Source organism: Labrus bergylta, chromosome 20 (assembly GCF_963930695.1).
Source record: "Labrus bergylta chromosome 20, fLabBer1.1, whole genome shotgun sequence".
In the NCBI taxonomy this organism is placed as follows: domain Eukaryota; kingdom Metazoa; phylum Chordata; class Actinopteri; order Labriformes; family Labridae; genus Labrus; species Labrus bergylta.
In genome coordinates, this window is record NC_089214.1 from 2,275,310 (window position 1) to 2,347,243 (window position 71,934).

The 71,934-nt window shown below is 43.1% G+C and overlaps 3 protein-coding genes across 5 annotated transcripts; all 3 read left to right on the forward strand.

Moving 5' to 3' along the window:
* Window positions 1–1,998: 1,998 nt before the first annotated feature.
* LOC109997551 (uncharacterized) lies at window positions 1,999–7,403 on the forward strand. Of its 2 annotated transcripts, none has more exons than XM_020652069.3 (7): window positions 1,999–2,304; window positions 2,395–2,539; window positions 2,819–2,932; window positions 4,346–4,490; window positions 6,520–6,668; window positions 6,799–6,932; window positions 7,041–7,403. In XM_020652069.3, exons 1-7 carry the CDS (start codon window positions 2,199–2,201, stop codon window positions 7,187–7,189), a joined length of 942 nt encoding a protein of 313 aa, XP_020507725.2. In that variant the 5' UTR covers window positions 1,999–2,198; the 3' UTR covers window positions 7,190–7,403. The 2 variants fall into 2 exon arrangements, with proteins under 2 accessions (XP_020507725.2, XP_020507727.1); XM_020652071.3 differs by having other exon boundaries at window positions 6,799–6,928; window positions 7,041–7,178.
* A 1,048-nt stretch (window positions 7,404–8,451) lies between these two features.
* Window positions 8,452–12,287, forward strand: LOC109997550 (uncharacterized). 2 transcript variants are annotated; one of them, XM_020652067.3, is made up of 7 exons: window positions 8,452–8,644; window positions 9,665–9,809; window positions 10,248–10,361; window positions 10,448–10,592; window positions 10,667–10,815; window positions 10,908–11,047; window positions 11,143–12,287. In XM_020652067.3, exons 1-7 carry the CDS (start codon window positions 8,500–8,502, stop codon window positions 11,304–11,306), a joined length of 1,002 nt encoding a protein of 333 aa, XP_020507723.1. In that variant the 5' UTR covers window positions 8,452–8,499; the 3' UTR covers window positions 11,307–12,287. The 2 variants fall into 2 exon arrangements, with proteins under 2 accessions (XP_020507723.1, XP_065805120.1); XM_065949048.1 differs by having other exon boundaries at window positions 8,452–8,592.
* A 14,306-nt stretch (window positions 12,288–26,593) lies between these two features.
* On the forward strand, window positions 26,594–44,928 carry htr5ab (5-hydroxytryptamine (serotonin) receptor 5A, genome duplicate b). Its single transcript, XM_029280812.2, has 3 exons — window positions 26,594–26,735; window positions 32,108–32,888; window positions 39,660–44,928. The coding sequence occupies exons 2-3, from the start codon at window positions 32,181–32,183 to the stop codon at window positions 39,990–39,992; spliced, it is 1,041 nt and encodes a 346-aa protein (XP_029136645.1). The 5' UTR covers window positions 26,594–26,735; window positions 32,108–32,180; the 3' UTR covers window positions 39,993–44,928.
* The last annotated feature ends 27,006 nt before the right edge of the window (window positions 44,929–71,934 follow it).

Below are 71,934 nucleotides of genomic sequence, written 5' to 3' on the forward strand. Positions count from 1 at the left end.
GTGTGTGTGTGTGTGTGTGTGTGTGTTTTTGTGTGTGTTTGTGTTTGGTTGCTCTCTTTAGGAGTGTGTCATTGCCTTCATAAGTGTGTGTGTGTGTGTGTGTGTGTGTGTGTGTGTGTGTGTGTTTGGTTGCTCTCTTTAGGAGTGTGTCATTGCCTTCATAAGTGTGTGTGTGTGTGTGTGTGTGTGTGTGTGTGTGTGTGTTTGGTTGCTCTCTTTAGGAGTGTGTCATTGCCTTTATAAGTGTGTGTGTGTGTGTGTGTGTGTGTGTGTGTGTGTGTGTGTGTGTGTGTGTTTGGTCGTTCTCTTTAGGAGTGTGTCATTGCCTTTATAAGTGTGTGTGTGTGTGTGTGTGTGTGTGTGTGTGTGTGTGTTTGGTTGCTCTCTTTAGGAGTGTGTCATTGCCCTTTTTAAGTGTGTGTGTGTGTGTGTGTGTGTGTGTGTGTGTGTGTGTGTGTGTGTGTGTGTGTGTGTGTGTGTGTGTACTGGACTCCTTAAAGCCTCTAAGCCGAGCCCTCCTGAAGGAGCTCAGCATTAATTATTGCGGAGTGTTAAGTACAATCCACCACAAGGTAACATCTGGCGCCGGGCGAGGAAAGTGGCGGGGGAGGTTTCCGTGGTCGAGTGCGTCCTGTCGAGAGGTTGAAGCTCACAGCCCTCGACGAGTGTTTATATTTATCTTCTTACTAATAACTAAAATAATGGGAATCCCCGTTTTGTCACTTCCACTCCATGCATCTATCCGTTATCTATACAGCAGGTCCCAGCTGTCATTGGGCGGGAGGCGGGGTTACACCCTGGAGTGTTCACCAGCCAATCACAGGGCTGACATTTTTAATTTGTTCAAAAAGCTAAATTATGGTCATAGAAATTCAATGCATCAGAGTGCAGGATGCCTAGTGCAATGGTTCCCAACTTGGGGTCCGGGACCCCTAGAGGGGCCGTCGGAGATCTCAGGGGGGTCACGAGGCTCTTTCTGCTCTGAGGTCGTCAAAATGAGAGCGTGATGGAATACTCTGATCGGATTTTATCAACAAATAGTATTACAATTTAGGATTTTTACTCAGTTTTTCTTAGAACCATGTTGGGGGGGCTCCAAGGGAAAAAAAAGATCTTGAACCGCTGGTTTAGTGGTTAGTGCACATGCCGCACGTACGGAGGCTATAGACCTCCAAGTAGGCATCCGACCTTTGGATCTTTACTGTATGTCATTCCTCACCCTCTCTCTCCCCGGGTTCTGACTCTATCCACTGTCCTAGCTCTAAAAAAAAGTCACAAAAAGCCCAAAAAATAACAACTTTCATTATCCGCCTGCAGATGTGTCTCCTTGAATCTGATTCAGTTTGAATTCATGCTTTGGAGGTGAACCTAAATGAAAATGTGACTAAACTGAAACGTCTCTCTCCCACTCTGCCACACTAACATGCAATGGCGCCACCGTGTGGAAGAAAGCTGCACGTGCAATACCTGCAGCGCCAACGTTTATTACACTCTGAATCACAGCTGAGCACTTTCACGTTCAGCTCTGTAAAGAATCTTAGATTTATATATTTAGATATACAAACCTGTGACAAACTGCATGACTTAAAACTGCTAATTCAAGCAGTCTTGACTTCCAGGTCAGCAGATGCAGCCACCTCATTATTCTCAATTTAACCTGCTGCTGCATTCATTAGGCAATGATCATATTTAATTACATTAGTTGAAGGGATTTGTCGAGAGTAGCCGCCTGATTGAGCTGAACTTGAACTCTTGCCATCCTCACACCCAATTTATTAGCTCCGACTGAAAGCCAGCCAGGAGGAGATGTTCCCCAGTTTTTATAAACGAGCTGCCGTGTTATTATTCTGTTGTTGTTTTTATATTCTCACACTCTTGACAGTTCATCCTGATCTTTAGTCTTTACCCTGCTTTAAATCGGCTAAGCAGCAGATCGTTTACGACTGGGGGGGAGATAACAGGTGGACGGTTAAGGACAATAAAAAGGGGATGACACAATGTCCATAAGAACATCAAGCAGAGAGACAGTTTTTTCTGGAAGGTACCGTCATACTCCGTGTCAGACCTGCAGGAAAAACTGTCTCTGGACCACTTTGTGTTGTCGATAATGAGACATATCAAGAGGCGGGTTTAGATAGATGGAGTTCGTCTGGTGTTAAAGCCTTTTTGTGGACTTTTACCTGCTGCAGACCATCGTCATGGCAACCCACAGGCCCTACCGCATTGTACTCATGTTTGTCGGGTTGTTTACCCTCTTAGCCGCGATCACGTTCAACTCTTTATCTGGATTTGGTGCTGAATCAGGTGAGTGTGTGTGTGTGTGTGTGTCAAAAATGAAAACAAATCGTTTTAAGGATTTTGGGTGATAATAACGCAGTGCTGATCTCTGTGCAGGCATTTTCAAGCAGACCACGGAGGATGTCACACTCATGTACACAACTCCCATAACTCCTGCTCAGTGGGCCATGTTTGTCTGGGATTTCATATACATATGGCTCTTTGCTATGTTCATATACTTCTTAGCTGGACTTTGCAGAAGGTAGGCACCATCTCTCACACATGATTCAGAAAATGACCACGCTTTAAAACCGACACCAGACAGCACCACTCGGACGCTTTTATCTCAATCCTCTTGTATCATCACATGCTGAAAAATTACTTCACCGAGTCCAGAGGCAATTTACTCCCTCTTTGTGCCGTCGCATATTGCTCTGACTTCGTAGCAGAGAGGCTGATTATGTCCCCGCAGGCTCAATCTGTTTGCTCTGCTGGATTTTTCTCTTGCAAAATCTAACATCGTTCTCCATGCTTCCTGCAGGGACGCCTACGACTGGATGTACACCACGCCTGCAGTGCTACCCTACGGATTCCATGTCTCCATGATCGTCAATGTGTGCCTGAATATAACATGGTTGTTTCTGTTTGACAGAGAGTAAGTGTGTGTAAGGTTAACAGGCGTGTTGCAACATTTCAGAGGCCGTGTTTTTTCTATCATTACTAAAAAGTGGGACTGTCAAACATTCAACATTTTAATCACAATTAATCGCAAAATTTAATTAGTTAATCGAGATTAATCGCATTTTTAATTCCATTATTTTGCATTTAAAACTACAAATTGTCAGGCTTTTATTTTGAATGTGTGTACCGTCTTAAGTTAGGAGTACTTACTGTTGGAATTCAACCCTGCTTTTATTTTGAAATAAAGTTTGGACCTTCTGATAGATCGAAGGTTACAACTAGAGATGCAGCAATTTGGGAAAATCCGATGTTTGTTTCAACAGGGCAGATATCGGCCGATAGCGATGTTGGACCGATGCATCGGTGCATCCCTAGTTAAGCCCAGAAACAAGAAGTGGTTAGGGATCCCAAACTGACGTCAAACAGCTCAAAGGAACGGTAACAAAGGTCCATGTGTGATGTCATAAGGTCCATGTGTGATGTCATAAGGTGGATATTACTTTGGACTCGTCAGCTGAGCTGTCTGAGAGTTTGTTAAAGTGAAATGAGACATTCAAAGATGCAGCAGTGTCCTTCTTTTACATCACTGAGACTACAGGGAGACACTGAGGACCACTATCTACGGAGAGCCTGAAGGGACAAAACAACATGAGATTAAACGAGATAGAAAAAAGTACGAGTGCATTCATCTCAGACCTTAGATAATCACGATTAACTAGTAAAAGGAAGAATGTGCGACTTTTTGATCCAGTAGATGTCGCCCTTGAGCTCCAGCATGAAACCAAAACAAACTTCTGTTTGGCCACGCCTCCTCCGTACTGAAGCCTCCGCTCTCCTCCAGCGACACACCTCACACAGCCCCCTCCCCCTCAAGTTCACATGAAGGAGTTTAGGGCAAGCAGCGGACAAAATTATCCTCGAGCTGCAATCACCTGCGTCCTGAATTGTTGTGTTAGCATGCTAATGTTAGCGCTCTTTAGTCAGCTCGTAGCTTCACATTGTTGTGTTAGCATGCTAATGTTAGCGCTCTTTAGTTAGCTCGTAGCTTCACATTTCATGTAAACTGACACAGAATGAGTGTGATCTAAAAACTCTTACTAACATCCAAATAATCAGTGAGTATGTTCTTCTTCTTCTCTCTAGTTCTTGACTAAAACAGCTTTTATACACAAGGGGAGGAGCCGGCCGTCCCGTCCATGTAAACACGGCTCTGACAACAACACAGCCAGCGGGACTCGAGCTTCTCCCTCATTGTAGACAGTCAGGACTCAGAGACACATTTACACAGGACAGACTTTATGATTTATTTATGTGTTACATGTCGCTCATCCTTTCATTAACGTTGACAGCCCGTCTTAAAAGTTCTCATTTCTGCTTGTGTGTGTAGATTGATGCTGCCCATGCTGATCATCTCCGCTGTGATGATGATCAGCAGCTACATGATTCTGTTTTTCTCCTGTCATGGAATGAAGATCTATGGAGCCTGGTTACACAAGCATCGCAACGCAGACCTGTGGCTCTTCAGAATATTGGTATATATTGCTTACAATGTATGGACTTTGACATCTCTGTTTTTTTCCTTTACATCTAGCTTTAAATAAAGGGAAGTACGGAATCTTTGGTTTACTGGCAATGTGCAGTAAAAAGCTCGTAAAAAAATAAACAAACGATAATAATTCACACATTCAGCAAACACAGGGTGATCTTTGGATTGAAGGGCAAATCTAGAGTTTGAATCCAGATGTATTTAAAGGCCAGTTTACGTGACTCTTACATCTTTACGATATATGTTAAATTATTGACCTTCCTCAGTCAGGTCTTAAGGATTGCCCGCCATTCTTCTCCGTCCTTGCATGCGGTGAAAACACACTCTTTACCTGATCCTGCCGGAAACATATGCGGCCTTCAAATGGATCTCATGAAGCTGTGGACAGGAAAGGCTTAGTGTTCAAGTGGTAACTGTATGGGAACACCGCTGCTAAGCAACGGCAACATGGACGCCAAAAGATGGCTTTGTTCGTCTCCTGGCTTTCTATATAAAAATGCAGACATTAAGCCGGTGCGCTGCATGACCTCCGTGCTCTAATGAACCTGCTGCATTATGTTTCCTGTTCTCCAGGATGTTCTTCAACCAGGTCAGGAGAATATCCAGAGCAGTCCTCCTGAAATTATCTCGATATTTTCAGGAATACAGATGTCAAAATGGCTATTTTGTAATCTTTGTTTTAGTTAAACAAAAATAGTTAATTAGGAGTTCTTGGGGGATTTTATGACCTTTGAACAGAGCCAGGGTAATTACTCCTGTTTTCAGGCTGTTTACTAACACAACCTATATTATGAATTATAAATAAGTAGAACATATTCTCTCGTCTAACGCTGGGCAAACGAAAAAGAAGCTAAAAGCATTTTCATGAAAATGTCAAGCTATTCCTGAGAAGCAACATTTTACCAACAGGTCAGGGTCCTTTCAATTTGTTTCTGTGCCACTGCATCCTGCAGTCTGAAGAAGCCAGACACTGGTCACAAAGCTGCCGGCTGCTCTATCATCCATATATAAAGGGTGAATTCTCGTCAAAATGCCCGGTCACACTGACCGTGCACTGTGGTCTGAGATAAGAAGGCGAGAAATAGTAGAGTTAGGATACAGACAAAATACCATGAGATTGGTTTTCAGACCTTTCTTGACTTGCATTCATACTGAAGAAGTGATAAAAGGTCACAAAACACTGTCAACTATTTTTAAAGGAGCAATCAGTGAGATGTGTAGTGAATGAAATGATAAAGAGACCTTACTATCTGAGACCTTCCTCCCCCCCCCCCCACACACGGCCGTTTTGGACGCCCCTCAGTTTGCCAGATATGTGAGCAGTTATCAGGTCAACAGGTGTTGCAGCGATGGAAGCGGTCAAGAGAAGTGGTTCAGATAGAAGTGATTGTACCCGACCTAAAAAGCCTCTGCATGTTTCTAATAAGCTCCACGAGCAGAAACGTGCTCAAACTAGGATCAATATTGGAGATGCTTTTGAAAAATGGAGAGAGGTTAGAACACAGAAAGGTTTACAGACCCATGCAGAGCTGGATAAACACTGAAGCTTCAGAGTCCACCACATGGTGACCTGAGTGAGCATCCACTCTAGAGAGGAGGGGGGGGGGGGGAGAGACAGCTCTCTATGATGTTTAGAATTTAGACTGCAGTACTCATTTTAAAGTGTCATAGTTACATACTGCTCCTTTAATTAGTACAGACGATCTGCAAAATACTTCAGGATTAGGATATTTCCTTTTGAGCTTGTCACTGTTTTGGGGTGCTGTGTGAATATCTCCTTACCTCCATTTCTCTCCTGGATCTCCCACTGATTGTTTGTCAGCTCTACATGACCTGCTTGCACTGCTGAAAAGCCAGAAAAGAAACAAACAATGAAGTCTAGCTGCTGCCCCAAAATAAATCCTGAATTTAGTTATTTTACAACATGCCGTGTAAGGGCGTTAAGCTGAGGATTATCACATGTTGCAGCATCCGCTTTGGTAATCATCCAAGCTTCTTTCATTGTGTTGAATCAGGTGCAAAACGGGATAGCAGTGTATTCAACATGGGGGACTCTCGCCACTCTACTCAACCTGACGATATACTTGCAGCATCAGACGGAAGCATTAAGATGTGACTGTGCCATGCTGGCGCTGGTTCTGCTTCTGATGCAGCTGTCAGCCTGGTGAGTCGGACTCCCTGCTGTGTTCTGTCGTTCAGCCCTGGGTGCTTTTTCTTTCCCCCTCCCCGAGAGAGACGATACATGAGCAAAAGAAAAACTCAATTCTTTAGTCTCTGTCTCGCTCTGCTTACAGGTTTCTGTTAGAAAACTTCTACCTTGATGAGCATGTGCGCTACATTGTGACCATCTACCCTGTGGTGATCCTGTGGTTGACGGGGATCCTGAGCAACTCCAGCTCTCCTGAGAGTTCAATTTACATCTTTGTAGGTACGGTTTGACTCCTGAATGAAGGGCGAATAACAGCACCATCTTTTTTTTATTCGTCCTTTTTATTGATTAGTATAAATATGAAACATCCTTTCCTCCCCTCTACAGCTTTAATCCTGGCTATTTCCTGCGTCATGTTTGTGGCACGAGCCGCTTTGGTCACATGGAAGCATTGGAAACAACCGTTTTACAGAGACAACGGACCCAGTATGTCACCAGTAGAAATAGCTTTAACACAAAGAAAATTCCTTCAATGAATCATCGCTTCAGGTCACTGATTTTTCTCATCAGGAGGATTTTTTTCAGGTTGTGCATTTCTGGATAAACATCTCAGTCAGGCAGAGATGTTTATCAATGATGACGTGTGTATAGAAACTACAAGGCTGAGTGTGTAAATACTATATAAATATTAAAGGTGACATATTCTCCTCCTCTTCAACCAGTTTAAATAAATCTCAGAGCTCCTCAAAACATGTGTGTGAAGTTTCTTGTTCTAAATCCACTCTGATCCTGTATTTGATCATGCCTATAAACCCCTCTATTTCAGCCCTCCTCAGAACAGGCTGTTTCTGTGTCTGTACCTTTAAATATGTAAATGAGCTGTGTCTGACCACGCCCCCTCTCTGGAAGTGCTTGGGTGTACTCTGTGCTTTCTCGCTCCATGTCCTATTGTTTACGTGAGAAGGCAAACTTAGAGGGCAGAACAAACACCTAGCTGTGGGAGTGTCACCCACCTGGGGGAGTGGCTACTGCCCTTTGTGATGTCATGAAGGGAAAATCTCCAAACGGCCTGTTTGAGCACACATTTTCTGAAAAGTGGAGCAGGGAAAAGACGGAGAGGATGGACTTTTCTCATCATTGGGGGGTTTGTAGACAGACTAGAGACACATGTTAGAGTTACAGAAACATGGAATATTTCATTTCTATTTTTCGAATATAAAAACTCTGGCTCCCTTATATATGCACTGCAGGCTGATGACTTGATGAGAGACGGGTGAGCTGGCTGAAGCAATCAAGAGGAAGAGCAGGTGAGGAGGACACTCAGAGACAAACAGAGAGCGACAACAAGAAACACAAGAGAGGGGGGGGGGGGAGCTGCAGAAACACAAGGAAACTGGTTGCCAAGGCTCAGGCATTGACATATCCTGATTTCTAGACACACAAACTGTTGGTTATTCACGACAAAAGTACAAGAACCAAAGATTCACTGAAACCAAAACCAGAGCCTGACGTCTTTTCTTTCTAAAGAATCAGCCAGTTTTTGATTTCAACTATTTTTAAATCAATAATTGAAGTTTTATTTTTAGCACAAACTCATCCCATCGATAAGGTATGTCGAGTACGATCTGCTGTGTGTACAGAGTGTCAGCACGCCCTCACTGCTAGTACACACACACACACACACACACACTTTATGTGGCATCCTAATCACAGGCCATTAAAAGGTCCAATCAAAGAGATAAAGTGAAATAACACGATTCATGCTGCCATCCAAAGTCCAATGTGTTTGATTGTGAAGGCAGACGTCGGTCCTCACAGTCGTCTGAGCTGTAGCTGTCAAGCCACGATGGAGAGGATGCAGATGTCTCCCGTCTCGGCGAGACACAGTCACCATGTAGCGATACACACCGGATGCATCGGCCTGGCTGTCATTACTCAGGTGATTGCACACATCTTCTTGAACCTGGCAAAGGACAGCTGGGTGCCCAACGGTGAGTCACTCCACATTTACCAGAAAAAAATAATCTGATCAGGCCAGAAGGAAGGGCTTCAGAGCGGGGACATTTATGGTTTAAACAAGCTGGTGTGTGCTTATAGTGACCTATTTCTGTGTATGTGGGCGTCACAGTGGTTAGTGCCTCACAGCGAGGAGGTTCCTGGTTTGAATCCCCGTCTGACAGGAGCCTCTATGTGTGGAGTTTCCCTTCCTCCCACAGTCCAAAGACAAAGACATGCTCGTTAGGTCAACTGGTGACCCGTAGGTGTGAATGTGTCTGTCTCTATATGTCAGCCCTGTGATTGACTGACGACCAGTCCAGAGTGTAACCCCAGCCTCTTACCCAATGACAGCTGAGATCAGCTCCAGACCCCCCGTGACCCCGAACAGGAAGTAAACCTGTCAACTTAAAGAAGTTGTTTCGAATTCAAACGATTGCATGTTTGATTGGTTTTAAAGATGGGGCATGAGATGTATGCCAATCTCAGTTTTTTTTTTACCCAAAAGCCAAACACATACGCCCCTCCCTTCACTGCTCCTTTAAATGCTCCGCCCCCGGATTATTTGTCTTTATGTTTTTTTTTTCCTGAAAGGTGTTGTGGATTAGAATCACACATCACATCTTTAAAGTTATGGAGAAATAAATTGACTTTTATAATTTATAAAACTCACTGCTGACCAAGCTTTGGCTGTCTACTGCGCGCCTCGAATTAAAATAACGACCTTTGTCCTGACAGTCATTTGATTATTTTTCTGCAAGCAGCAGACCTTGATAAAAGCCAATCAAACGATTAAGACAATAACACACACACACACACACACACACACACACACACACACACACACACACACACACACACACACACACACACACACACACACACACACACACACACACACACACACACACACACACACACACACACACACACTGATAACAATCCTATCTATGGTCACAGCACTGTGACATATCCAAACCAGGGATCAGTGATTTCTTTTTGTCTTGGCGTCTCAGCTCTGTTTCAGACGTCATGCAGAAACGTCTCGGAGACCTTCCCCCTGGAGGTGACCATGGACTGGTGGTCCGAGCAGTACTGGGTTTTGGTTGATGTTTGGTCTACTCTTTGGCTCATCTATGCAGTGGTCGGCCTGTTCAACAGGTTTGTTGTCTTTAAAGCTTAATTGTAAACTGGCTTTACCAGAATTTGTTATAGTCCTTAAATCTCCAGTTTTGCAGTTTAATACGAACCCAGGATTTTACTTTGTTTAGAAATATTAGATGATGTTCACGAGGAGACACGCTGTTGAAAAATGGAGAGAGGTTAGAACACAGAAAGGTTTACAGACCCATGCAGAGCTGGATAAACACTGAAGCTTCAGAGTCCACCACATGGTGACCTGAGTGAGCATCCACTCTAGAGAGGAGGGGGGGAGACATCCTCTCTATGATGTTTAGAATTTAGACTGCAGTACCCGTTTTGAACACCAGGCGTCAGAGCTTCATACTGCTCCTTTAAACCAAGCTGCCCTTTTTTTGTACATTTAACTAAAACAAGTGCAGTTTTAAAGATCTGTTCTAACTTTGTGTAAATCTACAGAAATGTCCTCGGCCCCGAGTCCTGCAACCCAGAAATCCATCCTCCATCGTTTTATCTGATGTGGACCGTGATTAATATTTCAAGAATGTTCAGCATGACTCTTTGGGAGAGGCAGTGAGTCCTGTTTACTCAACATTTACCATGAACTAAGAAACACATGCGCACAAGCATTCAAAGCTAAACTCTGGCTCTTCCTACAGCTTTATAGTCGGAGCCGTGGCGGTCAGGTGGATTCTACCGGGGCTCAGTTTCTACATGCTCTACATGTCCTACTCTAACATCGACAAACACAAAGCCTGGCTGTCCGTCAACAACCCGGCAGTGACATCATGGACACGTTACCTGGTGAGCATGAGTTGTCTGTTGTGTGAAATTCGATGTATCTCTACATTAATGCATGCTCGTTAAAATGTTTGCAGACCCAGAACGGCCTAGCAGTGTTTGCCTGGTGGTCTCTGTTGAACGCTGTGGTGGGCCTCGGCATATTATTCAAGTACAAAGCGGGTGTGTCGGACCCGCTCATCAGCACTGTCGTCCTCACCATAGTGACCTTGTGCGCTTTAACCTGGTGAGAATAAAAGGGCTTAAAATCATGTGAGTTGTTTGTGTTTGTGAAGCAGAATAAAAAAATAAATAACTGAACATGTTGCACCTTTTCAGGTTCATCCTACGGAGCTTCTTGTTAACCAAGTACCTGCGCTACACCTTCAGCGTCTACGCCATTCTCATCCTGGGTCTGGGTGCGATGTTTACCAGGAGCTATCGCGTCCACGACCTCGCTGCAAACACGATCTATTGTGGTAAAAAAGTCCACCGCAGAGAGCATGGTGCATATCGAACAAATACATGTGTGTCTTTATTCTGCACGCTCATCCTGTCCTTCTCTTATCTGCAGGGCTCCTGATGCTCCTGATGACCATCCTGAGCTTGATTCATTTGATCTCTGAGTGTTTGCACACGGACAAGTCAACCAAACCGATTGCCGCCGAACCCCATGTGACGTTTGTGGAGACGGTATGGCAACCTGAAGGCAACATGAAACATCAACTCCACCAGTGACAACTTAAAGACTCTGTGTGTAAATATGAAAAAAAAAAAAAAAAAAAAAAAAAAAAAAGTCTTCTGCAACAGTGATTTATGCATGTAATGTGTGTTTATCGCCACAAGGGAGCAGCATTTACACACTTCACACAGTAGGGACACAGTAAGCACCCAGACTCACAGCAGATGGCTCAAGCTTTTAGAGGCAGTATTTAAACAATATCATGACTTTAAAAAAACATCAAAAACAAATATGAATGATGCAGGAAATGAGTCCAGTGACCACGCCACCGGGCACACAGTGACAGGTCATGACAACAAGACTGCTCGCCATCAGGATGAGTCTGCTATCCCAACACGTCCATCATGTGTATTATGACTTTCTCTCTCTCGTTCACACACACTCACACAAACACACTCCCTGCCTAAGTGAGCAGTCTGAGTGTCAAATGAGAAGCAGGAAAAAGAAAAACAGAATAAATAAAATAATGTGAGATACAAGGGAACATGAGCAAACATGAAGATAAATGATCCAGGGCCTGCACTCGCTTAATGCAGAATTTGCATAAGGAAATGTTGTGTGTATTTTGTAGTAGGCAAATGAACTAGATTAAATTAAGATATATCGGCAGTAGCTCATTCTGTAGGGTATTGGGTTGGGAACTGGAGAGTCTCCGGTTCAAGTTCTGCTGCAGACCAAGTCTGGGAATTGCTCAGGAGTGCTAGCTGCCCCTGCCCCCCCCCCCCCTGACATCTCTCCATCAGTGCATGTCTGCAGGAGCCGGTGTGTGCATGTGTGTTTAAAATTGAATTTCCCATCACAGGATTAATAAAGTAGATCTGCAATCTTAATCGAACCTGTCCACATCTGAATACATTCTTGACCTTTTTGACTGATTAGGATATACGTGATATAGCGATCTGATTTGTTTATTTTATTTTGTGAAGTTTAGTTTTTGCTGAAAAGTTTTCTTTTAATAAATGTAGCTTATAAGTTGACTTTGGATCTGCGGCTGCCTTTTGTTTTTATTTGACAGCGTGTTAAACCCGCTCAGCAATGGCTTACCTAATTGATTTTGTTTGAAGCCATCACAATATTTGATCTCTGTCCCTGGATTGTTCAGATACATCAACTGAAAATGAAGTTGAATTGAAGGAAAAACAAGAAAATAATGACCTACTCATGAGGTAAAAATAGTAAAAGATTCCAGTTAACATGAGCCAACATTTGAGTTAAATATTCAACTAATGTATGAGGTAAAAATAACCCAATAATACAGTTCAAAATGGTCCTGCTTGGTTGTATAAAGCCAGCGTTTAGTTGGTCTGTATTTAACCCAGCAGTTCCCAATTTGGGTTGTTCATTTGTTTAGTGTTTAAATATATTCCTTTGCAAAAAGTGCCTTCTGTTTGTGGGATGTGTCTGTGACCCTGATTATAAACTCGCGCTGGCAATTTATCTGACTGCCTCATTTGGAGCAAATCCTGCTGAATGTCATTATATCCGGCATTGTAATGGAAGAACTGATTCGCTTTCAGGGTCGTCGGCAATATAGAGGCCAAGTTGGAGCGCACACACACGGTAGAAAATCACTAATTACAAATCACATCACTGTAATTTAGTGTTGTTCATGTTTTCATGAGAGAGTGATTCTGCTTCCAGAAACATCAATTTCTCCTCTCTAGAGTGGATGCTCACTCAGGTCACCATGTGGTGGACTCTGAAGCTTCAGTGTTTATCCAGCTCTGCATGGGTCTGTAAACCTTTCTGTGTTCTAACCTCTCTCCATTTTTCAAAAGCATCTCCAATATTGATCCTAGTTTGAGCACGTTTCTGCTCGTGGAGCTTATTAGAAACATGCAGAGGCTTTTTAGGTCGGGTACAATCACTTCTATCTGAACCACTTCTCTTGACCGCTTCCATCGCTGCAACACCTGTTGACCTGATAACTGCTCTCATATCTGACAAACTGAGGGGCGTCCAAAACGGCCGTGTGAGGGGGTCGCCTTAAAACCTCCTACCTTCTCTGGTCCAAACAAATCCGGAGCATTCAGGAGCAGAATCTAGTTAGAAGGAGGACATACTGGCTGCTGCATCGTTGTCAGAGAAGCCAGCACTTCAACATAGCATGTTTCCTTAATGATCAGATAGTAAGATACCTTTATCATTTCACTCTCTACACATCTCACTGATTGGACCTTTAAAATGGGACCTTTCCACCTCATAAGCAGCTTTCATTATGAATGTTAACTCCACGTCTTTTAGATTACTAACTTTATAAGACGAGACATTTGGGATTTCATGAAGGGAATGTTTTGACTTTTTCTTACATTGCATAAATTGATAAACTGAATAACTCATAAGATAATCGTTAGTTGCAAGGCTATACACATAATGATCCTTTCCTTTGGACATCAGCTTTACTACATTTATAGGAGAGAGGGATGAAAGCACTCAGATATGATGATCCTATAATGCAGCTTCGGTCTCTTGTGGTGAAGAATAAATGTTCTTTCAACATTTCCTCTAAACCCTGGAGTAGAAAGTAACCTCCAGTTGAGGATAATCTATTTTCCTCCTCCTCCAACAACATAATACATCAGCTCAGTTGATTAAAAATAGCTTTGGCTTTCTCTCACTTTGCCTCCGTGTTATTACAAAGCAGCAGTGAAAAAAAACAAAAACATTCAGCACAACACAGAAAATGAGATTCCCCGCCGTAGCATTTACCAGCCGCTATCAGATCAAACCGGTCCAATCACATTTTCTTCAGAACTTAATTCCACGTCTGTCCTCTCTGGCAAAACCGTTTTTTAAAAAAGAAATACCAACAGGTGCTCCGAGTAATTTAAAGATGTCGAGTGATAGTGCATGTTAAAGGTGCCGGCAAAGGCCATTAACATATTGCTCTGCCGCGTTATCACGTTTCCTCCAGAGTGCAGAGGCCAAATCGTCCCTGGAGTAAAACACTCGAGGGAGGCGGGGTTTGGGGGGGGGGTAGACAGTCAGACAGGACAGAGGACATTGAGGTGTTTTAATGTCTGGGGGGCTTGTAATTGTTTCTGAACTCTCTGAAGACTCCTTTTCTTTTCTCTCCATAAAAAGAAATAACCTAGATATGCAAATGTACGTTCCCAATTAATTTCATTCATATAATTATGCGGAGAGGAAAGAGATTGGGTTGAAAAAGAAAAGTCTAACTACCTTGTGTAGACTTGTCCTCCCACTCAGCCCCCCCCTCCCCCCCTCGCTCGCGCTACAGGGTATATGTCTGAATCAGCCTGCCCGTATTGAAGCGAGCTCTATTATGCAGATGAGCATCAATTATATCTGACATTTTTCACAAGTGGTCTTCTACCTTTTCTGAATCAATAAACAGTGAGGTGGAGGCGTTAATCAAGTAAAGATGTGACCTCACGACCCCCTTTGTCTGTTTTTAATGATTTCATCAACATTTAAGCGTCATGTCACTGCCTCTCCCAACCTAGTGTTTAAAATGTGTACTGCAATCTAAATTCTAAACCTCATAGAGAGCTGTCCCCCCCCCTCATATCTGGCAAACCGAGGGGCGTCCAAAATGGCCGTGTGGTGGTGGTGGTGGTATGACAAACAACATTAGAGAGGAAAGCGGTCTGCATCACCGAGGACCCTTCACATCCCCTTCAACACTTGTCTCAGCCGCTCCCTTTAGACCGCCGCTTCAGGGTACCCTTGGTTATAAAGAAAACTTATAGGAACTCCTTCATAGCTTTTTAAACAAGGCTAGACCTACATTACTTCTAAAAATTAATATATATGTATTTTCTTTTGTACAGAAAATATCAACAAAGAGAATTCAGAATCTTTTTAATCACAAAAAAAAAAAAATGCGAGCACCCTGCGAGTCCAGCTGAGAAGCTTTAAGATGAAGCCACCACAGAGCACCAACCAGCGAGGTTCTTTAAGCAGTCGCTGCAGGGCTTTCATTACAGAAAGTACAATTCATCATGAATCTAAACAAAGACGCTGAAGGACAATATTTGAATACATGCATTTCTATTTGTATTCAGCGTGTTGACCAGCGGACAGGACGACGATAACAACATACAGAAAGGAGAAGCATTAGAGATGGAAGCAAAACAAACTCCAACAATCAATATCACAACTGTGGCTCCCGTTTGCCAATTAGCACACTGAGACAATTAGAATATATGTAAATGCTTTGATTTAATTAATCCCATGACACGGTTGCACTAATTAGGTAATCCCACGCACTCCTCTTACTCCATATTTAAGACGAAACCCTCTCAGTCCAGATATGGGGGAGAGCAGACACCGCTGAGTGGAATCTGTAGGAATAACTACGACTTCAAGGTTTTTTTTTTTTTTCTCAACGAGATCTGACTAATTAGCGGTGATGTGTTTTCTGTCGGTGCAGACGATGAGCGTCGACAGACGAGGACACAGGAGAACCAACAAGGAACTTGTTTAATGTTAATCAAAAGATACAGACTTTTAATTCTCTTCTGTAATTAACAGAGCAATCATTGTGGGGAGCCGACTCTCTGGTGGTTCATGAATGACTTTAAGAAGAAAGAAATATTATTCTGTGCCTCGTGTTTAAAACCAGCCGAGAGCTGAGACGCTCAGGGGGTCATGACAAATGTACTGAGGTCAGGGGCGTGTCCAGAGGGGTGGCACGGGCACCCTCTTGAAATGTATTTGACCACCACAAAAATAAGTATGTTTCCATTAGCTTGTGTTATGAAGTAGATATTATTGATGAGGTTAGAAAGGGTAAATAATTGATATGATTTGTTTAACTCAGAACCCAAGTTGGGCAACCTCAGTCAAAAGAAGTCTGGACACGCCCCTGACTGTCGTCCCCACTGGGACAAAAAAAGCCCGCTTCCATCGCTGCATCACCTGTTGGTTTGACCTGATAACTGCTCTCATATCTGGCAAACCGAGGGGCGTCCAAAACGGCTGTGTGGCGGGGTGTCTTAAAAGCGCCTACCTTCTCTGGTCCAAACAAATCCAGAGCATTCAGGAGCAGAATCTAAAGTTAGAAGGAGGACATACTGGCTGCTGCATTGTTGTCAGAGAAGCTAGCACATACTAGCGACCAGTTCTGGATGTTAACCCTCTTCCCCTCTCGATGAATGACAATTGGGATTGGCTCCAGCCCCCCCTGCGACCCCAGATTTGGAAAAGCTGTGTAGATAATGAAAGGATGGATGGATAAGTTTAAACTGAATTTAAAAGTGAAGACAAATCAAACTACAGCTGAAGGGGAAATGAATGTGTTGGTGAACTAATGAATATGTATAATAGCACTTTGTAGAAGCAAATGTTTTGTTGCAAGCTGTGTTAGTGAGGCATGCTGGTTCAGCTTCAGATTCTATGTTATGTCAGATCAAATGAGAATAACACTGAAGGAAAGACTGGGCTGGTGGAACTCTAGACGGCTCATTTCTAGGATTAATACCTCAAGTTAGGCAGCAAAGGAAGACAGAAGCACCTTCCTAAATTAGATGTGTCAGAGACGTTAAATAAGCTGAGCAGAACAAGGAGCTCAGACTCAGAAAATAGGACATTGGACCCTCATTGTTTGGTGTCTGGCAAGGGATCGATTTCAAGTATGTGAATCATGGTAACCCAAAGGTCCGGGGTCTCTGATTGCAGCAAATTGCAGATTAAAGGGCCCTTCATAATGTTACACGAGTGCTCCCGACACACAGGCTGCTGCCGTCGTCTGTGATGACTTGTGACGTGTGTGTGTGTGTGTGTGTGTTTGCAGGAATGTGTGTTTTGTGTTGTTTCGCTTCAATGCACTTTGTGTTTCAGAGAAAGCGACAGCTGGAGGACGAGGAGAGACAACAGGAGAGAACATATAACCTCTGAAAGCAGCAGTTCATGCATGTTGGGATTTTTTCTAGACTGAACAAACATCATCGTTACGTAAACAGGCTCTGAAAATAACGGCTCAGAAAACAGTCGGACGTCACCTCACTCTAAAGAAACACGACATTCTTACTTTTCTTTTTTAGATCTGATTTGTGTAAACGACCAGCTACCAAGGTCAGCTGGTAAAAAACAAGCCGACCACTGGAATCAGAACGAGGGTGACATCTGGTCGAAACCGTAGAGAACCAACATGCTGAACTACATTTTGTCAGTCATCATTCTCAGTGTAAGAGGAACACACCTGAGGAACACACCTGAGGAACACACCTGAGGAACAAACCTGAGGAACACGTATAGAGGAACACACCTGAGGAACACACCTGAGGAACAGACTTAGAGGAACACACCTGAGGAACACATTTAGAGGAACACACCTGAGGAACACACTTAGAGGAACACACCTGAGGAACACACTTAGAGGAACACACCTGAGGAACACACTTAGAGGAACACACTTAGAGGAACACACTTAGAGGAACACACTTAGAGGAACACACCTGAGGAACACACTTAGAGGAACACACCTGAGGAACACACTTAGAGGAACACACTTAGAGGAACACACTTAGAGGAACACACCTGAGGAACACACTTAGAGGAACACACCTGAGGAACACACTTAGAGGAACACACCTGAGGAACACATTTAGAGGAACACACCTGAGGAACACACTTAGAGGAACACACCTGAGGAACACATTTAGAGGAACATACCTGAGGAATACACCTGAGGAACACACCTGAGGAACACAGACGTGATGACGGCTGATCTTAGTTTGGACACTTTTGTGTCTGAAAAGGTCTGAAGAGATGTTTTTATCTCACAGCAGGTGTGCACAGGTGAAGAATGCATCATGTTTTTTTCTGGCCTCTCGGGGCGCAACATAATAAACACATCAGATACAAGTAAAAAAAAAACAATCCTCGGAGGATTACAGACAGACACATGACGACTGGAGAAACCCTCGAAGCACCGACAGCAAACTGTATCGAACAAAAAATAAGTGAAGAGATCTGAAAAAGATTACACCGCCCTCGCGGCGTGGATTCGAATGGCGTCCCGGCTGCAGTCGAGCAATATCAAACAAGTTATTGCAATTCTAGAGCCGAGCTTCTCCGCTGCTGCACTCTAAAATGCTAATGTCATTTTAAAGAAATATGAAGCCTCGGCCTGTCTTTACCTTGGCCGGTCCTTGGGAGCTGCAGATGGATCGCTCCTCTCACACGTTCCCGGCACATGACCTTGAGTGCTTTATTAATTTCCAGATTTTTTTTTTTTTTAGGGCAACACCTCGGGCTGTTCACCTAAAAGATGAGTCGGGGGATAACTCGAGGCAAAGGATCTCAAATTAGACAATTTCCACTTAAACAGCCCCCGACTGTTCATTAACTGTTTCAATTAAAAAAAAAAACTCCTGTTGAGGAATAATTAAATTGAAACGATCAAATGAGCTTTTGTTTTATGTGTAAGCTTACACTTTTTCAATTATTCAAAAGGATATTCATTATTTAAGCTTTTAGTGACGGCGCTTTGGTTAACCTCCGATCATGTCTGAATCGTTTTTAACAGCAATGAAATAGAAAACAGAGATGCATCAATTCCACTCTGCTGGATTTGAGCCCAAATTCAAAGCAGAATAACGACGACAGCAGCAGATCATCAGGCAGAATGATCCACTGTTGACGCTGAAACGCTGAGCAAAGAGCTCTGTACTCGCTGACATTTAACCACATCAATCAAACGCCGTCTTCTTGGAGATGATAAACTCATCTGCAACAATTAGATCGTCCATGAAGGGTGACATTATAAACTACCGGTGGGTTCATTTTAGAAATAAAAAAAGCCACGTTTGACTGACGTCTATGATGTTGTTCGAAGACCGAAGATTCAGAAGTGACACGTGGACTCTTTGTGTTTTGAACTGCTTTGCACTTAACGTCGAGGTGTGACTGAAAAAAAAAAGCAGAGATAGTCGACACCGTGCTCGACTCTGAATGAACGATGACGCCAGAAAATACTTCCCAGAGGTTATAAAAGAAGCACATCCATCGATTCAATCTTTTAAGAAGTTGCATTTAAAGCCAAATTCATTTTATCACAGAAAAAAAGCATCTTCAGGTTGGAGTCATCAAGTCTATTTCTTTGTGTGAGAAAAATGAATAAAAAGTGTTTTGTGTGCAGACGTCGATGTTGACAGAAACACATCAGACCTCTGCACAATCACCTGATCGTCATCACATCACTCCTCGAGAAAAGAAAAGAAAGAGCCCCCGTCTGTCATCATCAGCAGCAACTTTGAAATTCCTTTTAACATACCAGACTGCTGAAGTATTTCCAGTCTTGGCAAGTTTCCCCCTCACAGCAAGAGGTCAGAGCGATTCATCAAGATGATTGCTGAACTCAACTGTCTCTGAAATGATGTGCTACAGCTAAAAAAAAAGACAGCCACACTATTCATGGGATGTCGCTGAGGTGGAATTAAAGACTACACGCTGTCAATAAAAAAATTAGAAGAGGAAATAAGGACGGACATTTCTGATTAAAGCAAGAATGTGCAACTTTTTGATCCAGTAGATGTCGTCCTTGAGCTCCAGCATGAAACCAAAACAAACTTCTGTTTGGCCACGCCTCCTCCATACTGAAGCCTCCGCTCTCCTCCAGAGACACACCTCCAACCCCCCCTCCTATCACATGTGCAAGGACAAAATTGTCTTCAGCTCGAGCTGCTATCACCTGTGTCCTGCATTGTTGTGTTAGCATGCTAATGTTAGCGCTCTTTAGTCAGCTCGTAGCTTCACATTGTTGTGTTAGCATGCTAATGTTAGCAATCTTTAGTTAGCTGGTAGCTTCAAATTTCATGTAAACTGACACAGAATGAGCGTGATCTAAAAACTCTTACTAACATCCAAATAATCAGTGAGTATGTTCTTCTTCTTCTCTCTAGTTCTTGACTAAAACAGCTTTTATACACAAGGGGAGGAGCCGGCCGTCCCGTCCATGTAAACACGGCTCTGACAACAACACAGCCAGCGGGACTCGAGCTTCTCCCTCATTGTAGACAGTCAGGACTCAGAGACACATTTAACCTCATGGAAGAGGTGGAATAAAAGTCAAGGAAACCATGACGGACTTCTTCATCACAAAGAAGCTGCTTCAAATCAACACAAGAAAACTCGAGGTTTGGGTTCTTTGGTTCTTTTGAACTTAAAGTGTAAAACTGCAAGACCTTTCATTGGCTTAAAAATGCGTTTGTGAAGTTATTATTCACAGAGATTCACAGTCTAAGCATGTGTGCCATATCAAGCAAAGATGCTAATTTAAACAGTTTAACCCTCTCCTGAATAAATGAGCATGCATGCAGGGGAATGTGCCTACAAGTGAATATATTACAACAATGTGTTGTAATCCTGTAGAGCACCGGTTCACTGCAGCTTCCATAATCACCTCAGGCATGCTTAATAATTCTCTGAATCGCTAAATTTATCTTTTTCATTATTTATCAAGGTGCTTCTTTTACGTTTGCACACAGCTGTACTTACTGTTTATCTGATGGTTGCATATGAAAGCAAGCTAAGGTGACACAGCTTGCTGCAGTTTTTGGCATGCAAACTGTACCTGAGGTCATGTTTATTTTTTATCTTTTTTTAGAAGTTAGGAGTGTCACTCATGTGCAGGAATGTCTTCTTCCTGTGTGCCGTGCCAACAGAGCATGATAGCGGACCCCCACTCCTCCTTCTTGACACTTTATTGAATCACTTCTTCTTTTTCCTTCATCCGCTTGGGCCAGAGCTGCTTGCATCAGCACATCACAGCCTAACACCTTGCCTGCTTGAGTGTACTCCTGCCTTGGCAGCCGCTGACACACACTGATGCTGTAATTAGGTGTGGGCGGTACCGTGCCGACAGATATCATTGACTTTCAGGGACTAATGACAGCAGGGCATGACAGGACAGTGTGAAACTTGTCTGCAGAACGGACGGAGAAGCTGGGATTCAAGTTCCAACGATTTGATCTTCTACAGCACATTTATCCTTTCTTTAAAAAGATTGTTTTAAGTATATAAATGTACTTTTCCAATAGCACGAGAAAGATGTGAAAGAAACTGTCAAACATTACACATATTAAATATTCTACACAAATGAGTCAGGGATATGGTCAAACAGCCCAAACAATTTCCCGTCTGTTCCTGCAGGGGGCGCTGGAGTCCCATCGATGGCGGTCTCCATGCTGGAAATGCTGTCTCAGTCTAACTTTCAGTCAACCTAACGACAGGCTGAGAGCTGGAGCTGAGGCGGGTTTTAAACCTCCTGACAAACCGTTACACCGCGCCCACCTGTCAATCAGGTCAGCTACACGCCTTATTGTGAATAACTCTTATCCTTCATCAAATCAAAACTGATGAGTCATCAAAACATTCACCCCCCGTACAGTGTGTGTCCATCCAGACATGAGCTAATCACACCTATTTGGTTTTTTGAACCAGGCTGTAAACATGTTCATCTCTGCTGTAAAAACAGGCTTTTTAGAATGGGTGTATGTGACTTCCTGTGCTTCTGCAGCCAGCCTCTAGTGGACACTCCAGGAACTGCAGGATTTTACACTTCAGCATTTGAGTCATTTTTCAAAACCTGAAGTTACTGCTTGGTAGAAACGTGCTGCAAGTTCAGAAACAATGCAACGCCATAAAAACAGGAACAAAAGTCCCAAACAATCAGAAACGTGCGGCCAATCAAAGAATGTTCCATCCCTCTAATCTCCCGTGGAGAAAGGAAGAATTTATTTTAAATAATCTATATTTCTTTTTTTTCTTTTTTTTTTCTTTTATTGTGATAAGGTGAACAAGTACAAAACAAAAATGACAATTAAAGCAACGGCAAATAAACAAAACAAAAAAACGGCAAAACAGAAATAAACAACACAAAATCAAAATACGCAAAACATTAGCAAAGACAAATAGAATTAAAGTAGATAAAATAAAAGTCAAGCAGTAATGTGTGTGTGGCAGTGTAATGCATTAAAGTGAGTGGCAAGAAAAATAAACAGAAACAAAACTGAAGATAATTGAGAGGAAAAGAAAAGAAAAGAAAAATGACAGCATTCTTGTTTTGTGCTCGAGCGCATTAGTGGGAAACAAAATCGTGCTGGTTCAGTGCGGTTGCCAACTCTGAAGGGGTGGATTGTCTAAAAGGAGGGAGGAAGTCAGTTAGCTATATTTCTCTCGTTAGAGGCTGCACTGTACAATGAACTCTCTTTAACACTCAGTGAAACATGACAGTTCGTCCATAGGCGGCGTCGGCTTCACCATGTGGAACACGTTCTCACCTCCTCTCGTGTGACCTTGTGGGATCGTAAAGCAAACAGAAGGTGACTTCAAATGAAATCTCGCGTTTCTCTGTGTTAACATTCAATCACTCGTTGAACGTTTACCCCCACACCTGACACTTCACTGAATTTATGTGGCACCGATTTTACTGGCAAAGTCCCTGATCCAAGACAGCATCACATTCTTCCTCATCGCTCATTTGCCAGGCGTGCAACATTAAGTCATACTTGCTGACAGTGTTGAATCCTGCAGCGTGAGGAATATTGATGACGGGCTATTCATGGGGATGAAACCAGTTGAGCGGCACAAGGTCAGACGTGTGATTAAGGTTTTGTGCCTAAGAAAATCGCTCTTTTTGCCTCTAACAAAAGGTGCAGAGCGGTGGTAGAGTGATGTTTGTATTGAGCGTGAGTCAGCTGCTCCAAACGGGACGCAGTGGGATATTCCGGTGACACAGAGTTAAGCTTGATTAGCGCTCACACTTTTGCATGAACTATACCTGCGTGAAATGAGCCTCTCAGAAGTTTTTCATCCGACTCTGCTGCTGTCATGTAGTTCCCTCCACTCCGCAGACTAACTACCTTGGATGTGAGAGAGCGTGTTAATCTGGAGCTCTCTGCACTGACACTTTAAGTGAGTTGCATTGATGCCTTCACAGCCCAGTTAATTAATAGGGCTCAGTTTTCACAAAGCTGGTTATTAGGCAGCGACTGCACAAGCATCCGTTAAGCTGATGATGTGATTTTGTGCATCAGCATCACCTGTGTGAGGGCCCCTCCCCCCCCCTCCCCCCCCCCCCCCTCCCTCCTTCCCTCCTTGCAGGAGTCAGAGAGTTAACGTGTGAGGAGGAAGGGAAAAGGGCCAAAACAGCTATTCAAATGTTTTCCTTGAGCAGGGGGATGATGTGATAATAGCAAAGTGTGATTCACGTGTGCAGCTGCGTATTTCACGGCTGGTTAGTGAAGCGCACTCACCCGGTTGCAGCAGATGTTTCAAGTAAATCCCCATCATCATCTGCAGGAAGTCAATAACGGGATAAACACTTGACACACTCGCAAAGGTTGCTTGAGTTAAGGAAGTGTTAGAAATGTGATTTAACAATTACACTGCACCACTGGATGACTCAGAGCGAGCAGAAAGTCGCTGATGTCTCCATGTTTTTATATAAAAGACTGACAGAGTGACTCCTTAAGTTTCACTATTTTACTTAATGCTAGGGCTGTCAAACGAGCAAGATTAATCGATACATTTCAATAGTTCTCATTTTAAATCACTTGTTTGAAATTCCTTTCTCTTGCAAAAAATAGTCAGGTTTTTATTTTGAATGTTTGTACTGTCTTAAAGTCAGGGTTGGTCATTTCCTCCAGAGACACTTTTTAAGATTTTAGTTGAAATTGTCTTTAAGTCCTGACAGAAATTAATAACTCAAGTTCTCTGAAAAAGGGAGCAAAGAAAATCCGTCATCTGTAGCAGTTGAAATTATGAATTTCCTTTTCAAACTGTGTTCTTTTTTTTTTTTGCATAGATTTCGACGTGTTTGACGTGCAATGTTTCACATTTAATTGTCGCACTGCATTGTGGGTGTTAAAATACGACTCATTTGCTGAAAGGATGCATCCAAAACCTGGATGTTAGTGTCCATCCAGAAATGTTCAGTCTACTGAAGATAAATGAAGATAGGTGTGTGTGTGGTTTAGTCTCATGGACGCACAGAAGCTAAAACGATAAAGCAGAAGTCCAGAGTCCATTTTTATATTATCTTTTATATTTTTATTTAATTTTAGTTGAATTAATTAATTAATTAATTAATTAATTAATTAATTATTTTTGCATTGTTAAGGAGAGCTTGGAACACAAAAATGTCATTGCCAGCTATGACTGCTTTGCCTGTTATGTTGTGCATTTGACTAATAAAGATAACTTGAACTTGACTCTCCAGAGGGGAAGAACTGAACATATGCACTACAGTGAGGCCACATGGGCAGACAATGTGATTAAGTTTCACACTGGGCAGTCCAGAGGATTAAAAAAAAAAAAATTGTGATAAAGCTGCTACACGTGCTATAGAAAAACGTTCCTTAGACTGTTATCCTATTGTATTGAGCTGATGTCCTCTTTTCCCCCACCACTGTCCTCAGACAGCCTGAGTCCGCTACTGCACTGCGGTACAGCTTTATAGCCGGGTGTATGCAACGTATTAACATGGGACTTCGCGCAGGTTGGGCTGTGACAAATGTGGTGGCTCGTGTTTGATGAGGGTAATGAACAAAACCTCCCATGGTGCTCGAGTCTGACACCACAACTTTGGTATAGAGGTTCTTTTTTTTATTATTATTATCATTATTATTATTATTATTATTACCATCAGCTCCTAGGGATTCATGGTGTCCAAACTAAACAGTGTGCTGCTGACATTACAAAGTTTTTAAAAACATTTCTGGTATTTGACAGGGCTGTAACCCTGCAGGTCTGTTGCTAGTGAACGGGGCTCCTAATTAACATCAATTAGCGAGGTTTGTTTTCAACATGTTAAAGAAAAAGGATAATTAGTGAACGGAGAGGACAGTCACAGGATGTTCTGTTCCTGTAAGCATGCACGGTGTCATTGCCGGAAGACAACCCAGACGATTATTTTGTATAAATAAATCATCCAGGGAGATTTTCTCAGGTCATTTTCAACACATGGGACACAGAAAGTGATTCACTTGATATTCCACAAAGAGCCCTCTCCGGGGGGGAACTTGATTACAAGTTGCCCGGCCCCTGCTAACACATGAAATTTGAATTACTTGTGGATTAATCACGTCTGCGCGAGCTGGCAGAAAATGCCAGGGGAGTTGGAAGGGTGGTCACGCGTAGAGGTATCATCCATCACAAAGCAGCAGCATCCAAGTCTCCTCAAGCAACCTCTGATCACTGCAGAATGTGACTCATTAGACAGAGGGACTGGTTTCTGAGCTGCACAGCTCAAATCAGCACCTGCCTTCACACTGGCTGTTTTCGAAACCGCATACTATACTACTAGTACTGATTTGGCCAAAATGCAGTATGCAGTATGTGAACAACTGTGAGATCTGCAGTATGCCAAAAATACCAGGATGTCATACTGATACGGGAAAAATGTACAGTATGCATCGGACCAGTCTACCTCGCATACTGTTTCCCACAATGCAAAGTGCCAGGTCAGAGATCAAAATGCCGGAGCGCAGCTCTTTGAACTTGTCGGTGGGGTTGACTGAATATCTTGCCACATTATGAACCAATAACAAATATGACATGTTCATATATTTATAAGTCTTACCAACTTGGATTTTCCTGCTTTGTAGACTGTACAGTGCCACGGCTGGACAAGCAGCTACAGTTACAGGGTCCTTGGCTTGCTCTATTACTACATATCATTCACAGCTGAGTAAAACCAGTTTAACCGTGCCAAGCAATTTGTAGTTTAAAAAAAAAAATAGACATCGTTGAAGATGAATTGGTTTGTGTTTAGGCTATTTGTAGTTTTTTAGTTTTTTTGGTCTGCATTGTTTTTTATGCACTGACACTGATGAAGCCCTGGCATTGAAAACAGCTGTTTCAATAAATCAGACTTTCAAATGCAAGAATAAGAGTGACACATGTTATTATTTGTTGAAAAATATAGTGTGACAACATACCCCGGGATGGGGCAACTTGTCACAAATGCACACTCTGTACTTGATAATGCAGAATTTATCATTGAAGTGACAAGTAAAAATCTGAAGATTATACATTTGTGAACAAGAAATTCATATTTAATTTGATATAGAAATTGAGTGACTGTGATATACTTAGACCGAGAATTTTAGGTGAAAGCCAAAAGTGTGACAAGATACCCCGCTCTCCCCTACTGCAAAATAACCGATGACTGGCAGTCATACTACTGTTCAACTCAATATACAGCATATACTGCATACTGATTTAGATAGTAGTATGTAGTATGCGGTTTCGTGTTGGTCCCCCCCCCCCCCCCCCCTTTAGAGTTTACTGTGGTTCAGTCCAGCGTCTCTGTATCCTCCGCGCGAGCCGTCTCTCTGCTGCCATCAACCCTGCGGAGCGCGCGCGGCTCCATCACTCCTCCGACACGAGCTTCCAGGTGAATCTCGACTTCTCGTGCGTGCAGGATGTCTGCTTTGTGCCGAGCTGTGGACGAGGTGAGTTATTATTACCGGTTTCCATTTGCTGCTGCTGCGCCGAGTTTTGTTTACCAACAGAAAACGACCGAGTTGTTGTTGTTTAGAGATGGATTCAAAAGTGAAGCAGTGTCGGTGACATGGTGCGTAACAAGTGTTTTGGTTGTTAATCATCTATAAATCTCATGGGACAGCTTAACCCCCCCTGATTGAAACCCTCAAATATGTTCCTGTGAAGGTAATATTGTCAGGAGGAGCACTTTAGTCAAATGTGGCTCACAGTTAAAGAGAGTTACTTTCACTCTCTTTTCCACCAGACCGCCTCTAAAGCTCAAGTTTAACCATGTGTTCCTCATGCTGAAGCAGAGAGGGGTGCATGTATGTCTTCCCTCCTTTGAGCTGCACACGTCAGCCCTCAGAGAAACTAACCTTGGAGGACATTGTGTAACAAAATGAGCGTAAACACGTCGAGCTTCTCACTCTGAAGAGCTCAGGCACGAAGAGAGCGCCATTCACACTCTCGCTGTTGCTCTTCACGAGGTTGTGATAGACCTTGTGGTAAGTCTCAAAGATGAAGGTGCTTTAACAAGAATCTGCAGCTCAGGCTTCTTTGCTGTTTCAATGTCAGTCTGAAATAAAGGGGGTAGTAAAAAGAAGACACAGGAGCTTAAAGTTAAACACACCTACATGAGATTATTATACTCCACAAAACTATACAACAAGAACTGAATCAAATGAAACATGCACATGAAGTGTGCTTGTGTTTTTGTTTGTTTTTTGCCTTCATAGTTAGTGTGGTATTTTGTGGTTATTTATTACTGAATATTTCGATCTAAAATTAAAGCATCGCTTGAAATGAAAACACATTTTAGTTTTAAAGTCTTTATCTGTGATTTTTCACACTTAAATGTAGAAATCAAGTCTATTCTCTGAAAATAACTCTGTGAGTCATGACTGTCTACAATGGGTGTAACACCCGAGTCCCACTGTCTGTGATGTTTTCAGAGTCCTATCTTCAGTTTGTTTACATCGTCGGGACGGCCGGCTGACTCCTCCCCTCGTGTATAAAAGTTGTTTAATTGAGGGACTAGAGAAAAGAAGAATAACATACTGTACTCACTGCTTAACTGTGTTTCTAGATCACGCTCATTTCAGGTAAATTTACATGCAGTGTGAAGATACCAGCATAATAAAGATCACTAGCATTAGCATGCTAACACAACAATGCAGCACAAGTTGTTTTGGTTTCACGCTGGAGCTCAAGGGCGACATCTGCTGGATCAAAAAAACACATATAAAGCCTTTAAATTAGAAATTAAGTTTTTCCACTGTGTCGTCTTTTTGTTCGGCGTCGTCTTCCCTAACGACAAAATGTGTCCAAACGACGGACATGGCTTCCATGTCGCTCATTGGACGTGTCGTCATGAAAATAATCTAAATGATTCCTGTTTTATTTTGTCTTTTCTTATCCTCGTGTTTCTATATGTCCTATAGTGAAATTCTTGAGTTCTCCGGTGTCTTTAGTGTTTCCTGCTTTATTTTGTAGTCCTTGTCCCCAGTCAGAGATGCTGCTAGTCAATAAGCAAGGCAGGCAACGGCTTAGAACCCCAAACCAGTAGAGGGTCCCCCATTCCCTGCTCCCCCACCCCCCCACCAGAGGGCTGACAAACTTAAAACCACAGCAGTGGCTCAAAATGTGCAAATTCTGCAATGACAGTAGGAGACCTCCTACTGGGGCCCCATCTGACAGCACTCCCTCTCCATGCCCTGCTAAGCATCAGCAGCAGCATGATTCGTGTTTTCCATTGTCATTCTTATGTCTACCTGCTTGTTGGTTCAGTTTATTCAGACTGTAAAAGTTAGATTTCTCTTTTTCTTAAATTAAATCCTCTCTTTGTCCGTTCTCTTTGTTTTTGACACCTAGACGGACCAGCTGTGTCTCCACGCTGCAGCTGTCGGGAACACGTTCATCTTTTTTCCCCCTCTGTCCTTAGATTGTTAAAAAAAAAAAAAACAGCGCTCAGATCCTATGGGAGGTAATGAGATGTAAATCCCACTATGTCCCTGTTTAAACTCTCACAGTATATAACCTAACCTTAAAAACCTCTGGTGAACAGGCTGGCACATGTAGTTCTCTAGACGCTGATCGACCTGATTTGACGCTGTGCTTTGAGAAAAACAGCTCAGACTTGAATGTATTTGGTTTTTTGATGTCAGGGGAGCGTCTGGCTGTCTGTCAGTGTCTGCCCCCTCGCTCCTCGCACCAATGCATATATACTCTTCATGTGTTCTCCTGCCTTTGTGTTTCTGCCTTTCCCCGGGTGAGTGACGGCCGCTGTCTGATGCAGGAAACAACCATGTTAGATTGCCTGTTCCCTTCGTAATGGTTGTCCAATTTCATGCCTGTTAGTCTTGTTAATAAGAGCGGGGAGAAGAGCGAGAGCAGAGGGCCGATCGCCGAGCTTATGGACCCTTTGATTAGGGCGCATGGTTTGTGATGCTAAGAGACAGTGTCACATGTCCTATAAATACACCGGCTCACAGACACACACAGGTCGTGCGTATTGTTACCACCTGTCAGACCTTATTGATGATCGTCCTGGGGGTTGTAAAAAAACATATACAGGAGACGCCGTTTCATGAGGCGCTCTGGAGAATTGAGTTTGTAACTCTTGTTGATTCTCTTTAAGAAAAAAATCAACACGTCCTTGGAAATGCGAGAAACACTAATTGATTCATTCATCAAATTATCGCTCAAAGTAACATCATTACAGGACAAACAGTCGCAAGAATATGATCCAATTGATTAAACCGGCTTTTTTAAATCAAGCTCAATTAGAGACATTTATTCCAACTGGATTAGCTGCACTAATTATGGACGTCCCCGCTGCGCCCAGAGGCCTGGGAAAAAAAAAACCTGAGCGGATCATTTAGATCCCCTCATTATGATGTCATGAGAGGAGACGTGTGAAATGAATGAATGATAGATGAACCGGGTCATCAAGGTGAGAAACAGATCTGTGTCTTTAAAAAAAAAAAAAGAGCCTGGCAGGGTTGTTAGGAGTGAAAGAAGAGCGGTGGAATAGTGGAAACTGAGTGTGTAGAAAAAGGAAATTAACATGTGAAATCAGGTGCGTCTGAATATGTTTTCCAAATCGTGATGCGTGAAATCATTAGTGCCACCGGTGATCTGGCAGAGTTCGATTCTGCTTTGTGATTCTGATGTTTCTTAGTTAACATAACAGTGTATTCCTAGAGCTCCTGGAAACCCAAATCCACAAAAAGCCTTTAAAAGGAAGAATGTGTGACTTTTTGATCCAGTAGATGTCGCCCCTTGAGCTCCAGCATGAAACCAAAACAAACTTCCTGTTTGGCCACGCCTCCTCCATACTGAAGCCTCCGCTCTCCTCCAGCGACACACCTCCAACCCCCCTTCCACTCACGTTTGCCCAAAGGAGTTATCAAATTGGAAGGCACCATAATTAAGCGCTGAGCACGAGCAAAATTGTCCTTGTCTCGATCTGCGTTGTTGTGTTAGCATGCTAATGTTAGCGCTCTTTAGTTAGCTCGTAGCTTCACATTGTTGTGTTAGCATGCTAATGTTAGCGCTCTTTAGTTAGCTCGTAGCTTCACATTTCATGTAAACTGACACAGAATGAGCGTGATCTAAAAACTCTTACTAACATCCAAATAATCAGTGAGTATGTTCTTCTTCTTCTCTCTAGTTCTTGACTAAAACAGCTTTTATACACAAGGGGAGGAGCCGGCCGTCCCGTCCATGTAAACACGGCTCTGACAACAACACAGCCAGCGGGACTCGAGCTTCTCCCTCACTGTAGACAGTCAGGACTCAGAGACACATTTACACAGGATCTATGGTTTATTTATGTTGAACATGTCGCACATTCTTCCTTTAACTGTACGTCATATCACCTCTCTAAAAGTATTAGACATTACCTTTTAACCGTTTTAAGTCTTTGATCATTTTCAGATGTTGGCTGTTAAGTTGGCGGTGTTAGCTCTGAGATTTATACCCAATAAAGTTCAAACCAATAATAGAAACATAAACGCATGAGCTGCAAAACAAGCTGGCTTTTGAACAAGTTCTCCTAAAAGTTCTGAAAGTTTATTTTCACTCCGAGATTTGAATTTTTAATATCTCACATCTGGTTTTCTGGGGCTTTAAATGAGATAAAGGATTCCTAATGTTAGAAAAACCATCATGTGTGTTTCCCAGTTAAAATTATAATGCATAGTGCGAGTTCTGTGTAAACACTTTTGTGTAAACTGCAGCTGTAAATTATAAAGATAACCACCAGACTTGACAACCTCCGACTGACAGGCGGTATCATTTTGTCTCTGCACTGTTGAACATTGTGTGCTGAAGACTTTGCAACTCGTTGAGCCTCTCTCGGGAATGCGTCGATAAAGCTGGCATGTCAAATCTTTTCTTTCTTTGAATCAGAAATGGAGACACGATGTTAACACACAGAGTCTCTCTCTCTCTCCAACAGACCTCACATTTAAAAAAGGGAAACATATGCTGCTCTGTTCTCCACAGCTTAACACTCCACAGTGTTGAACACAAGAATCTCTCTATCGGACTTTTAAGTTAGATTTTTCTGAATGAGTGCAAAACAAAAGACCGCACTTAGAGCTCTTGATTTGGTAATGGAGGCCTGACTTTGATGCAAATCAAAGGACATCAGTGGGAGGATAAAACTGAATATTTATGGACTTTGCAGACCCAGAGATGTCCCAGAGTACTTTGGAGCCTTTTAAACAGCAGATGAAATTGCGCTTGAAAGTTGTAGGCAGGTCGCTTGACGGATACTCAAGTACCTTTCACTATTGTGTGCAGACTATTAAAGTACCTCTCTGGTGGATGACACAGTGACGTACACTCATATTGAGACAGCGTTATTAGCGGCTGGCATTTTGGAAGTAATGCATCTTCAATCTTTCCTAAATGTGGAATGTGGTTTTTTCGATGTAAAAAGCTAAAGAGCCAGCTCTTTCATGAATACCTACTAACTTAATGATGATGGTCTCCATATTATTGATGATGATGATGGTAATGACGATGGTTTTTGTTTGATAACGACGACTTATAAGATGGTTTCTATACTGATTAGAGCTCTCAAGAACTGCCCTCAATGTTGTGCTTTGCCTCTGGTCACTTCCTGTCAGCACCTGTGTGTCCAATCAGACTCAAAGCTGATCATTTGCTCTTACTGACATTGTTCCCTTTTTTTCTAGATCCTTGCTTGTGTTGTTCTTACTCTCTGATGTACGTCGCTTTGGATAAAAGCGTCTACTAAGAGAATTGTAGAATTTGTAGACGTGTTTTTAGAATAATCATGTTAAAAAGAAGTCCTCTCTCTCCGCTTCAGAATGCATGAACGACGTGCAGAAACCGCCTCTGAACCATCTTGGTCCTTGGCTGCGGGGCTGTGAGCTGCGACCATGGCGTATCCGAACACCAGCATCCTGACGGCCAACCTCAGCGGCGCTTTGGACGGCCACAACTTGGGGGGAAACATCTACCGGCCCTTCTCTGTTTTCAGCGTCCTCACTCTGACTCTGCTGGCCATGCTGGTGGTGGCCACCTTCGTGTGGAACTTACTGGTGCTGGTCACCATCCTGAGGGTGCGGACCTTCCACCGGGTGCCCCACAACCTCGTGGCGTCCATGGCGATCTCCGACGTGATGGTGGCCGCGCTGGTCATGCCCCTGAGCCTTGTGCACGAGCTGAACGGGAGGCTGTGGAAGCTGGGCCGCGTCCTGTGCCAGGTCTGGATCTCGTTCGACGTGCTCTGCTGCACGGCGAGCATCTGGAACGTGACGGCCATCGCGCTGGACCGCTACTGGTCGATCACCAGACACCTGCAGTACACGCTCAAGACGCGCAAAAAGATATCCAATGTGATGATCGCACTCACCTGGCTGCTGTCCTCGATCATTTCGCTGTCGCCTCTCTTCGGGTGGGGGGAGACGTACTCAGAGGGGATGAAGTGCCAGGTGAGCCAGGAGCCGTCCTACACCATCTTCTCCACCTTCGGAGCGTTCTACCTGCCGCTCTGCGTGGTGCTGTTCGTTTACTGGAAGATCTACAAGGCCGCAAAGTTTCGGATAGGAACGCGCAAGACCAACACAATCACGCCCATGGCCGAGGTGATTATTCACTTTCTGTTTATACTCTCATTGTAGCAGCCATTTTCTGGTTATTTGTTGTTTTTGTTGTTTGTGAACAGCAGGGGGCAGTGGGCACCTTGCCAAGCACATGGGTTGATTAGGAAACCCTTTAAATGTTCCAGGTGTGTCACTGTTGGGTGGTGCACCAGGAAGGAACACAGGTCAATGGGATGCAGTTGGAACTGTTTGTATGTCTTAATTAAATTTCATTTCATTTTTTTTATTTGTTCCGTACATGTCAAAACACACAACAGAAAAGGAAAGGAGCAGGGAGAAGAATAAATCAAATATAAATATCAAAATGAAGAAAGAAGAGATCCCGACTGGACATTGAACTTATTGCGTGCGTAAGGCCTCACTGGAACGGTGCATCAGTGGCTGTTTGTTTATAATTTTAACTTACAGGCTTTCTATGTGATTTTTCACACTTAAATGTAGACATCAAGTATCTCCTCTGAAAATAACTCTGTGAGTCATGACTGTCTACAATGGGTGTAACATTCGAGTCCCACTGGACTAGAGAAAAGAAGAATAACATACTGTACTCACTGCTTAACTGTGTTTCTAGATCACGCTCATTTCAGGTAAATTTACATGCAGTGTGAAGATACCAGCATAATAAAGATCGCTAGCATTAGCATGCTAACACAACAATGCAGCGCGAGTTGTTTTGGTTTCATGCTGGAGCTCAAGGGCGACATCTGCTGGATCAAATAGCCTTTAAGTTGTTTTTGGACAAATAGCCACAGTACTCATCATCACAGTACTCATCTTTATAAGTTACTAAACCATTACTGCTAAATTCCACCAGATACGTTTTGGGGTCAATCTCTACAAACAAATATCTGCATGGTATTTCAGAATCTGTGGGTAAGATATTTGGTTTCCATTTATACTCAGGGTAGTGTAGCAGGAAGGAAAACCTTCATTGTAGAAAACAAAACAAAACAAGCCAAGCCAAACCCAATGAAATCATACCTCATCCACCATCCTCCCGTTCCAATCAAAGCATCAAACATTAACATGTATAATTCTTTAAATCTGCTTATTAGTGCAGAAACACTTTTTGGTTGAAGACGTTGTAGCTCAAGTCCTACTTCATTCTTGCTTCTCAAGTTGTTCCTCAGATAAGTGCATGAGAGAGAGAGAATGAGTCTTGGTTTTAATGCTTAAAACAACCCGAGGCTACACTTCTGAAAGCCCAGAAAAAAATTGGCTGAGCCCCAAGAGGCTAAATGGTCTTTAGACGATAGCCAGCGGGTTCTGAAATTAGATATGTGGTTTCCATGAGGAAGGACAGTCCTTGAAAGAACCAGAGCTGTATCAGAAGTTTCCTGTACCACCACTTTGTGTAAAGCTCATGCTAGGATGCTGTTGTGTTAAAAAGTCGGGCCCGACCGAAATGGATTTATGGGGCCGATACTGATATTGGGAAATCAGATACCAATATATCGGCCGATATCTTTCTGAAATATATGTTCGATCTCTAGAGATAGAGATAAACACACTGATTGTATTGATCCCTCAAAAGAAGTTATCAAAGATGTATAATGAAGACAAGATGGTCACTGAACTTGAGATACTCAAATGAAATGCTTTTTTGACTGGTGAATAACTCTAGTAATATCAGCAATCATCTGCGATAAAAACATGCCAATATTGGCCGGCCGTTTAATTGGTCAGGCTCTATACATAAGCCACATGTATTTTTAAGATGTTCTCGGGTGGATGAAGGGAGAAAGAAAAAGGTCCAGGAATGAAAAAAATCAGAGAGTCGAACATGTGTGGAAAAGAGCCATTTGAAAGCCATTACCAAAAGGACAACAAAGGTGACACATGAGTAAAAGATCGACTCCAAGTCAGGCTCAGAGTTGATACTTCTATTAGATAAAGAAGGTTATTTAACTACGATAGGAGACTTCAGTACTGGTACAACTTGAAGACAAACACAGCAGGAGGATCAACAGTTACTTATCTGTCATGATGATAATCAGGAGCAGAGATGGGACGAAGAGAAGAGGCCTAAGTGCAGATAGCAGCAAGGACGGGACCCTTTAAACAGACCCGGTCGATATCCAACTGGCAGCAAACAGACGAGGCTCTGGCCAAACTGTCAGTTTCCCCGTTCCTCATGTCTCTGGGCAGAGCGATTTAATGGAGCCTGTTCAAGGACGGACGATGCAGCCAATGTCGGCCAATATTGCAGCATAAATTAGACATTACAACAAGCTCATAGCGGGAGGGGAGGGGGGGGGGACCGCAGAGATCACAACCTGAACATGTCAAATTGGAAAATGTACGACACAGAGGGAGTGATTGTAAACATGTACAGTGGAGCCTGATCACACAGAGCCGTCATACTTACACAGCTACTGAGTGTGTTTACATGGACCGGAGTATCCCGGTTATTGGTCTTATCCTGGTTTTGATCACATTCAGGATCTCATGTTTACATGCACACAGAGAAACCAGCTCATTCAAATCCCTGTTTTCAAGATAAATACTGGTATCCTGCTTTCTGATCACTGCATCTTATTTGTGCAGGCGTCTGTGATGTTTAGTTTTTAAGAACACAAATCGTCTTCAGTACTTTGTGACCTGACTGTCTCCACCGTATGCGTCCTGTAGCCTGTTCACCACAGACTTGAAAGGTCCCCATTTTGGTGCTTTTTCCCCCCATTTCAAATTCTTTTGGGGTTCTCCAGGTAGAAAACTCAAGTTTCTCCAAACCGGGATTAAGGGCTTATCCTGGTTTCTGAAATCTTGGGTTTGATGTTTACATGCACAGACTCGATCAAAACCGTGATACTCAGGTCCATGTAGACGCACTCAATGAGACAGGAAATGTTAGAGCCAATCAATGTGTCAGAATGCAGAGAAAGCCAAAAGAGGTCGTGTTGTGGCCTAAAATATTTCATGGGGGGATACCTGCCAAAGAAAACAAATCAAAACAAAGAGCCTCTATGACCTTCTCTATCTCAATAACAAAGACAACGTTTAGCCACTTGTGTGTGTCAAGACTGAGGAAATCAAAGGTACTGGACCCGAGTGCAAAAATATTTAATGAAACCAAAAAGGCAAAAGGGCAAAAACAAACAAAGCTTACTTACTTAAAGTCCAAGAAAATCCAAAGGTAGGGAAACAAAATGAGCCATCGGGAGAAAATTGAGTTAAGTGACACAGAAGGAAAAAAACATACCTGGGCAATCAAACACAGGTGAGCCCAACAAGACACAGGTGTGACCAATGAGCACAATCAAGAAGGGAGGGAAACCACACAAGGAGGAAGAATCACCAGACATGATAGACAAGGGCAAGAACTTCAAAATAAAACAGGAAACACTAAAAACTAAACCAGGGAATATCAACAGTAAACAGAAACACGAGGATACAAAATGACAAAATAAAACAGGAAACACAAGTAGGCAACAGAAACAAGGAGGAAAACAAACTAAACGAAGGTCAATCATGACAGCATGAGTGTAGAGGCATGCACCACATGCAGAAGTCATGTCAGACTATGACTCGCTGTGGCCTAATATAGAGAAAAGCAGACATTTGAATGCCTTGATTGACCAATCAGGATTAAGTATTCAACATATTAATTACACTGTGACAGAAAGGTTAGTTATCAGCGCCCTTATTTTCATTCATATGACATGATTTATTATTCTTTTTTTGGACAGGCTATCCAGCAGTGATGGAGCAAACACAAGTATCTTATGTTCAAGCATACGGACAAATAATTGCAGCAGTCGTGCTCATCACCAGCAGCTTGTTAATGTGCTTCGGCGGAAGGCTATAAATACCACCCCCGGCATCTTTAATGGGCCGCCGCAGCACCTTCCTGACTGTGGCCCTCCTCTAATCAGCAGACACAAAGGTCTAGGACTGTTCCACGAACATTAGCAAAACATTTAATCAGGCAAATTCTCCGCTTGGAAAAATTGTGAAGGCGCCCACTTTCAACCTGCCCTCATGGTGGTAAACACAATTTGAAAAACCCACCTGAAACACCTCAGAGATGGAGACATTACCTCTCATCTCAGAGCAAACACAAATTATCCCTCACATACAAAAAAAAAGGCTTCTCATGGAAAATACTCTGATCATCAGAGTCAGCAAACATCAACAAAAAAGGGAGAAATGTTGGAAGGAAAAAACCGAGTGAAGGCTTTTTTCTCTTATTTATGTAATGCATGATCTCAGACATTCCCCCGTATTCCTCAGAATACCCCCAAAGCTCTGCACGTTTGGCTTGAAATGATCAGCTGTGCTCAAGGAGAACCACTCATCGGCTAAATTAGCGCCATGTTTTATCGCTTTGACGGGCCGATTTAAGTGTCTAGTTCCATTACCCAGGCATTCAATCTTGTACTGATAGCAATTAAATGGAATATGTTTTATTAGTCGTTTTGCTTCCCACAGACGTACACACAGCTCAATATCGCTCGTAACAAACTGGTTTCATTACCCAGCCAAGGTTTCCCGGAACAGAAGATGGGAGAGTCCAGGCAGCGAGCTCTGCAAAGGGCCCGCACGTGGAGTAGTGATGTGAGGGATGGCATCAGCATCCAAGATAATAAACCTTTTAATCTCATGCATCAACAACACGCCCACTCAAAGACATAAAGACCTACGTGCACACACACACACACAAACACACTCATGGCACTAGGAATAGAGTGTTTCGATAAGAGAGGTGCAGATGCACAAATAGCTCAGAATAACATTCACCAAGAGCCATAAAATGTATACCGCTAATATCACCGCAAATGTTGTTAAGACTCTTTGGGCCTGATCCACTAAGAATGGAATTGCACCTGCTGATAGCACCATGAAATCTGCCTCGTTTTAGCACCCTATAAACAAAAGAATTAGCACTAATGCTATGGGCCCCAAAGTTGTCCCGGTCCGTGCACTATACTCTTTTTTTTAGCAATTTTGAGAAAAGCCGTCTGCACCTTTTGCTCTGCAAGGAGATGAGCTCTGAGCTGACGGAGCTGTTTAGTCCACATTAAGATGTTGAGCTCAGAGGAGGTTTTAATTTGATGCCAGACTTTTAAAAATTACTTAAAGGCTTTATATTCGATTTTTTGATCCAGCAGATGTCGCCCTTGAGCACCAGCATGAAACCAAAACAACTGGCGCTGCATTGTTGTGTTAGCATGCTAATGCTAGCGATCTTTATTATGCTGGTATCTTCACACTGCATGTAAATTTACCTGAAATGAGCGTGATCTAGAAACACAGTTAAGCAGTGAGTACAGTATGTTATTCTTCTTTTCTCTAGTCCCTCAATTAAACAACTTTTATACACGAGGGGAGGAGTCAGCCGGCCGTCCCGGCGATGTAAACAAAGTGAAGATAGGACTCTGAAAACTCTGAAAACATCACAGACAGTGGGACTCGGGTGTTACACCCATTGTAGACAGTCATGACTCACAGAGTTATTTTCAGAGGATATACTTGATTTCTATATTTAAGTGTGAAAAATCACAAAGAAAGACTTTAAGCTTCCTCTCTAAATGGAGTAAACAAGAGAAAACAAGGGGGGGGGCACATTCCTAAACTGTAAAACTATGACTTTGTAGCTGTTCATTTTTCTATTCTTATTTTATAGTTTATTATTTAATGAGTGGACAGATTGGCCCCAGAGTTAGAAAACAGAGGAAAGATAAGTAGTTGGTGAATTGGTATGAAATTTGGAAGCCCTAGACAATTCATATTTTTGTTGCATAGTTTTGAGAAATGAATAACCCCGGAGTCCATGACTGTACCCACATTAGAGTTAAACCAATGACCCGTACGATGCACACAAAGTGGTCACTTTGGAATAGCTCTGAAATAAGAAATGTGTCAGGACGACTCAGATTACTGCTCGATTTAAAAACTCTGCTTTTTGCTTTTTTCGGGGGAGGTTTAATGACAGAAGAACATATTTTTATTTTAAGTGAGCCGGTTCAGACTAAGCTTGAGGGTGCATCACAAACTCATCAGGGATCCGCCTCGTGAAGGAGTTTCTGCAGTTAAGTGCACATTTGATCTAGTACACCATTTGGTTTATAAAGTTAAAGGTTTTGACGCCTCCTCCCCAGCAGCCCTTTGCTTTTAACCTCTGGCCTCTGCTCTAAATGGATTTGTTCCATCCGTTTTATCAGTTGCACTTCCTGCTGGTCTGTATTGAGTCAGTTAAATTCCCTCCAGAGGGAGCAGGTTTCTCCGTCCATGTGCTGGATCTTGTTTGAATGTTGAACAGAACTCAACAGTTAGCCGTTGTTGCTCTTCACCTCAGACATATTTTCGAGGGATGTTTGTCTTTATAAAAGCTGCTGAATGAGCTGGACAGCTTGACCTTGATGTGCATGGAAAAAGAAAAGAGTCAGCCGTGAGCCGAGCCAGTCGACACATGAGTGAGGAGACAGTCGGCAGATTAGTGTTGACATTTTCTCTTTTTCTCTGCAGCATGTTTGTGAAACGGCTCACAATGGGCTTCTGGAAAAATGCAGATTAAGACACAGCTCCAGTCTGTGTTTGTGTGAGTGTGTAAAATGAGAGAGTGAGTGCCGGCTTGTTGATCCACCTGTTCATTCACACTTCTGTTCAGCCGGCTATAATCCACCTTTTGTTGAGCGGTCACAAAATGTACACTTTTTTTTTTGGAGATATTTCATTTTCTCATGCTAACTAGGTTTGATTCATAAAATCGATGGTGTAACTAATTTATGTCTCTTAACTGCTGCCTCCCAGGTGAAGGAGGAAACACATCAGCCGCAGATGGTGTTCACCGTGCGCCACGCCACCGTGACCTTCCAGACGGACGGCGACACATGGCGCGAGCAGAAGGAGAAGAAGGCGGCGCTGATGGTCGGCATTCTCATCGGCGTGTTCGTACTCTGCTGGATTCCCTTCTTCATCACAGAGCTCATTGTCCCCTTGTGCTCATGCGACATTCCGCCCATCTGGAAGAGCATCTTCCTGTGGCTGGGCTACTCCAACTCCTTCTTCAACCCACTCATATACACCGCCTTTAATAAGAACTACAACAATGCCCTGAGGAACCTCTTCTCCCGGCAGCGCTGAGCTACTTTGCACGCTCAGCAGAAACACTTCACCAGCATGCACTACTCAGTGTTACAGAAAGGGACTAAACCCGGTCTGTTTCTACCACTCCATCCTTTCTCCAAAAGGATGATAACTAGAAGCTATGTCTTTAAGACTGTTTCCAAAACGTTGTTCTTTCTATGAATGTGTTGTTTTTGTTCTTCACCATGCTGAGCTAAACTCACAGCTGGACTGAGATGGGTGTCTGAGCGAGGAATAAATTGGCTGTGTTGTGGCAGCAGCAGCAGATGCTAAGTGATGTCTACATGTCGGTTTTCTTTCAGGCTTATTAGGGGGAAAAAAGAAGGAAAACTCCCTTTTTCATCATCACGAGAGGCTTCGAGGAATGGTTTCAAAGTAAGGATGCGAGAAGAAAAGGTGTTAATCATAAACAAAGATAGAAATTTGGATTGTGTACGACACCAGACAACAAAAACGCTGAACTATGTCGAGCAGATTTAAAGTTAAAAACTACTCAAGAAGCGTCTGTTAGAGAAACACAAGAATCTACAAATACAAGCTAAGAAGAAACCCCCCCCCAACAGCAAATCTACCAAAAAACAAAAACACAACACAGTGGTGCGGAAAATACTAGCGATCTGGCAGGAGAAACTCCGAGTGAAGTCAGAGCCCATAACAGCTGTTTGCATTCACACATGCAGTTTCTCCTGGAAGTATCCAGAGAAGTGTTAAAGCTCTAATTATGATGAATGAAGACTTGACACCATAACAAATGAAATAATGTAAACGTCAGGTTTATAAAAAAGTAAAGAGATAAAATGCTCAATAATCACACAAACTCCCGGGCGTCACATCCAATCAGTTTTCCTTCCATATACCACCTACCTTACACTCTTATGTGTATGTAATGAAAGCAGGGAAACATCAGCCGATATAAATGTAATGTTGTTAAGAGACAAAGAAGTACAGACGATATGTGTACCTGTGTTAAGCTTCTAAATGCATCATCTGATCATTATCATGAGCTGTTGCAGGAGAAAATAAATCAGACCTCTTGCTTTATTGTACGAGGGAGCGAAAGTGAAAACTCCACGTTTAAAGTAAGACTCATGGAGTTATACTGCAGCAGGGTGGGGTTGGGAATAAGAGAAGTAATGTGAACCAAATATCCCTAATGGGCTCAGCACACTAAAGCTATGCTTCACTTGGTTTAATGATGTTCTCCAAGTGAGCCTCTTTATCATCTTTTACACAAAGCCTCTTTTTCCTGCACAAATAGTCACTTTCTTCTGATGGTGTTCAACACTGTGGAGTCAGAAAGCTCATCTTCATTAGATAATGTAATATATTGTAATGTAAGGAATGAAGCATGATAAAGTAGTTCCTCAGCTGATGTTGTGATATATCTGCAGTAAGCTCCTGTGGAGAGAGAGAGCAGCATTTGTTCAACCTATTTGAAGTCCCTGTCCAGTGAAAACCATGTGTTTCCAGATGAGGAGATTTTATTTTTCAGATTAATTTAAGTGTTAAAGGTCCAGTCAGTGAGATGTGTAGTGAGTGAGATGATAAAGGTATCTTACTATCTGATCATTAAGGAAACATGCTATGTTGAAGTGCTGGCTTCTCTGACAACAATGCAGCAGCCAGTATGTCCTCCTTCTAACTTTAGATTCTGCTCCTGAATGCTCTGGATTTGTTTGGACCAGAGAAGGTAGACGCTTTTAAGACCCCCCTCCACACGGCCGTTTTGGACGCCCCTCAGTTTGCCAGATATGAGAGCAGTTATCAGGTCAACAGGTGTTGCAGTGATGGAAGCGGCCAAGAGAAGTGGTTCAGATAGAAGTGATTGTACCCGACCTAAAAAGCCTCTGCATGTTTCTAATAAGCTCCACGAGCAGAAACGTGCTCAAACTAGGATCAATATTGGAGATGCTTTTGAAAAATGGAGAGAGGTTAGAACACAGAAAGGTTTACAGACCCATGCAGAGCTGGATAAACACTGAAGCTTCAGAGTCCACCACATGGTGACCTGAGTGAGCATCCACTCTAGAGGGAGGGGGGGGGGAACAGCTCTCTATGATGTTTAGAATTTAGACTGCAGTACTTATTTTAAACACTTGGTGTCAGAGCTACATACTGCTCCTTTTGGGTTAAGACAATTATTTTATCTTTAGCTAACCGTTTATAAGACTTCCTAGCCAAGCTTGACTATGCTAATGTTGAACATGTTTGATTTTTTTATGTTTACCTTGTTAGCGCTCTGTGCAAGTATCATAAGGAAGGACAATTAGAAAGCATTGTGTAGCAGCAAAACAACGTTTATGATGCTAAAATGACCACGAGGACGTTGCCAACACCGTCAAGTTGGATCAGTTTAATTTTTAAAATGCTTATGGTGTTAGCTTAGTGTGCAAACCATGATAAGGGTTAATATGTAGAACTTACAAAACAGCATTACATTTGGACGCATTTGGTTACAAATGGCAAATCAGCAGTTTCAGGTGATGATGGTGCTATACAAAACGTCAGGTGAAAAACATTATGAAGCTCTTAATCATCCTCAGGGGAACATTACAGCTGTGCCAACTCTCACTGCCATTCTTTTGCAGATAGTCGGGGTGTGGGTGGTGCTCGAGTGAAAACCAGAGAAACATGAAACAGGAAGATTTTGTTGATTCTTGTTTGCTTGAAATAAGTCGATCTGACTGGCCGTCTTTCAGGACGTCAGGGGGTCTCAAGAACTCTGCACAACTGTTTGTATTAGAGATTTGTAATCTGAAGGTTAAGCATGGTAAACACTAAAAGAGAGCGCCTGCACGTGACAACAAATCATCTCAGATTTAACACTCTCAAAACTCGTAATCTCGCGCGGTCAAACCCGACTAAAAGTAAGCAAACATGACGGTCAAGCTAAATGTGGCTAGCTGTTAGCTACCTGGTTCATCCATTGCGGTAACAATTCCCTCCCTCGTCAGTTGGATTGTGGATCGTCTTGCAGGACATGTTGTATAAACACTCATGTTGTTGCCATAGATCAACACGTTGGTCCTCGATTTCTGACGCCCTTCTAACTTTGTGCTTCGCGTTTGCTGTCGTCGCCATGGTGATTCTTGTTTTTCCTGCTTCAGTCAGCTCGCTTCCTGATTTGCTTTTGTTCTGTTCCATGTGACCATTTCTGATCGTCTTACTAGAAGAGGGTGAAATCACGCTTAACACACCTCACACGACAGGAACATCTGCCAAGATCATTTTTTTTTAACCATCAGGCCTTTGCTGACTTTGTTCGGTGGGGGGGGGGAATCAGGCTTGAAATCGGCCCGTTTATTTTGTAGTGTAGACCCCGCTTTGGATGAAAACTGACCTGCTGACAGCTCTTGTACAGTCATTGATATTGTGAGGTTAAATCCACTGGACTGTTAAAATCACTGCAAATGTCATGGCGATCAATCAGATAGTTTTTGTACAATTTTACTGGAGTCGTGTTTAGTGGCAACGCTAGCGCCAGGTCGCCACCACGGCTAAAAATACGCACTTTGTTCGTACAAAAGGTTGTGTCTCATCGCTGTTCAAGGAAGTTTTAGCTCAACATTAGTTGACATTTTTATAGATACACTGTTTTCACGTTTACAATGATGTGGTTCAAATAGTAAAAAACATGGACTTAATATAATAAAAATATAAGAATGTATGTTTCTTTTTTACACAATTTATTATACACTTAGGCAAAGTGTCATATTTTAAGGTCACATATTCCACTCTGATCCTGTATTTGATCATGTCTATAAACCCCTCTATTTCAGCCCTGCTCAGAACAGGCTGTTTCTGTGTCTGTATCTTTAAATATGTAAATGAGCTGTGTCTGACCACGCCCCCTCTCTGGAAGGGCTTGGGTGTACTCTGTTTTCTCGCTCTATGTCCTATTGTTTACGGTGAGAAGGCAGACTCAGAGGGCAGAACAAACACCTAGCTGTGGGAGTGTCACCCACCTGGGGGAGGGGCTACTGCCCTTTGTGATGTCATGAAGGGAAAACAGCCTGTTTGAGCACACATTTTCTGAAAAGTGGAGCAGGGAAAAGACGGAGAGGATGGACTTTTCTCATCATTGGGGGGTTTGTAGACAGATTAGAGACACATGTTAGAGTCAGAGAAACATGGTGAAAGAGGATTTTAAATAATATGTGACCTTTAAAGATGATTAAAGCCTATACAGTCTCTACCTGACCTCAGCCTTCTACATAATTTTGTACTTTTAAATTTAACACACAGACTTCTAATAACTTATCTTATTAGTAATAACAGTGTTTAATTTGTACAATTTCAAGATTAAAAAAAAGACGAAGCCTTAATTGTAAAATAGAAATTATTAAAACTATACAAGATGATAAAAAGATGAATTAAATAAAAGTGTTCTGTGGTGATGAAATGCATGAGATGTAGACATAGACACTGAATCACTATTATGACACTCTTCTATTATAAACACATGACAGTCATGGTGAAGCTGTTCCCTCTAAGCACCTCTCTCATGTTTTAATCTCATGACTCGCTGGTTGACTCGAGTCCTGTGGCGTCCTGCAGGATCCGAGTATTTAAATTACCTCATGCCGCCCGAGGACGGTACCCCCCCCCCCCCCCCCCCCCCCATTTGCCCCTCTCTCTGGTCTTGTTATGTGTGATGACCTATAGCTCAGGTAATGCAAAGTTGCAGAAATGTGTCGTTTACCTCCCATCCCTTGTTTCCATTCTTCCTGTTCAAAAGACGAAGAGGAAAAAAAACGTGGGCAATTACCTCTTTCTTAGAAATCCATTTGTTTATCCAAACCTAGAAAAAAAACATGAAAGTAGTGAATGTGTTATGTGTAATTGTGTCTGTTTTTTTCAATGTGTGCATGTTTTTCTTCCACAGAAGCCTTGGATGATAAAAAATTGACAAAAAACTATTGCTTAATTTGTGTTTCATGGCGTGAAGCTCGGCACTTTGACATAAAAGCAAATAAAAGAGACAGTTATTTAAGTTTGCTCTGGGGCACACTGTTAGATATTTGCAGTTGGCCACACACAAACACACACACATACAGAAATGAGAAACATAAAGAATGTGCTGTGTTGTTCAGTGTTTCAGTTTGGATGATAACACATCCACATGAAGATCATTCCCTGAACACTGCAGGTCATTTTACACACAGATGTCAGTGTGCCCTCTATATGTATGTTGACACTGCCAGCGTGCACATTTCAGGTTCCAGGAGAGACTCTGCTGCTGTTCAAAGGAGCTCACCAGTCCGTGTTTTCAGGCCAAACTGAATGCGTGAAAAATGTGGCTTGGCCAAACTGACTTATAGGATTAGAAAACGATGCCTCAGGGGAAGGCAAACGTGTGCTTTAGCAGAAATATGAAAAACCTGCATCCTCGTATTCAGCGTAGTGTGTTTGCACGCTCTGAGGAGATGGAAAAATATAACAAAGGAGTTTAATATATTTCAAAGCACACACACACCTGTCAGACTATGCCACATGTCTTTAAAAAAAGCACCTGCTGTATGAATGTTTGCACCTGCACCTGACTTCTTCCGTGAAAGTTTAAATGTAAACCCGGAGAAAGTTCATTCAGACGAGGCTTGTAGACAGGGCCAAGCTCTGCACTTCCTCATCTCTCTAATGTTAACAAAAAAAAAAAGGAAGAAGAACGCGCCTTCTGTCTCAATGCCACTTCCACTATGACTGTGTTGTTGCTCCACTTGTTATTCTGCGACAGCTCAGTTTTATACAAACACAAACAGCACAGCGGGATGGTGGAGGAGAGGATCCTGGTGAGTGTGTATGTAAATGTGTGTAGCGATCTCGCTCTTTCTCGTTCTGCTCCTCGCCAGCTTTTAATTCAGGTTCTCGGGGCAAAACAGACGTGATTGTCGGAGAAAGGAAAATTGGAATTTCTAAAATGCTGCGGAGGAGATACAATCTGATAAACCTTTCTTTGCCCGAAGACGGAACAGGACGGACAGAACTAACTAGATTTTTTAATATTTCTGTTTAATATTTAAATGCATAACCTTAGCTGGTGTGCTCAGTGAAGCTGTAAGTTATTACCAAGCCGCAACCTAAGTGTAAAATCCTGCAGTTCCTGAAGTGTCCACTAGAGGCTGGCTGCTGAATCTGTTTTGACATGCACCCCACATACGTTTTATTATCTTTTCATGGCCTGGCAGAGAGGGTTTTTTTTTTAACCAGGCTGTAAACATATTAATCTCTGCTGTAAAAACAGGCTTTTCAGAATGGGTGTGTATGTGACTTCCTGTGCTTCTGCAGCCAGCCTCTAGTGGACACTCGTGGAACTGCAGGATTTTACACTTCTGCATCGGCTTCATTTTTCAACAGCTGTTGGTAAATCCAAGTAAAGGATAGACTTATCTGGTGGGAATGCACGTATGTTGGGGGGTATGGTCCTCTAGTATATTATCACAAAAGCAGTTTCTTGTTAAAAATCAGCATTTCTTTCACATTAAGAGAATAAACCAAAGTATGTCAAGAAGGGCAGGAAGCGAAGCTGAGCTACCGTTACTCAGTTTGTTTTTAGGTAAGTCGTCCTTTGCTAACCAAATAAGGCCAAACATTAAACACAGTTATCATATCACTATCGTACAAAGTTAAAGGCTTTATATGCAATTTTTTGATCCAGCAGATGTCGCCCTTGAGCACCAGCATGAAACCAAAACAACTCTCGCTGCATTGTTGTGTTAGCATGCTAATGCTAGCGATCTTTATTATGCTGGTATCTTCACACTGCATGTAAATTGACCTGAAATGAGCGTGATCTAGAAACACAGTTAAGCAGTGAGTACAGTATGTTATTCTTCTTTTCTCTAGTCCCTCAATTAAACAACTTTCATACACGAGGGGAGGAGTCAGCCGGCCGTCCCGGCGATGTAAACAAAGTGAAGATAGGACTCTGAAAACTCTGAAAACATCACAGACAGTGGGACTCGGGTGTTACACCCATTGTAGACAGTCATGACTCACAGAGTTATTTTCAGAGGAGATACTTGATTTATATTATATTTAAGTGTGACTTTAAAGAGCCTTAAGTCATTAAACTTACATATGCATTAATGTATTAGTGGTGGATAGGGGCACTATCCGCCAATCCTGAAGTATTTTGTTAATGGGTTGTGCCTGAGTGAAAAAAAAAAAAGAAGTGCTATCTGTCTGCATTTCAATTTTACACCCCAGTGGATTTGTTTAACCCAACGCAGACAGTGTGTGTGAGAGAGAGAGTGAGAGAGAGAGAGAGAGAGAGAGAGAGAGTGAGAGAGAGAGAGAGAGAGAGAGAGAGAGAGAGAGAGCGAGAGAGAGCAGTTAGACCTTTGAGAGAAGTAAAAAGAAACGACATTGCACAGACAGATGAGTCTAAACGCTGAAACAATAGGGCTGGCTCCCGGTGAGATCAGGCAGGTGGTGCTGTAATTTCCAGATTGCAGGGAATTGCGAGAAAACTAATTCAGGAGATGATTGCCTGGAGTCTGTAAATGGTATACGCAGTGGGAAGTGTCACCATGTGTTCATGAGGGAGACACTCAGAGATATATGCATTCAAACACAGACGACAACAGAACAGAAACATGGGGTCTGCTGTTGAGACGTTTACGTGTCGGAGACTGAAATGAACAGGCACAGCTTTATGCTCTGTTGCTATGGAGCCAAGACAGTTAAAGACAGATCCTGAAATGTCTACTTCAGTCAACCTGTGGGACTATAGAACTATAGGATGTGAAAGTGAAGTGCAAAGGTAAAGAAAAGGAAAGTGAAGATGTCATTCAACCAGTCTCATTAGCTTTGCCCCATGCTCGTCATATTTCTCTCATTAGCAAGAATCCATCCAGAAGAGAATGAATAGAAACACTGTGGAGTGCTTTCTCTTCAAAACATGTGACATGACGACACTAAATACATCTTACAAACGCATCGGAGCCTAGTGGTTATGTCGCGCGCCACATGTACAGAGCCTATAGTCCTCGCACTGGTGGCCGATCGTGTTTCGGAACCCGACCTCTGCCCCGTGCTGCATGTCATCCTCTCTCTCTCTCCTCCCACCATTTCCTGTCCCCCTTCAGCTGTCCTAACCAGTTAAAATAAGAAATCAAACTTTAAAACAATGTCAAAAGGGGGTGCAGTGGGCGGCCCAGGTTCGAATCCGGCCTGTGGCTCCTTTCCCGCATGTCGTCCCCCACTCTCTCTCCCTGATTTCCGACTCTATCCACTGTCCTATCTCTACATTAAAGGCACAAAAGCAATGTCAATAAAAATAATATATAAAAAAAAAAAAATTGGAATGAAATATTTTGAGGGTTTCAAAGCCAAAACTTCCAGTAGCTTCTAACCTGTGTGTGGTATACTCAGAGGTTTGTATCAGGTGTAAAATGCCTGACTGGATTTCCAAAGGGAGCCTGGCACAGGTCACAGAAAATGCAATGTTATGCCTGAGTGGATGCACTTCTGTTGGAACGGCAAGCCAAGAAAGAGAGCGAAGAGGATCAAGAAGAGGCCGATTTCATTTTTTTGGCTGAGCCGTGTGGCGCTCTGCTAAGAGACCGCGTGTGTGTTGTCACCTTTTTCTTTTGTTTTGTTTTCATTTTTCAGCTGATTGAGTCTACAGCGCTGCTCTCCGCCTCCACCAGACCAGAGGATGTTTGCACGCATCACTTTGATGTCTGACTATGTGTGCATGTCGGCCGCGTTTTATCACCGCCCGCATTATGCAAGAGTTGGTGGTTTGAATTCCCTCGAAGGAACATTACAATATGAATGAGATCTGTTGCGCGGGAACAAAGGTGGTTGATTACCGTGCCTGATGATCAGAAAGCCGGCGTGACCCAGGGCTTTTGGTGGCTTTCTTTAGGATTGTATGGAGAAAATCTGGCTCAGTGGTGTTACCTTACAAGGACTCAGAGCTGCCTTCGACACCATGTGGAAACAACCTCTGCTGCAGGAAGAAGCTCATGTGTTAACACACACCAGCTCCCAGAGGGGAAAGAGCCGAGTTGCATGTTGTTGTGTATGCTGCTGCTTGTGGCACCTTGGCAGACATTAAACCAACTACAGGTCCATAAGGACTAGAATTCTTCATTCTAAGTGAGGGGGAAAAGGACTTTGTGTTGTTGGTTTTTTTCCCATGATGAACATCATAGGAGAATGCAACACTTAGCCTTGCTTGTTGCCATGGTATTCTCTGAAAGGAACGCATCAGAACAGACTTAATTGGAGCCTTTTTCTATTACGCAATGCACTACCATGTTACCATTCCACCTCTGGCTTTTGCATGATGTTCATCTCAGTTAGTTAAAAGACAGTTTTATCTCCATATATCCACACCAGAGCTGAAAGAACCAACAAGATGCAGAAAGAATCTCTATATTCTTCTATTACATGTAGAAGCTAACAGGATGTGTTTAAAATCTTTTTTTAAGGTTTTAAAGTACTCTAGCTATGATGCTCATGAGCGCTAGCTTAGCTCATCGCCATGTTCATATATGGGCGCCACTGTATGTTGGTCATGGCTTGTCCCTAGCTCCCATGTTGTTTTTCTAGTTTTGTAAAGCTCCTGCATATCTCTTAAAGTAACCGTGAGTTCATGAAGACTGTTTGTTTTCATATTTTGTACAAATATTCATGTAAAAAGTGTAGCGCTAACTCCGCTAGCTTCGCCGTTTCTTTATGGGATTTTCCTTGTCTTCTGTTAGCATAATGCTAAGCAAGGATTGATCTCCTCCTGTATGAACCTGTATGCAACTGTATTGCATTAATAAGAAGCTCTTAAGTAGCAGAACGGAATTATTTTATATCTGTGAAAAGAATAATAACACACAGAAACATTTATTTTATGGTTTTGAGAAGGTTTGCATTTAATATAAGACGAAGTATAAGTTTATATTTCTGTGCATAGTGTGTTGAAATATGGATAAAATGTTTTTGAAGAAAGAAATGAAAACGAAGATACAGTTTAAGTAAAATTGAAATACATAAACATATATATAAAAATAAAGACTGGCAGAAGCGAGGAAAGGAAACACACTACCTGTTGCTTTGTCTCATTATTTCCCTGTTATCTACAGGACAAATCTAATCTGGCAACAGTCCTCCATATGGGGCCTGTTACACAACTATAGCGTTTCATTAGTGTCTCTGACAAAGACACCCTGCAGATGTATCTGCTATGGGCTGGCTGATTGCCCGTTAGTTTCCACTTTTCGTGAAGCTATTTCAGTCAGATTCAAACGACATGAGGAGCTGTTGAATTATGTCTGACGAGTAACTCGTAGCAGCTTAACTGAAATAAAATGTAATGAAGATAGGTGTCAAGTTATCAGTTAAGGGACTTTCTTGCACTGGCAGCGAGGACAACCTCCTTTTCAAAACGCTTCTCATCCGCTCTCATTGTTGCTAGGTTACAAACTTTAACTTCTCCTTCCCTCCATAATGTCTGTTAGGTGTGTTTCCATCGCTGCAACACCTGTTGACCTGATAACTGCTCTCATACCTCTGACCAGCAGTGTCTCAGTCTGGTACGGAAACTGCTCTGTCACAGACCGTAAGGCGCTACAGCGGGTGGTAAAAACCGCCCAGCGCATCAGAAGGTGTCCACTTCCTGCCATTGAGGATGTCCAAAGAACACGCTGTCTGCGGCGAGCTCATGGCATCCTTAAAGACTCCTCCCACCCTGCCCACAGACTGTTTACCCTCCTGCCCTCCGGCAGGCGCTTCAGAAGCCTCCGGACCAGAACCAGCAGACTGAGGAACAGCTTTTTCCCCAGAGCTGTTTCTCTACTGAACTCTACCCCCCGAACTCTGAACTCTGTCTCTCTCTCTCTCTCCCTCTCTCTCTCCGCACCCTGCTGACCTCCCTTTCCCCTGCATATCACCTCACACCCATCATCCCCCCACCACTCCTCCTGGTCACACACACACATCTCTCATCCATCTGTATTATTGTATTATAGTATGTTCATAGTATGTCCATATTCTTTATATTATCTGTAAACTTGTATAACATGCTCACTGCATCTTAATCTGTATATTATTAGTATAGCATGCTCACTGCATCTTAATCTGTATATTATTAGTATAGCATGCTCACTGCATCTTAATCTGTATATTATAATCCTAAAAACACACTTATTTTGTAGCATTACTTATTTATAGCATTTATTTATATTTATTGCATCCCATTAATCCAGCCATCCAGATTTACCTAATAATTCACTTTTTTTGTCTACATCTGTAAATTTTGCAATTACTGTACATAGCACAGAACTACTGTACATAGCACAGACTCTTGCACTCAATTACTGTACATAGCACAGAATTACTGTACATAGCACAGACTCTTGCACTTTCTGCTTATTTGCACTTCTGGTGAGATGCCAAACCTCATTTCGTTACTCTATACTTGTATATGTGTAATGACAATAAAGTTGAATCTCATCTCATCTCATACCTGGCAAACCGAGGGGCGTCCAAAACGGCCGTGGGGGGGGGGGGGGGGGGTGTTTTAAAAGCGCCTACCTTCTCTGGTCCAAACAAATCCAGAGCATTCAGGAGCAGAATCTAAAGTTAGAAGGAGGACATACTGGCTGCTGCATTGTTGTCAGAGAAGCCAGCACTTCAACATAGCATGTTTCCTTAATGATCAGAGAGTAAGATACCTTTATCATTTCACTCACTACACATCTCACTGATTGGACCTTTAAAGCTTTAAGTCTTATAAATGTCTACAACGTGTGCAAAACACTTTGCATTAGGCACCATAACCAACCTCTGCCTTGAGTTCTTTTTTATTTCTATTCACATTTAGTGGACGCCAACTCCACTCAACACAGCCCACTTCTTGCTAAGAATTTTCTTTTGGTTTGCAGCACTTAGCAACACCTTACTCTACACAAGCCCAGGAAGACTCAATCAGACCCTTAAGAATAAAGGAGAGGAGAGATGGAACAAAAATGCTTTCCACAGTAAACGTCAAATTTATTAAGCGATCAGCTTTGAATTCGTCCGATTCTTTCACTCCCAGTGGGAGTAAAAATTTGAATAGGGAGCTCTAATTGTGATTAAAAAAAAGATGAATGGGCGTGAATGGCTCCCTAAAGAACCACAGCCGAGAGTAGAGTAAAGATTTCGAAAGGCGGATCAATGATCATTCATAGATCTTTCTTTATCATATACAATTATATTGTCTCGGGCGTTTCTTTAAGCAGCCGTCTGTGTGCATTCAAGTATTGATTATTCACTTAGTTAGATCCCAGTGTGCCGAGTGGGAAGATTCAGGAGGTGTGAGCCGTCACATGAGCTGAATCCTGTTGACTCTGATCACAGAAATAAATCCAGTGTGGGCGGCAGACCTCCCATCAGAGGGAGTCGTTTCAAAGAAAAGCAGGTGTGAAAATGAAGGAAAATGTAAGGAGGGAAATGTAATCTCAAATGTAGATTGTTCCACTTTAATTAATAATAATGAATACAGTAAAGTGCATCATTTTTATTTTTTTTAGATGTGCTGTTTGGAGCGAGTTGTCTCTGAGAGCGGAATCCCATCCTACAGCATTATTTTATTTTTCTCACATTGTTGAAGAGAGCAGAAATGTTTTCAGTCAAATTACATCATACCAATGCCAGATACCAATGAACCGTAGTAGTGTTTGAAATACAATAAAGACCTCCTGGTAGATGGAAGGTTAGGACATTGAATTAAGCAGTGAAACAGGAAGTGGTGAAGGAGCACAAACTGAAGTCAACCAGCTCAAAGGAACGGTAACTAAGGTTGTTTTCACTTCGGTGGACTCGACATTGACTTTGACAAGCGCACCAAAGCCTGTTAAATGTTGAGTGCTGTAGCCACCAGCCACTAGTTGGAGCTGTAGCTCCGGTCAGTAGCTGCTGCCATCTGGCCAAATGCTGCACTATGACCTGAAAGTAAACAACAGGACAGTAGAAGACTGGCATGAAGAATGGCAGTATTTTTTATCTATAAATTAGAGAGTTATATGTTTCATGTTAAACTGGCATATCGACCACACTTAGCACAGACCTGCAAGGACGAATGAAGGCTGGTGTTGTTAGCAATGCTAACGTTAGCCACGCTCTGCATACCTAGTTGACATCGGCCAAATTCAACCCACAATGCACTGCTTTTGGATCACTTCCCCTTGTTTGGTTCGGATCACGTTCTCACCTTTACGGCGAACCAAGACCCCTGTTTTTAAGAGGACCAGAGTTCGGTTCCTTTGGTCCACACCAGAGTTCGTTTGAGCGTTCACACCACCTCAAACCAAAACAAATTATCCGATGAAGCGCACCAGAGTTTGAGGTGGATATTATTTTGAGCTCATCAGCTGAGCTGTGGGAGAGGTTTTTAAAGTGAAATGAGAGCGCTGTAGACTCAATGCATTAATTTCCGACCTTAATTAATCCCGATTAACTAGTTAATGCTGACAGCACAAATACAAACTTTAAATAAATCCAGAAATATGAATGTATTGTTTTAAGTTCAAGTAACAAGTGTATCCTGGACGAGGTTTCTTGTGTTGACGTTTTGTGTGTGTGGAAATTTAAATACCCAGTCATGTGTACTTGCATGATGTGAGTCATTTGTCATCATCACGACAGGAAGGTGCTGCCAGACAGGGGCCAATCAAATGTTCATCACAATGCTCTAATTCCCAGGAAATGTATGCACCAGGCACCGAAGCATGGGCGAGGAAACAGTACAATCAACAGAGCAGACAGATTATCATCAGCCTGCTCGCTTTGGGGGCATCGACAGCCGAGTGTCACCACAGTTTGAGCCATATGCAGAATCCACTCCAGAGATACACACACCAAACCTGATGGCATTTATTACCACTGACGCACAGTTTCACATCCAGCTACTTCTAGGAGGTCAGGAGGTTTAAAACCCGCCTCAGCTCCAGCTCTCAGCCTGTCGTTAGGTTGACTGAAAGTTAGACTGAGACAGCATTTCCAGCATGGAGACCGCCATCGATGGGACTCCAGCGCCCCCTGCAGGAACAGATAGAAAAATAGCAAACCCATCTCCACCCTTTCCTGTTGTACGGAAGTGAAGCCAATAGAGAGGATGCAGAAGACTTCAGGTTTGACGTCCTGCCCGTTCAGCGAACCAAAACATGAATATAGCATCCAGGTGAAACGGCAAAGATCCCTCTGTATCACCTGGTTTCATCTTCCCTCCTCCTCACTTCCTCTCACACCTCCTATCACCCTGTCCCTTTTTGTTTTGGGCCTTGTCCCCACCATGCACTGTGTGGTTCTATCTATCTATGATGGTGGTAAACACTCTGCTCTGCTGTGGTATGATAATTGTCGGTTTTTGCAGAGAGCCATAATCGAGGGATTTGAGTGCAGATTTGAAGGAGAATTGGACTTAATCTTTTGCACACACTTACCAAAACAATTAGCTTGAAGGAATGAGAAATTCTGTTGTGAATGACAAACTATAATTGTTCAGAGATTTAAGCTAAACGTTCTGAAAAATTGCTTTTCTCATGTGAGAACTGAGCCAAAGCAAATTAGGGAAAAAGTTGAAATGCTACCACAGTTTCTGTTTCCTGCTATCTTTTCAAGCTTTTTTAATTTGAACGCTGCAACGACGGTGATAAAAATGATCACAGGGGGCGCCACATTCTCCATTTGTTTATTCTTTACTCCTCAGCAGGCCAGATGAATTTATATAGCTTTCCATATATGTTGTGTTTTGATTATAAAGCAGCAATCCTCATTAACGCATCAACATAAAGCAAAACATCCTTTACAGTAAATGCTGATTCTCTGATCCTGCGTTTCATGCATTTCAACCCACTTGGCATAAATTCACCTCACTGACCAATCCCTGTGGACGAGTCTCTGCATCAAAATGCATCTGCTTGTTTGACTTCTACGCCCTGAAAAGTTCAACTTCGTGCGACACGATGTGCAGCGTGACTAAAAAAAGCACCCCAGCTGTGGAGCCTTGATTGAGATTCACGATGTAATTTAGAGTGCCATATGTGGTTTCATGTGTGTGTGTGTCTCCAGAGTGTGCAACAGTATTAGTCACAGTCGTCCATGTGTGTGTGTGTGTGTATGTGTGTGTGTGTGTGTGTGTGTAAAACTCTTCATTATTAATTAATATTGATTTAGAGCCTTCAACGCACGCTAAATGTGATTCCCCCGCGGAGCTCTGTGGAGGCTGAGAGTACAGAGAGAAGGTGAGATCAGGTCCGATCTCTGGGACTCTGAAAAGAATGAACATCTCTGACGTCAGTCGCTGAAAGCGTTGCTCCATCTTACTCTCTTGCTCTCTGATAATAATGGTTGCCATATTGTTGCCTTCTCTGTCGCCAGCCATCTTAATTAGCATCCCAGTGCTCTGCGTTCTGCCAATAAATCCCACTTTAACCCCGGCCCCTCCATCTCATCTGTTTCAATTTTTTCACACCTCACCATGTTTTTTTTTTTTTTTATCATGTGAGGATATTTCAATCTGTGGGAAGCAAAATGAGGTTTGAGTGTTTTATGTTAATTCATTTACGCTCACTTTTAAAGGTCACATATTATTCAAAATCCACTTCCTAATGTTCCTCTAACTCTAACATGTGTCTCTAATCTGTCTACAAACACCCCAATGATGAGAAAAGTCCATCCTCTCCGTCTTTTACCTGCTCCACTTTTCAGAAAATGTGTGCTCAAACAGGCCGTTTGGAGATTTTCCCTTCATGACATCACAAAGGGCAGTAGCCCCTCCCCCAGGTGGGTGACACTCCCACAGCTAGGTGTTTGTTCTGCCCTCTGAGTCTGCCTTCTCATCGTAAACAATAGGACATGGAGCGAGAAAGACCGAGTACACCCAAGCCCTTCCAGAGAGGGGGCGTGGTCAGACACAGCTCATTTACATATTTAAAGGTACAGACACAGAAACAGCCTGTTCTGAGCAGGGCTGAAATAGAGGGGTTTATAGACATGATCAAATACAGGATCAGAGTGGATTTAGAACAAGAAACTTCACACACATGTTTTGAGGAGCTCTGACACTTATTTACACTGAAGAGGAGGAGGAGGATATGTGACCTTTAAACCAAACAGAACTGTGTTTACAAACAAACCTTAAATTCAGAGGTTCATCACTGCTAACAAAGGAAGTGCTTTGAAGCAGAGGTGATTTTGTGGACTGGAGATGAATATAGATATGGAAATGTTCTGTATACATACAATAATCAAACAATATATTTTTATTAAGGCTGTAATGTGTATTTGTATATGAGTGCTATGATTTGGATTTTAGTGTCTTTTAGCAGTTTCTTTTGTTTCTTTTAAAAAATAAGAGCTCCACTCTGGACTGATCTTGATCACTTACATTTCATATACTGAATGTTTCTTTAATGGTCGTATAAGAGGAGGAGGCTCTTTTTTTTGTAACCCAAAAGGAAAACATTCAGAAATGATGGAGGATGTGACTCAAAAAGAACACTTGAAGTCATTTTCAGTGATGAGGGTCACATTTTAAAGATGCATCCTTTGCACAGAGTAACGGTCTGTGCACAAATTGAATTTCCCCCCTTTGGTCCTTTATTCATTTTAGATGTGAAATATAAAAGAATCAATGATTCATGACTCAATCTGAAAAATACTACCACGGTCCTCTTGGTCACATCGGCCCTTTTATAATGGATTTTGTTGAAAAATATATAAAAAAATCACAGACGCTGAATGAGGGACAATCTGTTGTTGTTGTTGTTTTTTTTGCATGCAGACATGAGAAACTTTTAAGGGAGATTTAAGAGTATTCCTCCTCAATCAATCTTTAACAAATGTTACCTTACTCATAGTTATGTAAGAAGAAACATGGGATAGGGGAGACGAGATAAGATGCAGGAAGAAGGATAGGGACAAACAGAGGGCTGCAGGGGTGTCCTTGGGGATTCTAGAGTCTTTTGGGGCCCTAGGCAAAAATGAATTTGGGGAGCTTCTAACCAGCAGATAACCTCTTCATTTTTCTTTGATGACTTTCATTGAAAAACTTAACCCTAGCAATTTGTCAGATGGGGCCCCCTTAGAGAGGTTTCCTACTGTCATTGGTTTAAAGTCTCTGGGTCCCCCTTACTGGTCTGGGGCCTGCCTTGCCTGTTGACAAACAGCGCCTCTGATCCGGGGGTCCTGAGGAACTTTCAAGACATGAGAGATCAGGAGAACCCAGGAAAAGATGTGCTTAGTAACTAAGATTTAGTTACATGCAGTAATATGATGTGAATGCACAGAGAGAGAGAGAGAGAGAGAGAGAGAGAGAGAGAGAGAGAGAGAGAGCTTAAGGGTGCCAGTTCTCCTGGTAGTCTAAGCGTATAGCAGCATAACTAGGAGCTGGTCCATAGGGTCATGTTTTTGTGCTTCACTGAAAATTGCATTCAAGGCTGCACCCCGCCCCCGCCTTGGCTCCTCAGACCATCTCTCTGTGATGCTAATTCCAGCATACAAGCCCCTGCTGATCAGGAAAAAACCCACAGTGAAGCAGGTGAGGGCCTGGTCTGAAGGAGCTATGGAAGCATTACAGGACTGCTTTGAATGCACGGACTGGGACGTGTTCAAGGCGGCTGCTACGGACAATCACCAGACGTGTGTGGAGGAGTATGCCGAGTCTGTGTCTGCATACATTCAGAAGTGCATGGAGGATGTTAGTGTGATCAAGAACATCTCCACACGGGCCAACGAGAAACCCTGGATGACTAGTGAGGTACGTGCAAAGCTGAAAGCCCGGAACAACGCTTTTAAATCTGGTGACATGGTGGCACTAAAAACAGCCAGAGCCAACCTGAACCGTGCCATAAAGGTTGCAAAGCGTGCTCACAGTCAGAAAGTGCAGGACTTCTTCGAGGACCCCACGAACACCAGACGAATGTGGCAGGGCATCCAAGTCATCACAGACTATAAAGCTACTCCTCCCCCCTGTGACAACAACATCAACGACCTCAACGACCTCAACAACTACTTTGCAAGGTTTGAGGCACTCAACACCACTCCAGTGAGGAAATCTATTCCTCACTCCGATGAGCAGCCAATCAGCCTGGACGCAGCTGATGTCCGGAGAACCCTGAGGAGAGTGAACACCCGGAAAGCAGCGGGCCCTGACGACATACCGGGACGGGTGCTGAAGGAATGTGCTGACCAGCTGGCTGGGGTTCTCACAGACATCTTCAACACCTCGCTGATCCAGGCTGTGGTACCTTCATGTTTAAAGACTGCTACAATTATACCAGTGCCTAAAAAATCCACAATCTCCTCGCTCAATGATTACCGCCCTGTAGCACTAACCCCCATCATGATGAAGTGCTTTGAGAGGCTGGTAAAGGACCACATTGTCTCCAGACTTCCCCCCACATTTGACCCGTACCAGTTTGCTTACCGCCCAAACCGCTCCACAGAGGATGCCATCTCCTCTGCACGCCACCTGGGCTTACAACATCTGGAAGAGAAGGACACACATGTGCGGATGTTGTTTCTGGACTTCAGCTCAGCGTTCAATACAATCATCCCGCAGCATCTGGTGAGCAAACTGGCCCCCCTTGGTTTCAGCACCCCCCTATGTAACTGGCTGCTTGACTTCCTCACAAACAGACCCCAGTCTGTGCGGGTGGGCGACAACACCTCCAGTGTCATCTCCCTGAGCACCGGCTCCCCTCAGGGCTGCGTCCTGAGTCCGCTGCTGTTCACCCTGATGACCCATGACTGCTGCGCCAGGTCCACTACTAACCACATCGTGAAGTTTGCAGACGACACAACAGTAGTGGGCCTCATCCGTGACAACAACGACATGGACTACAGAGAGGAGGTGAAACATCTGGTTGACTGGTGCAGAACCAACAACCTGACCCTGAACGTCGATAAAACCAAAGAGATCATCGTCGACTTCAGGAGGCGCCAGCCCAGCCACACACCATTCCTCATCAATGGCACAGCAGTGGAGAGAGTTAGCAGCACAAAGTTCCTGGGGGTGCAGATAACAGACACTCTGACCTGGTCCCTTCACACATGAGCAGCAACAGCGCATGCACTTTCTGCGTCGGATGAAGAGAGCACACCTCCCTCCTCCTATTCTCACCACCTTCTACAGAGGCACTATAGAGAGCATTATAACAAACTGCATCTCCGTCTGGTCCGGAGCCTGCAGTGCCTCCGACTGGAAGTCCCTGCAGAGAGTGGTGAGGACGGCGGAAAAGATCATTAAGACTCCACTTCCTCCCATCCAGGAGATCACCAAGATCCGCTGTCTGACCAGGGCTCAGAAAATCAGCAGAGACACCTCCCACCCCCACCAAGGACTGTTTTCGCTGCTGGACTCTGGAAAGAGGTTCCGCAGCCTCCGAAGCAGAACTTCCAGGTTCTGTAACAGCTTCTTCCCACAGGCCATAAGACTTTTGAACACGAAAAAATAATCCCTCCATTCCCCCCCACACAGGACTACCTCACTGGACTGTAAAATACATATAACGTGCAATATATTTATCTGTATAGTATTTTTACTCATAGTTTTTCTTTTTATATCTATTTATATCTGCACCTTATTTTTATTTTTCTATGTAAATACTCGCTGCTGTTTTTATCCTGCACTACAACGAGCCAAATGCAACGAAATTTCGTTCTTATCTGCACTGTAAAGTACAAGTTTGAATGACAATAAAGAAAGTCTAAGTCTAAGTCTAAGTCTAAGTCCTTGGGGATTCTAGAGTCTTTTGGGGCCCTAGGCAAAAATGAATTTGGGGAGCCTCTAACCAGCAGATAACCTCTTCATTTTTCTTTGATGACTTTCATTGAAAAACTTAACCCTAGCAATTTGTCAGATGGGGCCCCCTTAGAGAGGTTTCCTACTGTCATTGGTTTAAAGTCTCTGGGTCCCCCTTACTGGTCTGGGGCCTGCCTTGCCTGTTGACAAACAGCACCTCTGATCCGGGGGTCCTGAGGAACTTTCAAGACATGAGAGATCAGGAGAACCCAGGAAAAGATGTGCTTAGATTTAGTTACATGCAGTAATATGATGTGAATGCACAGAGAGAGAGAGAGAGAGAGAGAGAGAGAGAGAGAGAGAGAGAGAGAGAGAGAGAGAGAGAGAGAGAGAGAGCGAGCTTAAGGTGCCAGTTCCCCTGGTAGTCTAAGCGTATAGCAGCATAACTAGGAGCTGGTCCATAGGGTCATGTTTTTGTGCTTCACTGAAAATTGCATGAAGACAATGAGCAGAGCGGTGCAGATTAAATATTTGACGATAGAAAGACTATGAGATGAGAACATGGCTGAACATATGCATGCACAAATATCTGCAGAGAAATGTTCTTTGCATCTTTGACGGCAGGCCCCGACACAGAGAGGATGAAGACGTAGAGAGAGAGTCGCTGCAGAGCAGATCCGATATGTGTGTCGGCTCTAATGAGTCTGTTTGATGTGATTAACTGCAGAGCGGTTATTGATCTTCAGCACAAGCTGGATATGATAATAATAATGATACAGCCGACACTCATCTGTTAAAGTGCTGCACAGATTTGATTCCTGCTTATTATATTCTCTCAAAAGAGAGAGTATTGGTTACTCTCTTGACTGAACAACCAGTCAATCAGGTTTTATAATACACAATTAAAGGGGAAAATATGGCATCACAGAGCGTCACATGTCACCTGGCACTCTGCAGGATGGGTTTAGAGGTGATAAAGAGACATGTTATGTACTGTAAGTGTGAATTATGGAGGCGCTGAGGATAGAAATCCCAACTGTGTGGCAGTATGACTACTGTGCTTTCTAGAGCAAGGGCATAAACAACACGCACGCACACACACACACACACACACACACACACACACACACGTCTCCACTGCCACAAGCACAAAACACAACGTCCACACAAAAACAGAAAACAGCTCAGTTCCTTTTCTGCGCTTTAGGCTCTGTTCAGTCCTTGCGTCTGATATTTTTTCCCAAAATTAAATCCAAATATTTACTCGCTTTGCAGATTCATGTGCAAAAAAACCCACAAAAAACATTTACAACACTGGGAGACATATCGCCCGTGTTCTGCTGCCTCCCGGTCACCGCGATCAATAAAGGTGTATCGATGTCTGTTTTTTTTTTCTCAGGCTTTATCGACTCGTGGCTCAAAGAAATATCCAGTAAATCATTCATGATATTTAGCAAAACAAACACGGTCTGACCCCGAGTGTTAAATGAATCTGAAAACAGACACACATTAGAAAAAACTGTTCCAAAAACAATTCTCTCACATGTTTGTTTAAAGGAGCTAAAATGTCCAGGTTGCTTCAAAAAAAACAATCTCAACGTCGCTCATAGGTGCATGCATGAATGTCTATTTTCTCTCCTTACTCACTATGTATGTGTTTGCATGAAAAGAGCGTAGGAGTACTCCTCTTCCATCCTGGTGTGTAGTGCCTTTCTGCCCCTCCAACGTAATCATCTGAGACACAGGAAAAACCATGCACACGCTGGACTAAAAAAAGATGGATTCCATAGAGTAGCAGAGAATGAATCAGGGGGCAGCAGGCTTGAGATAATCATAGCGAGGCACTCTGCACAGAGATCAAAAGTTTCTGCACCTGCCCGTGTGTGTGTGTGTGTGTGTGTGTGTGTGTGTGGACTACACACCCAGTACCCTGAAGTGACCCTGCACTAACAGAACTGCAACATGACTGATGACAGCGAGCCACTCATTTCTCATCTCCTCTTTGTAAGCATCTTGATTTTTTTTTTTCCCTTCAGGTTTAGCTGCGATGAGAGAGTCAGGGGGAAACATATGGGAACGGGAAAGTGTTGTTATGATTAGTCGAGGTGATGCGTTGAAGTGTTTCTTCCGCGCGGTGTGATGTCTTACATCCTGAACACAATCAAGAGGGTGCAAAAAGAACGTGAGGGAGAATGTCCTCGAACATGAACCCTGACCTCTTCCCCTGGTTCGTCTGTTTGGGAGTTTAAGGCAGAAAAAAGCAAATCTATGATGCTTATTGCTTTTTTAATGAGGACGTATGGACACCTTACAGCTCAGGTTACTGCTACTGACTGCTTTTTTCTTTCTAAAAATCCAAATTTCTTCGTCTGGAAGACATAAAAGTGAAAAAAGCTCTTTTACTCAGAGGTTATACAAGCTTCTCCGCCCACACTGTTGTTTTCTTTTTGTCCTTTAATAAGACCATTACTCAGAGCCCTGTGGCCTCGTTGGAATAGCCACTTGTGATTAACGTCCCCCCCTTCCCAATGGTGTTCTGTACACAGGGGCGCCGCCAGGACTTGTGGGCCCCATGAAAAATGATCACATGTGCCCAAATCGACCCATCACAGCTGGTATAACCACACGGCCATCATGAAAATACATTAAAGCAAGACAACTATAAGTCGTGTTTACTTTCCACTTTATACACTCTGTAACCGTGTCTCTAAATCACTGTTGACATGTAATTAAATGTTGTAATATTAGCACCTTGCTGGTATTGGGACCGTTTTTAAAAACATGAATTACAAATGAGATTGTACCTGTGATGTTGATTGATTTCCCTCACCTTGCTTTTCTCTCTGATATCTTGATATTGCTTCTCAGATGGTGCTCCGGCACTCCTTACTCAGTAAGAAGCGCTCACTAGAGGTTCAAGGCAGGACTGAATCATTTCATGGAAAAAGGAGGAGACAAAGAAACACTTTTTTTTTTATCAGTGCAGTGTAATTAAAGTCTTCACTTATGGTAATAGGCTAATCATTTAAAGGTCACATATCCTCCTCCTCTTCTTCAATGTAAATAAGTCTCAGAGCTCCTCAAAACATGTGTGTGAAGTTTCTTGTTCTAAATCCACTCTGATCCTGTATTTGATCATGCCTATAAACCCCTCTATTTCAGCCCTGCTCAGAACAGGCTGTTTCTGTGTCTGTACCTTTAAATATGTAAATGAGCTGTGTCTGACCACGCCCCCCTCTCTGGAAGGGCAGAACAAACACCTAGCTGTGGGAGTGTCACCCACCTGGGGGAGGGGCTACTGCCCTTTGTGATGTCATGAAGGGAAAATCTCCAAACGGCCTGTTTGAGCACACATTTTCTGAAAAGTGGAGCAGGCAGAAGACGGAGAGGATGGACTTTTCTCAGGTTTTGTAGACAGACTAGAGACACATGTTAGAGTTAGAGGAACATGGTGAAGTGGATTTTACAGAATATGTGACAGAAGACATTTCACATCCAAAAACATGAAATGTGCAATTTTTCTTGTATGGATCTACTGAACGAGTGTTGAGAGTGTTTTTGGAACTACCGCTCAGGATGTTTACGTCCTGCAGGAGCTGACCTCTTTGGCACCGACGCTCAGTCAGCTCTAAAAACAGCACCTGACCTGCCGCCTGAGGTAGCACGGCCGACATGTGGAGGGGAGTATTCCTGCAGAATCGGAGGTGTTATTCTCACGCCTCTGACAGAACAGCTCAGGGTTTTTAATTAGGAGGGCATTAGAATCCTGCAGAACTTTATTATTAATTTCCCAATGACTGTTCTTTAACACCAGAAATTCCCCCATCTGCTAATAACCTCCACTTGATTAAAGCGCGTAATCACCTTTATTCCTTTTTAATCTATTAAAGCAGTCTCAGTCACTTCCTCCAGCTCTCCTCCATCTCAAGGACTGTGATAATATGTGTGCCCGTATGATGAAGTGATGACATTTCTCTGCTCATTTTTCCGTCTGTTTGCTCAGGATGATTAATGACTGACTGCACACACACACACACACACACACACACACACACACACACACACACACACACACACACACACACACACACACACACACACACACACACACACTCTGCCACCCTCGTACATTCTCCTAACGTAGCTCATCTGAGTCGCCATTTGACCTGCTGGATTCAGCTCCGCCCTCCAGGCCTGTTTCTTAAAACCAGAAAGAGACTCTCTCTCGGGCTCGACTCTCAGGCACTCAGGCGATGATGAAAGTCGTGCACCTTTCAGAGTCTCGCTGCGGCGTGGCTTCGACTGACCTATCGACCAAACATGAAAGAGAGAGAGACGCGGAGCTCTGGGTTATGACATGTTTCCTTTTCTACACCGGTGAGAAACTGTAAATAAACGTGTATAGATGTCTTGTGAGGACATCATGGAGAACACCTTATGTTCACTTCATTTGTGTTACATCGCCGTCATGCTAAGGCGGGATATTTTCCATCAAAGCGTGCTGACGTCGACCTCTTGACGGTCACAGCCGGCTGTTTGATATGTATATTCACTGAGATGATCCTCCTTGTTTCAATATCTCATCTCATGATTTCATTATCTGCCATTTCAATGAAAAGGGAACTTGGGTAATAATTGCCTGCAATTATTGGCCGGGCGGCTTCCATTAGCATTTTGCTTGTTTCATGATGTAAAAGTGGCCCGTAAACGGTCTGATGTAACAGATCTACAGGGAACAATTACCTTTAAAGGGATGGTAATGACAGACTAAGTAGAAAACAATTCACCGTGCCCTCTGAAACAACGGCTCCGTCTTTACCGCACGGCTGGAGGAGGAGGAGAGAGGACTCGTCTTCTTTTTGAAACTGTGGCTCGTTTAGAGAACGGGAACTTGTATCGATGAAGAAAGAGGTTAGACTTCAGGCGTGCTTTCAAAGCCTGTTATCCCCGTGGTGGAGTGAAATTCATTCACAGGTGATATACACTCCAGAAGTGCAATGGAGAGGCACTTTCCTCTGACCCCTCCGGCTGCCAGACGAGCGCTTATCGACTAATACGTCTGTCGCCTGTGCAGACCCCACTGGAATCTTTAAGGCGAGCCGAGGGAGCGCTGCGTCCTCAAAATTGAAAATGTCTGTTCCACTTACACGGGAAATACATTTTTTTTTAAAAAAACTTCTGAACAAAAGGATTGTCCCCGAGTGACTCTTCTTGGCATCTCTAATTTACAATCCGCTGAACAGCAGCGAGCGTATAAAAGTGTTTAATTAGCTGAAGTGTGGGAAGTCAGAGAGTTTGAATCGGCGTGCTAAAAATTCAAATCAAAAGCAACATTTTAAATGTTCATTTTTATAGACGGTTCAGAAAAACCAAGCAGGATGAGTTTGTTTATGTTTTGTTATTGTTGTCATAGCAACAACGACCTGCATCTTCTGTAGCAGTCATGAGAAGTATGTCACCTCACTAAAGAGTAGTTACACACTTAGGGACCCGGGGCCCGGATCAGAGTTTACTCTTGACCCCAAAAGACCGGCTCATTTGATCAGTGTGAACTCAAACGTACCGGACTCGGGTACCACCGTGCCCGAGTCCGCTTGAAGAGGTGGTCTTGGGACACGATTCATGTGGACTCAATCGTGGAAAAATTCCATAAAGAAAATAAAGAAAATAAAACACTAAAAAGTTAAAGAGATGCTAAGCTACGAGCTAAAGCTAAGATGATCTATTTAAAAGATTAAAAATATATAAAACAAGTAAAACTACATGAGAGTTACAAGTCAGACTAAAAAGGTCGGTGTTGAGTTTGCTTTATGGAAATAGTGACATCGTGTTCAACCCTCAGGTCTCCAGGTAAGCTGCTCCACAGACGGGGGGGCCGTAGTTATAAAAAAATGTTTGAGTTTGGATGCTGGGATCAACTACAAAGACCACTGCCAGAGGACCTGAGGACCTGGGGGCCCTCATGGGCTCATGAGTTAAAACAAATGTGATAAATAGGTGGGAGCTTTAAAAACAGTATTAGAGGATATTGTAATAAGGTAAATATTATATTATATTATATTAAGGATTGTATTGGGAAGCCTTCAGCCTTTGGTTGTTTTAATTTTGTGTGACTCTTTTATGAATGACAAAAACAAAAACTAATCATGCATTCATAAACATGTGATCGTCCATCCTCATACTCAGTCATGTTGTTCAGTAAGATGCTGACAGAAAACCAGACCATCACAGGAAATGTGTTTTTCTACATTCACTGTAATGTGGGAGCCATCTGCTGGTCATCCGTGTGCTCAGGCTCCAGCTGTATTTTACCAGATTCTACCACCAGGGGGGGGCCTCACTCCCCTCACTCCCCTCACTCCTGCATTCAGAGCAGACTGTGGAGCCTCAAACACGGCCTGCAGTGCGGTCTACACTACGACTGACAGAATCACGAGTGAACAGAAACTCTACCATAAAGTGCTTCCTCCTGCATGTGTTAATAAATAAAGATCTTATCTTACAGATCAGCACACAATCACTGTCAGAGATAATATACAGCGTGCCTCTGTAGAATATTCCCCTGCCATGAATGCTGCTGTTCATCAGTTAAACCAACATGTAATAATAACGTATATTCAGTCAGACAGCTCACGTTTGTATTGTGGAAATATTTATTGCAGCAGAACATCTGACTGGAACAATCTACCGATAAACATCAGAACAATAAATTCACTGAAGAAGAAATCCCTGCTACCTTTTCTCACAAAACCATGTTGCAGCTTCTAATGGTAAATTCTTCTTACCCCTTTAATATCTTGATTGCATATGTCACTATGTGCATCTACCTCTGATGACTTTGTGTGGGTGCTGTGGCTTTGCGGGAGGGATTCGTGGGCGGATGGGTGTTTGAGAGCCTTTATGTTTATGTGTGTAGTTTGTGCTTGACTGTCTGTATCACACTGTACTGTTGTGTTTTTGTTTTTGTGTTGGACACCCTCGAAAACGAGATGGTTCATCTCAACGGGCAATCCATCAAATAAACAGAATTTCTCACAAAAAATAAAAGTTTGTGTTTGGCGTCTAGGCTCTGACATCATCACTCCTCACAGTTTAATTTTACATGCAGAAATGTAAAAAGTGACGGGATGATATCTTTAACCTCCCAGTCGGAGCATACAGGTGGATGTTGGGGTTGGTGGTGGTGGCTGAGGAAGAGTGCAGGACTGCTGCAGGTCAGAGGTGGCGATGAAGGAGCAGAGAGGGAGAGGAAATCTTGCATCTTAAATAGAGCGCTAATTGGAAGGAGTCGTTGTGAAATCAGTGCAGCTCGAGTTGACTACCTGAACTAGCTCGCAGGCGTCGCCTCATTTGTTGTACAAAATACAACAAAGCAACCCACAACAAGAACAACAACAACAAAACGCCAACAATTAAAGAACCCTGACAAAAAACTGACCAATATCAGAACCAAACATCATCAGAATTCAAGCAACAAGCAACAAAATACTCCAGGCCAGATCCACCCTCAGGGTGTGTTTTGGTACCTGTTGTTTAATACTGTACCTCTGTAGCATGTAACCACCAATTTGGTAAAGATAGGTGGGGGCTCCTGTCGATCCCAGCTGTCATTTGGCGAGAGGCGGGTAACACCTTTGACTGTTCACCAGCCAATCACAGAGCTGACATATAGAGACAGACAACCAGCCACACTCACATTCACACCTACAGAGAATTTAGAGTTAGTTAACCTAACGAGCATTCCTTTGGACTGTAAGAGGAAGCTGGAAAGAACCCACGCATGTACGGGGAGAACATGCAGACTCTACAGAGAGAGACTCTTGTCCGCTGGGGATTCTAACCAGGAACCTCCTCGCTGTGAGGCACTAACCACTGCACCACCATGCAGCCCTAAGACAAGCTGTGGCATGCAGTTATTTTTTATTTTTCGTTAGTTTTAGTTTGATTACAATCAAACTCTGACATAACCTTTTGAAAAGTACACACACACACACACACACACACACACACACACACACGCCTTATCCAAGCAAACGGGGTCATGATGCTGTTTTTCAGTTTATAACAAGGTCAAGTGGAAATCGTCAAAGAACAGTAAACAAGGACAGTTTGCTTTTTAACTTTATTTTCCCCGCCCTACTCCTCTGTGTGGCAATAGGCTGTTCAGCACTTCCCTGTTACAAGGCCACCATGTTAAACATTAAACTGCAGCCAGAGAAACCCGAGGTTACCTTAGGTAAAGGTGGTGTGACTTTAATACGTGCTCGACAAAGAGAGAGAACGACTGTAAACATGGCGTGCTTGTTCAGTATTGACCTGCCTGATAGCTTCAACTGAGGGCTTGACTATTATGAAACATATTTAGAAAAGGGGAAATAATCTTTGACAGTTTAAATAAGTCTCAGAGCTCCTCAAAACATGTGTGTGAAGTTTCTTGTTCTAAATCCACTCTGATCCTGTATTTGATCATGTCTATAAACCCCTCTATTTCAGCCCTGCTCAGAACAGGCTGTTTCTGTGTCTGTACCTTTAAATATGTAAATGAGCTGTGTCTGACCACGCCCCCTCTCTGGAAGGGCTGGGTGTACTCGGTGCTTTCTCGCTCCATGTCCTATTGTTTACGGTGAGAAGGCAGACTCAGAGGGCAGAACAAACACCTAGCTGTGGGAGTTTCACCCACCTGGGGGAGGGGCTACTGCCCTTTGTGATGTCATGAAGGGAAATTCTCCAAACGGCTTGTTTGAGCACACGTTTTCTGAAAAATGGCGCAGGGAAAAGACGGAGAGGAGGATGACAGGAATAGTGGTGGACAGCCGATCAGGAGGAAATCCGGAGCAGTCCTCCTGAAAATTATTTTGATATTTTCATGAGTGTGCATATGAAAACGGCTTTTCAAACATTACATTCTGTAGAAGAAGAACAACCTGGCCTCGTCTCCTTGTCAGTTCTGCATCACATTCAACATCTGTCTTTCATTTGAAAAAATGAAAATGAAAATCTTCTGACTACTCAAAGCACCTTTATACCGCAGGTCACACCTACACATTCACACACCGACGAAGAAGCAGCGGGAGCAACTTGGGGTTAAGAGTCTTGCCCAAGGACATATCGGACATGTGTCTGCAGGATCTGGGGATCGAACCCCTGACATTTTGGTTAACAGACAACCAACTTAAAGGGGTCATATTCTGCTTTTTCTGGTTTTATATGCTCTTTATTGTGTTTTCCAAGTGTCCTGAGCATGTTTAGGTTCATCTATGTGCAAAAATTCAAAGTCCGCGTAAACGCAGCTTCTCCTACGTCCTCCTGTTAGCTGCAGCATTAGCCGCATGTAACGCTCGGTTCTAGCCCCCCTCGAAAAAATTTGCCAGTGTGACGTCTTGTCAGTGTTAGATCACTGATCTAAGCCCATTGGCTCGTTGTGGCAAGCCCAGCAGCTCATGTTCCACGCCCATTAACTTTTGTAGCACGCCCACGATATGCCGTAGCCTGCGGTAGCACAGTAGTGCTAAGGTGCTAATGTTTTTTCTCCCCTCGAAGCCAAAGTGGCTGCATTCCCAATATGGTAAAAGGGGCGTGACATTCACGAGAACCGTGCTGAGTGACTGACCAATTACGACAGAGCCAACAGGTCGACCAATCAGATCAGACTTGGCACACGTGGGGACTCTGAACGTGGGCACTTCAGAGCGTTAGAGAGAGAGTGAGAAGAGAGCCGGTGCATGGAGCGGCAGTTCATGAAAACAGACACTTTTTTATAACTTTATCTGTTGTGAACATACTTTAGTAGATACATAGATTAAATATATGAACCCCAAAAAGGGCAGAATATGGACTCTCCCACAGCTGTATAAGGATGTTTACTGTTAACCGTCTTTATTCTAAGCTAAGCAAACAACGTTCTGGCATCAGCTTCATATTTACACAGTGATGAGTTGAGAGTCAGTTTTCTCATCTCACCTTATTTGGAGAAGGCAAGTGCCAACAAAAGTGCTGATGATAATCGCTGCATGCAAATGACTCGGGCCTGTCTGAGTCATGAGATCAAATCAGAGCAGATGTTGCTGTTTGGGCGACATCTACTCATAGTGAGCTGTCCCCATTATTCACCGTCTGTGAAGCAGCTCCGGGGTTTGTTGATGGATTACATCATCATTCAAATCTGGCTCTGTGCTGTTTTAGCTTTGGTCGACACAAAAATCAAACAGGTGGGGGGGGGGGGGGGGGGGTTGTCTGACTATGAATGATGTTTCTTTATTAGGCTTTTCCTCTCTCTCTTTCATCCAGGACTGTACCCGCAGAGGAAGTGGCTGTGATTGGTCCAGAATGACAACCTGAGCATACAGCCCATGGCATCATTTAGGCGTCTGATTGGCTGCTGGATCTGTGCTGTTCATGGGCATTTCTAGTGTGGCTGGCTTGAATAGAGCTTTTGTGTAAATATGCCACATATACAGTCTGACAGGAGCAGCATGACACGAGCACAGAAGCAAAGGACAACAAAGTAGCCTGCGTGTAAAACCCAAGAGATCAGGTTTGTCAGAGTGTTGATTCGTTTTGTATGTTTTTGAGGTCGTGGGTGCTGCCTCGTCTGTTTTTCTAGACTGCACAGAACCACAAAGTTCATTTACCTGAAAACACATTCGCTATCTGTTCTTAGACTTCTTATCGCCCTGGTGCAATGTTCTTCAGGAGAACGATAACGAGCTAAAGTCCTTTAAAGTAAATAGGCTATTAAAAGGTCAACGGCAGCAATAAGATTAGCTGTTGGGGGCTCGCAGGGCTGATAAGAGCAGCCACGCAGTCTTCACAAACAGAGGCTGTAAATCCACTTAAGTCTACCTTAAGGAACGGTTTTAAACTTTTAGCTTACGCAGGTGCTTAGAGTACATGAGAAGGCCGATAACATCTCTAATCGTTCTTTGAGTAACCTTCGATTTGTGTTGATTCTCATCTCTTTGTTGATTTTGTCCTGGACATATGTAGGTATTTTTATAAATCTCATCCTTCTTTATTTACTCATATTACTCTTGGAGAAATTAAGCGGTGAGTGCGTGCACCCTATGTACGGAGGCTGTAGTCCTCCAAGCGGGCTGCACAGGTTCAAATCCAACCTGTGGTTCCTTTCCTGCATGTCATTCCGATAGACTGTAAATAAGAATGGACGACGCCTGAGTGACGTCCCCCGTCTGTTCCTGCAGGGGGCGCTGGAGTCCCCTCGATGGCGGTCTCCATGCTGGAAATGCTGTCTCAGTCTAACTTTCAGTCAACCTAACGACAGGCTGAGAGCTGGAGCTGAGGCGGGTTTTAAACCTCCTGACAAACCGTTACACCGCGCCCACCTGTCAATCAGGTCAGCTACACGCCTTATTGTGAATATCTCTTATCCTTCATCAAATCAAAACTGATGAGTCATCAAAACATTCACCCCCCCGTACAGTGTGTGTCCATCCAGACATGAGCTAATCACACCTATTTGGTTTTTTGAACCAGGCTGTAAACATGTTCATCTCTGCTGTAAAAACAGGCTTTTTAGAATGGGTGTGTATGTGACTTCCTGTGCTTCTGCAGCCAGCCTCTAGTGGACACTTGAGGAACTGCAGGATTTTGCACTTCAGCATCGGCTTCATTTTTCTCTCTCTCTCTCTCTCCCTGATTTCTGACTCCATCCACTGTCCTGTCTCTCCTATCTAGGAGGGTCAGCCATAGAAATTATTTTAAAAAAGGCTGTTTAGGCAGCGTGCAGCTAAACACGTCGTCTGACACCTACCCCTCCGGCAGCGGGTTCAGAGATTAGACATTATCGATTTTTCTGCTTATGATCTGTTTTACTCTTGTATCTCATAAAGATACATCATTAATTTCAGTGTGTTTCATAACCAGCCTAAAGAGCCAGGCTAAATGTTTACCTCTCATCACTCTCTATACTATGCACGCGGCTATATTTACCACAAAGAGATGAGTATGCATCTTTTTATTTAACTGCAGGCAAGAAAAAAAAGAGAATTTAGCACATGGGAATACTCACGCCAGAGAGAGAAAAAAACATTTTTTATTCACTGAACAGTATTCGTTTGGCTTGTTGTGATTCATAATGTGTGTATCATCCCTGAAAACTCCCACATATTCTCGCTGTTTCGGCGCACAACACACCCGGAAAAAATAATAATAAGCATGCTGCACGGGAGTGAGTGAGTGTAGGATCTGGCT

Bases quoted from the DNA above. Each gene is read 5' to 3' on its own strand.
- LOC109997550 (XM_020652067.3), top strand. From the start codon at position 8,500: ATGGAGAGGATGCAGATGTCTCCCGTCTCGGCGAGACACAGTCACCAT. The intron at 10,362-10,447 runs GTGAGTCCTGTT...CTCTTCCTACAG, and splicing joins ATGACTCTTTGGGAGAGGCA to CTTTATAGTCGGAGCCGTGG. The intron at 10,816-10,907 runs GTGAGAATAAAA...GCACCTTTTCAG, and splicing joins ACCTTGTGCGCTTTAACCTG to GTTCATCCTACGGAGCTTCT.
- LOC109997551 (XM_020652069.3), top strand. From the start codon at position 2,199: ATGGCAACCCACAGGCCCTACCGCATTGTACTCATGTTTGTCGGGTTG. The intron at 2,305-2,394 runs GTGAGTGTGTGT...ATCTCTGTGCAG, and splicing joins TGGATTTGGTGCTGAATCAG to GCATTTTCAAGCAGACCACG. The intron at 4,491-6,519 runs GTATATATTGCT...GTGTTGAATCAG, and splicing joins TGTGGCTCTTCAGAATATTG to GTGCAAAACGGGATAGCAGT.
- htr5ab (XM_029280812.2), top strand. From the start codon at position 32,181: ATGGCGTATCCGAACACCAGCATCCTGACGGCCAACCTCAGCGGCGCT. The intron at 32,889-39,659 runs GTGATTATTCAC...GCTGCCTCCCAG, and splicing joins CAATCACGCCCATGGCCGAG to GTGAAGGAGGAAACACATCA.